The sequence below is a fragment of the Mesoplodon bidens genome (genome assembly GCF_964165515.1).
Source record: "Mesoplodon bidens genome assembly, chromosome: 4".
Classification (NCBI taxonomy): domain Eukaryota; kingdom Metazoa; phylum Chordata; class Mammalia; order Artiodactyla; family Ziphiidae; genus Mesoplodon; species Mesoplodon bidens.
In genome coordinates, this window is record NC_138160.1 from 168513622 (window position 1) to 168585710 (window position 72089).

Genomic DNA, 72089 nt, shown 5'->3' on the forward strand with positions numbered 1-72089 from the left:
ATAATTATTTTAATGGAAAAAGGATGCAACAGCTTTCTAAGCACTTTTTCATTCCCTCAGCTTATTTTAGAGCAGATTATCATCTGCTCTACCTTATTTTTTTAATTTTTATTATTTTTTACCATGAAAAATAGAGACAGTCCCCCCAGATCTGTTTCTTGCTGTCATTTCAGAAAAACATTTACCTGTTGATTCAGGGAAGAATTGTTGTTTTTTCTTTAGAGCAGCCTTGGGAACACCTGTTAAATGTCCAAATATAAAGCTACTTAAAGAAATTGGAATGGCAGATACTCTCCGTTGGAAAAGGAATCTTGTATGGTGAAGGAGGGAGGCTTTCTCTATTGCTTTTTTTTTTTTCCTTTTTGAGAGGACACTTAAAAAAAAAAAGGATCCTTGAATATTACAGCAAAATTGCTCCAAGGAATAAAGGATTATCACTCAACTTGTCTTTACACTCCTGCCCTTTGACTTCTGCCCTATTGGGTAATGCCTTTGGGGATGGCCCACCATTGGTTGCTTGCTGTAATCTCAGCAATCTGGCCGGTATTGAGATTAGATTCAATGAGCACACCTTTGACTGTGAACAATATCCTGACTGCCAACACTTCCAGAGCACACTGGTTCAAACCAGAAGGTTTGCAAAAGCTAGTTGGGAACGCTACATACATAGACATACTGAAGGCGAGGCCAATGCACCTCCACCCGTGAACACTGATATTCATTCTTCTTCCTTCTAATAAAGGGCTCCACTGCATATTATGGGATGTGAATTATTAATGGGATGGACGATGGATGTTATGCAGATGAACTTATGAAATACATGTGTGTGTATATTTGTGTGTGTGTGTGTGTGTGTGTATTTATGAGCAGTCACTTCTGTGAGTTTGGCTGGAGTGCTGACTTGTCAATTCCCATAATGATGATAGGTATCGCAAGGTCAATGGAACGACACAAGAAGCTATAAGTCAGACTGGTCTCTGTTTTCTTTCTATTATTCTTTGGGTCCCTGGGAGGTCCTGTCCAGTACTGCTGTCCTGTTAATAATCGCCTGTCTTTCCTTTAGATGTCATCTTCTCTTCCTTAGGATGACATGCAGTGGTGAAGGGACACTCTTCATCCCTGTTGTAGGCTTACCCTCCCCAAAACAGAGATTGCCCATCTCCGGGTCGTGCTGCTCAAACAGAGGCACATACACCTCCAGGCACACATCTTGTCGTGTGTGTCCAGGAGCACTGAAGTTATGGGAACAACATGATTTTTGGGGTGTTCATAATTTTTTTGGGGGGGGACATAATTTAGTAATTTAGCTGGTACAAAATTTGAAGAATTTTATATTTATATTGACCCAAATGTAGTAATATTATAGAATCAGAGTCAGATTTTATAGGAATTTTGGAATAAGGAAAAGTGACATCAGGGACATTTCCTTCTTGCACTGGGTTATTCTGTGCTGGTTTCCTGATCCTCTGGGGGCCCACTTTGTCTCCTCAACTGTGGAAAAGGCAAGGGTGCATAGCTCCAGGGTTGGGGCGTCCAGCCCGAGGAGGTGCTGAGTGGCTGAATCCAGCTGAGGCAGAAAAGCGGCGTGCTTCTGCAGTGAGGGATGCCCAGATGTGGCCACAGCTGGCTGGGAGCCACCTTCGGGAGTCACTCCTGGGTTAATCCAGCCCGTTGAGAACAGCTGCCCCGGGTGGACACATGCACACACTCCTGGTCATTTCCCTGCTCAGTGAGTCCACACCTGGGAACTGATTGCTATTTTAGTTTTGTGGCATGTTCACTGCTGCTTCAAAATAAGACAGATCGACGTGGCTGGGGACGAAGACTCCATCTGGCAGATTCTGCCTTGGGGAGAAATTAAGTGGTGCAGTGCTAAATGGCTTTCTGAGGGGAGATAGGGCTTATTAAGAGGTAAATAAACAGCAAGAGAGGTTTATAACCAACTGGATCCTGTGGGGAAGCAGGTGAAAGGGGGGGAATGGAGGAGGAGAAGGTGCTTAAGCTTCCATTTCTCAAATACTATGTGGGTTTTGTAAAAAGGGTTTCAAGGAACTAGAGTAGAGTGGATTTATCAGGAAGCTTAGTTGTCTGTGGGATTTCCCATTCAGTGTAAGATGATGAGCTGACCTGGGCTGTCCTTCAGGAAGCTGGAATGTCAGGCCCAGGATGGTCAGCATCACTACCCCAGGGTGCAAGGGGAAGCCAGTGAGAATGAGTGCAATCTAGGGATTAAGAGTGGGTTTGAATCTCAGCTTCAGCGCTTACTACCTGTGTGACTTGGGGAAGTTACTTAATCTTTCAGAGACTCTGTTTCTTCAGTTGAAGGTAATACGTGTATTTGCCTCAGAGGGTGATTGAAAGGATTAGTGACATGACCCATGTAAGGGACTGAGATCTTGGTTTTGCACTTAGTAAGTACTTGATGAATACAAGCTTCTTTTATGATGTTGATGACAGTGAATGTTAATGCTATGGTGAGGGCTAACCACCACCGCCAGCCCCAGCATTTTCTTCTTCATGCTATTGGGATGGCTGCTTTATGTCTGTGATTACATTTCATGAATTGGGCTCAGGCACATAATGTGCAAACACAAGGAACTTAAGAAATCCAAACATTTTCCCCAAGTCCAGAAAAGAAGGACCCAAATTCAGCCTACTGAAGACTAAGGGCTCTGGATGCTGGCTACTGGGCAAACTCCCAGAAAAATACATTGTTAAAATCAGGGCTGCCCATCAAGTTCTTTGTGGATGTTGACAAACTAGTTCTAAAGTTTATATAAAGAGGCTAAAGACCCACACTAGCCAACTCGATATTTGAAGGAGAGGATTGACACTACCTATCCTCGAGACTTACTATAAAGTTACGGTAATCAAGACAGTGCGATGCGGTATTGGCAAAAGAAGAAACAAATAGATCAATGGAACAGAATAGAAAGCCCAGAAATAGATTCACATAATTATAGTCAACTGACTTTTGACAGAGGAACAAAGGCAATACAACCGAGGAAAGATAATCTTTTCAACAAATGGATGTCCACATGCCAAAAATAAAAATAAAGAGAAGAATCCAGACACAGACCTTACACTCTTGACAAAAATTAACTCAGAATGCATCACAGACCTAAATGTAACATGCAGAACTGTATAACTCCTAGAAGACAACATAGCAGGAAACCTAGATGACCTTAGGTATGGCGATGAGTTTTTAGGTAAACACCATAGGCACTATTCATGAAAGAAGTAACTGAGAAGCTGGACTTCATTAAAATTAAAAATTTGTGTTCTGTGAAAGAATGGTAAGAGAATGAGAAGACGAGCCACCATCTGGGAGAAAATACGTGTTTTGCAAAAGACACATCTGATAAAGGGTCATTATTCAAAATATAAGAAGAAAAAAACAAACTCAAAACTCAACAAGTGAACAAACAACCCAATTAAAAATGGACAAAAGATCTGAATAGACATCTCACCAAAGAAGATATACAGATGTCAAATAAACATGACAAGAGCTCCACATCCCATGTCATCAGAGAAATGCAAATTAAAATGAGATACCACAAAATACCTGTTTGAATGCCCCGACTCTTGAACGCTCACACCACCAGTTGCCGGTGGGGAGGTAGAGCGAGAGGCACTCTCACATGCTGTTGGTCGGAGTGCACAATGGTCCAGCCCCTTTGAAAGACAAGGTGGTGGTTTCTTATACAACTAAACGTATTCTTACTCTACGATCTAGCAATCACATATCCTATTTACCTGAATGAGTTGAAAACTTATGCCATGCAAAATCCCACACATGTTATGTTTATGGCAGCTTTCTTCATAATTTCCAAAACTTGGAAGCATCCAGATGTCCTTCAGTAGGTGAATGAATGAACTATGGTACATGCAGACAATGAAATATTATTCATAGCTAGAAAGAAGTGAGCTATCAAGCCATGATAAGACATGGAGGGAACTTACATGCATATGGCTAAGTGAAAGAAGCCAATGTGAAAAGGCTACACACTGTATGATGTCAACTGTAAGACATTCTGGAAGAGGCAAAACTATGGAGACAGTAAAAATAACAGTGATTGCCAGGGGTCGGGAGGTGGGTAGGGGTGAACAGATGGCGCACAGAGGATATTTAGGGAAGTGAAACTACTCTGTATGATACCGTCATGGTGGATACAGGTCGTTATACATTTGACCAAACCCATAGGATGTATAATACCTAGAGTGAGCCGTCTTGTAAACTATGGACTTTGGGTGACTATGATGTCTCAGTGTTGGCTCATTAATTTCGACAAACGGACCACTTTGGTGAGGGATGTTGATAATGGAGGAAGTTGTGCGTGTGCGAGGGCAGAGGGTATATGGGAAATCTCTGTACCTTCCCCTCAGTTTTACTGTGAACCTAAAACAAGGCTGGAGGAAATTTGATAAATCTCCAGTTTGGGTGAGGAAACTGACCTGGCCAAGGTGTATAGCAACAAAACTTGGGTTGGAACCTCTATTCTTTCCATGGCTCCAAGAAGAGTCAAGCGTCCTGAAGCTGGTTCAGGAATACTTGAAATGCCCAACTGTCTTTGTCTTGACAGCGGTGTGCTCACGTAGAGACGATATCGTGGGGGTGGTTAAAAGCTCTGGAGTCATGTGAGCCTGACTAAAACCCAGAACTACTACTTACTTCTTACATACAAGGTAGTGTGACCCTGAACCCACTACTTGACTATATGACCCTCAATTTATTCATCTACCAAATGGACAAATAAAATCTATTCTACAGGTTAAAGTGAGAGTTCAATAAGATAATACATGAAATGACCTTAGAGCAAATGGCATTTACTGCTGCTATTATGATCATTAGTTATTATTAGCTTGGAGCAAACAGGGTCACTGCTGTGGTGACAGGAGAACAGAATCTGTGTGGTTGTCTATTTTCATGAGCTGTCGTGAATGAGGGGTGGGCTTTGTGGTTGGAGGAGGAGCTTAGTAAGGGGGAAGGAACTGAAAAGGGAGGAAGGGTCCTGTGGCTTCTGTCCTGACCTGGTCCCACAAAATGGAAATGGAACAGCAGTTAAAGGTTTGGCGTTAAGTTAAAGTTACGCTAAAGACAGCGTGGGCCTGGGGCAGAGGGCAGTGAGTGCAGCTGTGTCCCCGCACCCGCCTGTTTGCTACAGACCACGATGACAGGGGCTTTAGACTCAGGGAAGCTCCAGAAAGAAACAGCTGAGGCCAGAGGAGTGGGTAGGAGACCTGGACCCCTGGCTTGGATGGAAATATTGGGGGACATGAACATATTAACTATACCTGAGGATGCCCAGATATACCTGGGGAGGCCTGAGTATTAGGGCGGGAAGAATGAAGACCCAAATCAGCAGCTTGGGGCATCTGTATTTATGTGAATTCATTAACACCCAGAGGCCTAATTGTTTCATGTGTCTTCTACTTTCAACTATGTAATAAGCTTGCTGAGAGCTGGGATGACCCTGAGTCTTATATTTCCGTACCTACACGGAGTCCGGTATGGTGTCTAGCACACAGGGGAGTGTTCAGTAAATATTCAGTAATTGATTCCGTGTAGATTTGTCTTGAACATGAGGCAGTAGAGGAGAAGCTTTTCCTAATCTTAAGTCATCTTGACATCTTTTTGTTATGGACGCACTAATGGAGACTTCCCAAAATGGCATCATAATAATATGATGTATGATATGATGAGATATGATGAGATGATATAATATAATATAATGTATTTAATGTAATGTGATAGAATAAACTTATTTGTATTAAGTGCCTGTAATAAGCCCAGCATTTAACCAACGTTACCATTTAGCTGCCTAATAATGACACAACTTTTATTATTACTGTTATCTCAGTTTCATAGATGAGGAAACTTAAGCCCAGAAAGGTTATCTAACCTGTGTAAGGTCACATAGGTGTGTCTGCCAGGACATAGGAGTGATAGCTGTGGGGACTTCATGGCTCAGCGTGGTCTCTTGGTCCTGTTCAAAAGTGCAGTACTAAGCAGGTGACGCCTCAGAAGCTGGTGACATAAACATAACTGAGGCTGGGTGGGGAACAGGAGCCTCAGCTTTTGGAATTGTGAGCTCCACAATGGCAAATCAGAGGCTATAAATGCTCACCTGCTCAGATACAAATCAGGCCTGTTGACACAAGTGCAGAGCTTCAGGGACACCTGAATTCTTGTTTTATGATTCTTCCACCCATTGAGTTTGGGGGAGAACCTAATGCATTCTATCCTGAAATGACAAGCTGAATTGGCCAACATAGTTTATGGCCTTCTCTGAGCACAGGGCGAGGCCATGGGAGTCGGGTGGGCACTTGCAAAACTGACCCTTTAGAGAGGAGGCTACTTGGCTGGTGCCAAATGCAGAGCAAAGACCCGCAGAGTGGGTGCAGGGGTCTGCTGGTCTGTCAACTACAGCCAGTGGCACTTTTCATAGTCATGCTTCAAATGACACTGTGATCCTCTGTTTTGTGCACTTTCAGATTCTTTCCCCAGGCCTATTTTGCTATGTTGTTATAGCTTGGCGTCAAGTTCTATGGTAAAGCGTTGGTCTTCTTCCATGCGGTTCAAAACCCCAGCCAATGATCTGTCTTTCTTACTTCCCTTGAGTCAAGCTCATGGTGACTCTTGGCTATCAAGGTTATAGAACTCTCCTTAGTAACATTTTAGCCAACATTTTCTGAGGGCTACTGGATGCCAGAAACTATACTAAGCATTTTACGTGCATTACTTCATTTAACAGCTGCAGCAAACCGATGGTACAGCTGTTCATACACGTGCCTCTAATACAGCCCATCAAAGATCTGGCTTCATGACTTACACAAGTAAATGTACTGAAATGAGATTCTGCTTCTTAGCTGAAAAACCACAGAACCTGTAAACATCATGTAGATAATTACTGCAAAATATGGAGATAAAAATACAAGCACTTTATTTGAAAAAGCAAACACAAAAGATAGGTGTAAATTCAAAGTGTTTAAATGCTTCCATTTTGAATAATTCAGTTAAGAACCTATACAAGTTTGTTCCCAGAAGCTAATGCGTCAATCACTAGTCTCCACTAAGGAAAAGGAATTCTAAAAATTAACATGGTTTTCAATAACTCAGATTTCACTATTTATCTAGAAACCTAGAGAGACCAATAATATCCAATAGCTTCAAAAGATAAGCTAAAGACTTTTTGATGTAATCAATTTACCAATGTTTAATATACACACAAGGAACATACACTCACTCTATAATTTCTTATAAAATAGCAAGTAAGGAGTAGATGTAGGAGATGTAGAAGGGGAAAGAGAATTCAAAAAGTCCTTCTCTTCAGTAACTTTCACTTGAGAATCATTAAAAAGCAGCCACTTCCCCTCATACTCCTTTAAGCTTTGCACTGCATATGAAATTTTGTTTTCAAAATCACTCATGTTAATGCCTGTTTGGTCATTGGATTCCTTGTCTCTGTCAGATTCATGGGTCCCATTAGTATTGTTAGTCTCAGAACTTCTATTTTCAGCAAATGCTGTACTGGCAACTTTATCAGGATGAGATGCTTTGTTGTATAACTCATAATCTGCTTGAGTCTTTTGTCCTCTGAGAAGTCCAAGAGCGTCTACATTTTTTTTGTTCGAAACTTTACTTGGCTGGGTATTTCCACTGACTCTAGTCGACACTTCTTCATCGTCATAGTTTTTGACCACACCCCTTGCTTCCTCCTCATTCAATGGTTCTGGCTTACCTACTTCACACATTTGGTCGATCACAAAATTTTCCTCATCCAGTTCTAAACTGTTAAGGTCAGTGACTTTCACAGAAGCAGTATAATGCCCGCTACTAATTGTAATGCCACTATGCATCACAACTGCAAATAATCCATAGCTGTCATTGGTTGGCTTTGTGCTCCATTCTTGTAGTGACAGTTTAAGAGGTATCAGTAAAGGAGTGTTGATCTTGGAAAGTCCACCACCATAACAATCAAACTCGAAGCCACTAGCAGCAAAGCACTTCAAATGAATAGTTAGAACTTCAGGCATTGCGTCAAACAAAAGACTTCGTTCAGCTTCAGTATAATGATGGCAATTTTCACAGAAATATTTATTTTCTCCTCCAATCCTCTCCACTGAAGCAAACTGGGAAATTGCCCATCTCAGGGTCTTCATGTCTGGTTTTGGCTCTGAAGAACTTTCAGGACTCTCCTCTACTTTGGAAAGCTCATCTTCTTGCACTGGTACGATGACGTCTTGAAACTCTTCTCTTCTTTCTGTTGAACTTTCACATTCTAAGCAACGAGTCCTTATTACCAGCTGACCTTGAAATAATTTCTCCACCAGCTCAAAACCAATTGGCTCTGCACCTCTGTTGATGGGCTTAACTTCCTTAACAGGCATAACATTCTTCCCTGGAGATGCAAGTCCACAACCATCAGCTGTATTATCATTCTCATACTTCCCCATGTCCTCTTCAAGACCACATTCGTTTTCTTTAGGTTGTCCTTTGGATTCTTGGTTTGTTGTTCTGTGACCCAGACTAAAGGATTTAGAAATAATGCTGGGTTGCTTAGCTGTAGACTTGAACCAGTTTCTTTTAACTCTTGATTTCTTTTGTGAGGGTCTTGCACTCTCATTTTCAGAAATGTACTTGGGGATTATTTTAGCAGGAATATCTGATGAATCAACTGTAGCTTTTCTTTTTGATCTGGTTTGTCTCTGGTTTTCTTTCAAAGACTGGTGGTCCTTAGAGACTTTAACGTTTTTCTTCGTGTTACCAAGTTCAGTGTCACTTTTTCTTTTCCCATGTACTTTTGGCAATTTTTCTTTATAGTCTTCAGAATGCCTCAGACTGTCCATCTCCATGCTGTTATGACCACTCATTTCCTCTTTCTGATGTTTTTCTTCTACCTTAGTAGATAACTCTGCCACATTTTTTACTCCTTTTTTTAGGAGTTGGCATGTTTCTTGAATGTGTCCCAAAATGCACTGTAATACTTCCTGTGCATCATGCTGTAGATATCCTCCATACATAGGGTTGAGTTTCCTGAGTGTGTTAAGTAGTCGCCTTGGCTGAGTAGCAAGTTTATGAGTATATTTCTCTGGATGTAAGAGAAAACTAGCCTGAAGCTGTTCGACTGAAATGATCAAGGAATGTAAGCTGCATATTAGTTCAAAACTTACTGAAGAATCTCCTTTGCAATTTCCCTTAGCTTTTTGACTGGCTTCATCTTTTAGGGCTTCTTTCTTCCTTGAAATACTATTAAATAAGTGCTTCACTCCAGATTTAAAACCAGGACAAAAATATAATACCTGAAGTATACTATTAAGATAACAAGTATTGCCGAGATTATTCAGTCCCACAAACGGTAACAAGTTTTTTCTCTTCTCACAGTTGACACGTGAGGACTGTGCTGCAGGAATAACTTGATCAATTTCAGATCCTCTGTATTCAGAAGTTTTTTTCTTCATTTCCTTGAGAATCTGTGAAATCCAAGGCTCTCCTGGTTTCCTTTTTCTGAAAAAACTTCAAGGGACGTCTGGTTTTTTTTGAGGGACTACCTCTTGAAAGCCTATTACTTTCACGAGGTATGACACGGGGCATTTTCTCTTCAAATCCCAAGGAGTTGAGGAGAATTCATTTATACAGGGACCCTGTAATCACCAAGCATATCTAGAATATAACATTTGACCAGGTGCCGTATCTTCTGCTATACCATTTCTTGCTCCTGGCTGTCCTTATCACTGGGGGTTGTGACATCACCAGTGTTTCTCCCGTAACTATGGTCATGGCCCAGAGCGAGGTCCGCGGCGGTGACGCCAACAAGTCTAACCGGGCTGAGGGCGGGGGCGACAGGTGAGCCCCTGCCCCGAGCCTGCGGGGGCCCGCGACCCACGGAAAAGCTGGCCGGATGGCCCTCCCCGCAGGGGAGTGACCATTCGCTCTCAAGAGCGGGAACCCGGGCTGCGGCTCGGTCCTGCCTGGGCGCCGGCACCGACTACATCCCCGAAGCGGCGCCCGACCGCGCCCGCCCCCGTCTCCGCCCCCGCCCCCGCCCCCGCCCCAGGACGGCAAGGAGCGCCAGAAGCGGCTCCGCTCGCCCGGCGCCCGAACCGCTGGGGTCTTCCCCACTCCACCGCCGACGGGAACTTGGCGCATTTTCCTCAGTCTCAGGACTCGTGTGTTTTAGCCTCCGCCCGCGCCAGCAGCGCTGCGATTGGAGGTGGCGTCCTACGAAAGTGCCGGTTCTAGTCTCCAGGCTGCAGAGACGCGAAAGGCTAGAGCCACCTCACGACCGCCACTAGCCCTCCTGGCACGCACGGGCTCCGGAACCAGCCGGAACGGTAGTTGCCCCAAGCTGGTAACGGGTTCTGCAGTTTCAAACAGCGCAGGCAACGTCACGGGCAGCTCGCCCTAAGTATCATTCTTCAAGAAAATGTGTAACAGCCCACTAGGGGCAGTCCCATTATCAAATCCACCAGGAAAGAGGATTCTTCTCTGGTCCTCAGGGCGGACAAGTTGAATGGACAGGCAGAGACTTTTTGTTTCATTCAGGATGCATCATCACTGAACTGGGATGGTGACAGATAATTCCCCATCCCACCTCAACTCCGTAGGTAAAGTGCTCTCCTGTCTAAATATGTTAAATCAGCACACACACATTCACTGCGGAGGATCCAGGTTACAATGGCTCTTTTTAGTTGAGCAAATGGCTTAAAAGCACTAACCATCAGTGGAATTCAAGCTAGTTAAAAGGCAGAGTCAATTAAGACTCTTTCACGTGGGCAATAAAACAGATAGGCACAATTATTACATTAATCAGTGGTGCTCTAGGCCAGTACTTTCCAACTTCAATTGCACATGAATCACCTGGGGATCTCTTAAACTGCAGAGTCTGGTTTAGTTTGGGGCAGGGCCTGAAATTTTGCATTTCTGACAAGCTTTCGGGTGATGCTGAGGAGGCTGGTCCATGTCAACTTGGTGTCTCAAATTCCTTGTCACTGGGAAATGATCTGACACACACTTCAGTAGGATTTGGGCTTCAGTGGTTTGGACAAAAGATAACTAGGAGAATTGCTCTGAAATACTAATTGGAAGAATTCATTTCTGGTTCTTTGGCTTTGGTAAATGTTCCATCTACCAAAATAAATGGCACATACTTATTTTCAGGGGTCAAATCTCTAGTGCCCATCTTGGAACCCCTTTAAAGAAGAGATTTTACTAAGCCGGGGGCAGTGGAAGAAGGACGGATTGGGAGTTTGGGATTAGCAGGTGCAAACTATTATATACAGAATTGATAAACAACAAGGTCCTACTGTATAGCACAGGGAATTAGATTCAATATTCTTTGATAAACCATAATGGAAAAGACTATGAAAAAAAGAATGTATACATGTGTAGAACTGACTCAGTTTGCTGTACAGCATAAATTAAAATAATATTGCAAATTAACTATACTTCAATTAATAATTTTTTTCAAAAGAAGTGATTTCATGTGTCAAAAATGTCCCCAAAGAGAAAACTGTACAATTTAATTCTCTAATGAAGTCCTCTTGCCTGTTCTGCAGACCTCGGCATAATCCTAATTTTGTATTCCTTCCTTTTCTGTCCTCTTCCCAGCAATGGGATGTAGGAATAAATATTTCAAGAACAGGTCAATAATGTTGTGAAAGTAAAGATGGCCCATCATGATAAAAGTTCCAATTGAAAAAAAAAAAAACCCCGAAACCTGACTTGGTCCAAGTTGCATTCTGGGAAATGGATTTTGAAACTAACTCTTTGGCAACCTTGAGAATGATGTGCTGTGTCACAGGGGAAAGATCCTTTTGAGAAGCTCTCTCATGTTTATAATTTCCTCTGAACCTAGACAGGAAAGGCAAGGATGAGCTGTCTAAGCCATGAGGATGGTCAGCCTCTCGGTCATTCCTCACCTGTTGTGATCACTTGTGTTCCACACAATGTAGATTAATGTGTTCAAGTTTCCATATGAAGGTGAAAAATTATTGTGCCCCAAATGGTTCTGAGGTTAAATAAGTTTGGAAAGCTCAGGGTTAAAGAAAGTTTAACTGGCCTCCTTCCTCTAGGTCTTCTCCGAGACCTTAAAATGAGAGTTGCAAGAAAAATACATGTTGCACTGTCATATAAGATCAGAAGGCAATAGGTTGGAACCTACTGGACGTTGGAACCTCCAAGAGGGGTCCACAGGACTCCGGCCTCCTAATCAGATTTGACCACAGACCTTGTTTTTTAAGAACTATCTCTTGAGATAAGGGTTTGGCAGACTCCACCTTGAGGAGTGCTGATCTAGAGGAGCTGGGACAAAGTTTGTCTTACTGACTCTGGATGAACAGAACACAGCAGTGAAAATGGTTGTGGGTATATGGTGTGGGGTTGGGAGTTTCTAGAAATCTCTGAGGTTAGTAAAAACCCCCTTTGGGCAAAATCAAAGTCTCATAGCCAATAGGAATAACAAGCTAAAAAAAGTCATTAATACTAATTATTTAAGGTATTAAATTGACAAGCAAACCACATTTGCAGGTGTTCAAAATCTTCTCTGAGACAAGTGGTGAATTTTGCCTTTTCTGTACCTTAGGGTTTTCATCTGTCTAATGGAGTAGTGATGTCCCCCTCACAGGATGGTCATGAGGACAAAGGACAATATGGGCAAAACATGTAAGACTCCTGTAGATGGTGGCTTTATTCCCATTATTATGATGAGTGTTTTTTGGAAGTAACACCTTCCCTTTATCATACAGGTTTTCGATGAACTAGTGGTAGGTTCCTATTAAGATCATCGGGGAGGACATTTAAAAAATATGCATGCCCAGACCACTACTCAGTCCCCATGAATCATAATTTGGTGATGATAATGGGGAAGGATGCATGTATATATGAAAAAGTTTCTCCCTGTGATGGTTATGATACATCCAAAACACCTTCAGTGCGTTTAAGGCAAATTTCTGAATTGTGATCCCACCTCTCCTGTAGTAGTCCTGGGATATGGTCCTTGGAATAAAAGGTTTCTGTGGTTAAATAATTAGAAATCTTATATACTAGTACCTCCCTCCCCCTCCCTTCCCCTTTATTAAAGTATCTGAGAAGTTCTGCAGTACACACTGTTGGAAAACTTGTAACCTATTGCCTTCTGATCTTATATGACAGTGCAACATGTATTTTTCTTGCAACTCTCATCAACATCTTTGTTCAACACATTTGAGAAATATTATATATAGAGTTAGTCAGAAGAGAATTCTGTCCATATTCAGAAATCTTTTTGCACTGAAGACATAAGGGAGAGGCAAGATCGCAAAGAGCAGCTAAAATTCCTCCTCCCCAGGGAGCTGGCTAGGCCTGCTTTTATTCTTCCTGCTGCTTGTTACTTACATGTGGAAAGAATATTGAAAACGATAAATGTGTGTTTTCAAGTAAGCAATTCTGGGTAAAGTCTGGGTGAGAGTCAAAGGACCAGGGAGATGAGCTACTGCAAACCTTAAGTGCTGAGACTGGACAAACTTGGCTTTGAATCCTGGTTCCAATACTTCCCAGCTTAGTGACCTTGGGCAAGTTACTTGACGTTTCTGTGCCTCACTTACCTTATATGTATAAGAGCTTTAAAAAAGGGCATTATTATTAGCACTATTTATCCCTGTTCTTATAGAACTGGAAAAGCACACTTAAGCAAAGTGAGGGGGAGAATCAAGAAGTGAAATAGAATAGAGAATTCTGGAAACTTTCAAAATCAAATAAATCTTGTTCCCTTTACAAGTGAATTTATTTATTTTGGTAAATCATTACACCAAGTACCCTATTAGAATTTAGGGTTAGAGTTTGAGAGATGTGATTAACTTGAATTAGCTGGTTTATAGCAGTGGAGCGTGAATGACCCTTTCATCCAGCTCTTCATTCTAGTCAAATCCCAAACTATCAGACTAATTAATATACAAGAAACAGCTTGGGAGCCACTGCCAATGGCAACAAAAGAGAAGGGACTGGGTGAACCTCAACAGTGCCGAAATAACTGCCTGAGAAAGAGTAAAAGACTTAGAGTTATGGTGAGGATGTTGGGGTGGGCCAGCTGAAGGGTAGATTTACAAACGCACACACGTTTTGCTGCTTCTAGAACTTAAAACAACAACAACAACAACAACAAAAACGGGGGCTTCCCTGGTGGCGTAGTGGTTAAGAATCCGCCTGCCAATGCAGGGGACACAGGTTCGAGCCCTGGTCCGGGAAGATCCCACATGCCACGGAGCAGCTAAGCCCGTGCGCCAAAACTACTGAGCCTGCACTCTAGAGCCTGCGTGCCACAACTACTGAGCCCACACACCACAAGTACTGAGCCTGCAAGCCACAACTGAGTCCGTGCGCCACAACTATTGAAGCTCAAGTGCCTAGAGCCCGTGCTCCACAACAAGAGAAGCCCCCACTCACCACAGCTAGAGAAAGCCTGTGCACAGCAATGAAGACCCAACACAGCCAAAAATAAATAAATGAATAAATAAATAAATTAAAACAACAACAGAAACCAAAACCCGATAGAATAGAATAGAAAGTTTCAGAGTCCTTTGCATGTAGTATGACTGAGGTGGCAGTCTTACACACTCACACACATACCCACGTGTGCATGTGGATAGGTGTGTGTGTGCAATATGTATTTCTTATCGTGACTTATGGTTAAAAAAGCTTGAAAACCTTTGCTCTAGAGGGCAGCCCACAGGGCCCTGAGCCAAGAAATAGATTATTTTGTGTCTAGAATGGCTTTGTGAGCTTACCCAGATCCCGCCCTACATGTTTGTAAACACTGGGATGATTGGGTGAGTGTGACAAGGACAAGCAAAGGAGAGAAAACTCAGACGCCAAGCCCCAGGGCAGTGATTGACTCAACAGAGCCTGGACACCAATGGGAGGACCGAGCCACTATCACAACCACAAAGCAAGATGACGGCGCGGTGGTCGTGGTGGTTTCCATTCCCACTGTAGGAACTGTAGCCGAGGTAGCAGCCATAGACCGTTTACTGTGTATCTGCAATGCAGCAAACCCTCTACTTTGTTCTCTAGGTTCCTTATCTCATGTGAATCACACAGCAAAACTCTGGGAGAGCCATTCTTATGATTCCCATTGTAAGGATGAGAGAACAGAGTTCAGTCATAGAAAAGCGATTTTATGAGAACTGTTCATCTGGGGCTTTGAGAGAGGCAAAGTGAGGTATGATGAGTGGCCTTCTCTTGAGAAGTTTCTGTCTAGATAACGAAACGTTAGCTCATGAGCATCTCTGAGGAATGAACCACTTGCCTTCCTTCTTCTAAATCCCCTGATTCATTCGTTTTCTCCCTAGCCACAGGCTGTCAGGATGAAGAGGAGTGATAGAATTTTATTCTTTTCCATGCATAGAGCAAGGTACCAGATGGGAAATCAACACTTTCAAGGGGAATTTTAATGGAAAACTGGAACATCACACCCAGTTTTGATCAGTCAACGCATATTGCCTATGAACGCCATTGATATTTACTGCCAACTATTTACTGGTCTCTTACTTACTGTGCGCCTAGCTTCCTGCTAAGTAATTCATGTACATATTATTTTATAATCGAGCAGGACCTTATGGGGCCTTTTTGGGGCTGACCTCTCCCCCATATTCCTTGCTTTAGTTCCTTTCTGAAGTACCTAGATAATAGTATCTGATGCACATTTCCTGAGTTGTTTGACAGACATGAAAACCCCCATCAAATGGAAGATATTAACTATTTGATGACCATGAGCACATAGCCCCAAGACCTAATGGCGCCTGTGGATTGATAAACCCTGTGACACCACCCTGTTCCCTTACCATCAACCAATCAGAGAATTGTGCACGAGGAGATCACATACCCTGTGACCGCCCCCCCCCCTTAGCTGGCCTTTAAAAATGTTTTCCTGAAACCCATCAGGGAGTTCAGTCTTTTTGAGCACTAGCTGTCCCAGACTATTTGTATGGAGCCTTACAATAAATGCTGCGTTTTCCTTCACTACAACCCAGTGTCAGTAGACTGCCTTTACTGCACGTGGGCAAAAGCAGAACCAAGTTTGGCTCAGTAACAATTCAGTCTTCAGAAACACCCTATGGAGAGGGGACTATTTTTGTGCCCATTTTCCAGATGAGGGAATGAAGGTGTGAGAGGGTAATAACTTGCCTTAGGTGAGACAGCTAATAAATGGTGGGGTTGGGCTTTGGGTTCAGCTCTGCCAGACTCTAGAGCCTGGGCTCTTCACCACCAAACAATCATGATTCCTCCATGATATCCAAGGTATCACACACGTAAAGTGGGGATTAAATTAAAATGTTGATGATCACTCCCTGTCCTTAAAGAGGTTTCAGTACTGTTGAGAAGGTAAGACCTACACAAATGGAAAAATAGTTAATGATGCCTTGCTGCTTTTTTGCTGCGGTCAAAGGAGTACTAGAAAACATTGATGGAAGGAGAAATTGCTGAAGCTGAGCTGGGCAGGATGAGCCAGGATTGGATAAGCACAGAAAAATGGGTTGGTCTTGAGTCATTGAGCAGATACTAGACTCCTCGGTTTAGAGCAGAAAGCACAGTTTCTTCAGTTGGATGGAGGGGGTCCCCATTTAAGGATTCTGAGGCCTTCAGCAAGTTCTTTACCTTTCCCAAGCCTCAGTTTCCCCATCCATGAGAAAGGGGATGATATCCATCTCAGAGAGTTGGTGGGAAGATTAAGTGTACCTAAGTGCCTGGGAAAAGGAGGCATCTACTACCTTCTCCTCTACACAACAGATTAAATAAAGTTTCCCAGTAGGACTGGCTGGCATCTTCCCTTCGCCATTCCAGTTGAAGATCTTAGAAAGAGCCCTACCTGCTGTGTGAAGCCCTTGACAACACGCCTCTGTTTGAGGTTTGTCTCTCCATCCAAGTTGGAAGTTTCCAGATGACAGATCCCACTGGGGTCCGAGGAAAAGAGGAGGAGTGTGTCGGCTGGGATGGTCTCATTGCATTGCATTTGGATGAAGTCCCCCACTTGCACGTCCTTCCAGCACTTCTGCGTGTAGCTCTGCTCTTTTCTGGGGTTGGAGAAAGACAGGGGCAGAGTGAATGTTAAAGCTCTCCAGAGCATGAATGAGTGAACGGAAAAGGTCCCCCTGCACCTAACATCCTCCAGGCAGCCTGTCACAGGACTGCTCTGTATTCTACCTCGCCCCAAATGACCACTATCATCGTCTCTAGAAAAGCGAAGCATGATCTGTAGAATCCCACTAGTAAAGAGCCCTCCTTCTGACCATGTAGACTTTTGATTGACTGTCGGCTATTGACTGGTTGCTGTGCTCAGCCCTTGCTTTCTAGCAGGAGAAAAAATTTAAAGGGTAAGGTGATTATATAGTCATATTAACATAGTATTCTTAATTCACATCACTTCCTAGAATACCCAGTTATCGCTGTAGAAAGCAGGGTCACAAAAGAATGGAGTCTAGGAAAGACTGCTTCTGGTTGTGGGTGGAGAGCGGCAGTGGGAAAGGTGAGAATATAGACCATTGTCTAGGAAGATCTGGAGTGGTGCTGAAATAGGAAGCAGGGAATTAGGAAGATGGCACCAGGAACTTTGATAGGATGGGCCCCACAGTGACCACAGGATCAGAGGGCTAAAGAAATCTGAGAAAATGATGTACTTTCTCTTCCTATCCAATTTATCAAGCTTGGGTAATAACAGGGGCAGCAACAATTGTGAATTTAACATTTCTACCGTGCCAAGCACTAGGGTGAATTAATACTTCATTTACTTGCATAATAACTCATTGGAGGAGACGTTATAGCCATCTCATAATGAGGAACTTGAGGGTTCAAGAGAAATTTCCCAGGGCCTTACAAAAACAGAGCTGGACCCCAAGTCTGGGTCCAACTTGACACAAAACCCAGTTTTCACTGCTTGAATATCCTACCTCCTGGAAATCATTCCCCTCTTTCCTCTCCAGTGGAATGGCAGCATCAGCTTTATAGCCCTGGCAGGAGGACTCGCTACTCCCCAAGGGAATACATTCCATTTCTAAGAGCCCTCAGTTTACGAAATTCTTCCTTCTGATTAGCCAAATGTTGAACTAATTCTGCTCTCCCAGGCAATCTGATTTACTCCATCTTCTACCATAAAAAAATATATATATATATATATATATATATTTTTTTTTTTTAATGAATTTATTTTATTTTTGGCTGTGTTGGGTCTTTGTTGCCGCACATGGGCTTTTCTCTACTTGTGGCAAGCAGGGGCTACTCTTCGTTGCGGTGCGCGGGCTTCTCATTGTGGTGGCTTCTCTTGTTGCGGAGCACAGGCTCTAGGTGCCCGGGCTTCAGTAGCTGTGGCTCATGGGCTCTAGAGCGCAGGCTCAGTAGCTGTGGCGCACGGGCTGAGTTGCTTCCAGGCATGTAGGATCTTCGCGGAGCAGGGCTCGAACCAGTGTCTCCTGCACTGGCAGACGGATTCTTAATCACTGCGCCACACAGGGAAGCCCTAAAAAAATACTTTAAAGTGTTCATCAGGTGTCTTTTGAAGCCTTTTGGACTTGCCAAGTCAAATTTAACTTTCCAAGTGCCCTCAATTATTCTGTGTGACACAGCTTCAAGGTCTGTCTTAGAGGAGAGGGCTCTTCTGACTAAGGCTGTGTTTGGAAATGTTCCTCTTAAAATGTGGGATCTGGGACCAAACCAATATTCCACACGTGGTCTTTTAAACTAAGTCCAGCTGGCTTGCAGCTGGATGCCTCTGAGCCCATCCAGGCCTGGAGAAGCAGGCTCTCTTTTGCTCTTTTTCTCCACCGATGCTCCAGCCTCTCTGGACATGTTACTGCTTCTGTTTTTGTTGGAATCTGAGTTGCCCTGGGCATGACAAGACCACTCTTCCACAGAGAAAGAGACGTGACAAATTTCACTTTTCTCCTCTGAGTTCGTAAAAGTCCTTGAGGAGGATAAGCGTTTGACGCATTCCTCCTTTCTTTGGGGGCCCTCTAGAGAACCCCAAGCAAGCCCTCCTCAGACCCCATTTTCCTTGTCAAAAAGATCCTTGCAAAGGACTCGCCCAGTTTCCTGAAATACATGCACATCCATCTGGAAGACTTTTGGAAGGCCAACCAAGGGAAGATGGGATCAGAGTCTATAAAATAATCAGGGATTACAATTAGGGAGCAGTCTTGTAGCTGTAAAGACCCACAGAGTTCTGTGGAAGTGCCCATGCTCTAGGGAGCCCAGTGCAGCAGCCACTGGTTAACCGTGGGCAGTATCACCCAAACGGGGACCACTTGTGAGCATTTTGTGGGCAGTGCATCTGTAACATTTTAATAATAATTATTTTAATGGAAAAAGGATGCAACAGCTTTCTAAGCACTTTTTCATTCCCTCAGCTTATTTTAGAGCAGATTATCATCTGCTCTACCTTATTTTTTTAATTTTTATTATTTTTTACCATGAAAAATAGAGACAGTCCCCCCAGATCTGTTTCTTGCTGTCATTTCAGAAAAACATTTACCTGTTGATTCAGGGAAGAATTGTTGTTTTTTCTTTAGAGCAGCCTTGGGAACACCTGTTAAATGTCCAAATATAAAGCTACTTAAAGAAATTGGAATGGCAGATACTCTCCGTTGGAAAAGGAATCTTGTATGGTGAAGGAGGGAGGCTTTCTCTATTGCTTTTTTTTTTTTCCTTTTTGAGAGGACACTTAAAAAAAAAAAGGATCCTTGAATATTACAGCAAAATTGCTCCAAGGAATAAAGGATTATCACTCAACTTGTCTTTACACTCCTGCCCTTTGACTTCTGCCCTATTGGGTAATGCCTTTGGGGATGGCCCACCATTGGTTGCTTGCTGTAATCTCAGCAATCTGGCCGGTATTGAGATTAGATTCAATGAGCACACCTTTGACTGTGAACAATATCCTGACTGCCAACACTTCCAGAGCACACTGGTTCAAACCAGAAGGTTTGCAAAAGCTAGTTGGGAACGCTACATACACAGACATACTGAAGGCGAGGCCAATGCACCTCCACCCGTGAACACTGATATTCATTCTTCTTCCTTCTAATAAAGGGCTCCACTGCATATTATGGGATGTGAATTATTAATGGGATGGACGATGGATGTTATGCAGATGAACTTATGAAATACATGTGTGTGTATATTTGTGTGTGTGTGTGTGTGTGTGTATTTATGAGCAGTCACTTCTGTGAGTTTGGCTGGAGTGCTGACTTGTCAATTCCCATAATGATGATAGGTATCGCAAGGTCAATGGAACGACACAAGAAGCTATAAGTCAGACTGGTCTCTGTTTTCTTTCTATTATTCTTTGGGTCCCTGGGAGGTCCTGTCCAGTACTGCTGTCCTGTTAATAATCGCCTGTCTTTCCTTTAGATGTCATCTTCTCTTCCTTAGGATGACATGCAGTGGTGAAGGGACACTCTTCATCCCTGTTGTAGGCTTACCCTCCCCAAAACAGAGATTGCCCATCTCCGGGTCGTGCTGCTCAAACAGAGGCACATACACCTCCAGGCACACATCTTGTCGTGTGTGTCCAGGAGCACTGAAGTTATGGGAACAACATGATTTTTGGGGTGTTCATAATTTTTTTGGGGGGGGACATAATTTAGTAATTTAGCTGGTACAAAATTTGAAGAATTTTATATTTATATTGACCCAAATGTAGTAATATTATAGAATCAGAGTCAGATTTTATAGGAATTTTGGAATAAGGAAAAGTGACATCAGGGACATTTCCTTCTTGCACTGGGTTATTCTGTGCTGGTTTCCTGATCCTCTGGGGGCCCACTTTGTCTCCTCAACTGTGGAAAAGGCAAGGGTGCATAGCTCCAGGGTTGGGGCGTCCAGCCCGAGGAGGTGCTGAGTGGCTGAATCCAGCTGAGGCAGAAAAGCGGCGTGCTTCTGCAGTGAGGGATGCCCAGATGTGGCCACAGCTGGCTGGGAGCCACCTTCGGGAGTCACTCCTGGGTTAATCCAGCCCGTTGAGAACAGCTGCCCCGGGTGGACACATGCACACACTCCTGGTCATTTCCCTGCTCAGTGAGTCCACACCTGGGAACTGATTGCTATTTTAGTTTTGTGGCATGTTCACTGCTGCTTCAAAATAAGACAGATCGACGTGGCTGGGGACGAAGACTCCATCTGGCAGATTCTGCCTTGGGGAGAAATTAAGTGGTGCAGTGCTAAATGGCTTTCTGAGGGGAGATAGGGCTTATTAAGAGGTAAATAAACAGCAAGAGAGGTTTATAACCAACTGGATCCTGTGGGGAAGCAGGTGAAAGGGGGGGAATGGAGGAGGAGAAGGTGCTTAAGCTTCCATTTCTCAAATACTATGTGGGTTTTGTAAAAAGGGTTTCAAGGAACTAGAGTAGAGTGGATTTATCAGGAAGCTTAGTTGTCTGTGGGATTTCCCATTCAGTGTAAGATGATGAGCTGACCTGGGCTGTCCTTCAGGAAGCTGGAATGTCAGGCCCAGGATGGTCAGCATCACTACCCCAGGGTGAAAGGGGAAGCCAGTGAGAATGAGTGCGATCTAGGGATTAAGAGTGGGTTTGAATCTCAGCTTCAGCGCTTACTACCTGTGTGACTTGGGGAAGTTACTTAATCTTTCAGAGACTCTATTTCTTCAGTTGAAGGTAATACGTGTATTTGCCTCAGAGGGTGATTGGAAGGATTAGTGACATGACCCATGTAAGGGACTGAGATCTTGGTTTTGCACTTAGTAAGTACTTGATGAATACAAGCTTCTTTTATGATGTTGATGACAGTGAATGTTAATGCTATGGTGAGGGCTAACCACCACCGCCAGCCCCAGCATTTTCTTCTTCATGCTATTGGGATGGCTGCTTTATGTCTGTGATTACATTTCATGAATTGGGCTCAGGCACATAATGTGCAAACACAAGGAACTTAAGAAATCCAAACATTTTCCCCAAGTCCAGAAAAGAAGGACCCAAATTCAGCCTACTGAAGACTAAGGGCTCTAGATGCTGGCTACTGGGCAAACTCCCAGAAAAATACATTGTTAAAATCAGGGCTGCCCATCAAGTTCTTTGTGGATGTTGACAAACTAGTTCTAAAGTTTATATAAAGAGGCTAAAGACCCACACTAGCCAACTCGATAATTGAAGGAGAGGATTGACACTACCTATCCTCGAGACTTACTATAAAGTTACGGTAATCAAGACAGTGCGGTATTGGCAAAAGAAGAAACAAATAGATCAATGGAACAGAATAGATAGCCCAGAAATAGATTCACATAATTATAGTCAACTGACTTTTGACAGAGGAACAAAGGCAATACAACCGAGGAAAGATAATCTTTTCAACAAATGGATGTCCACATGCCAAAAAAAAAAAAAAGAGAAGAATCCAGACACAGACCTTACACTCTTGACAAAAATTAACTCAGAATGCATCACAGACCTAAATGTAACATGCAGAACTGTATAACTCCTAGAAGACAACATAGCAGGAAACCTAGATGACCTAGGGTATGGCGATGACTTTTTAGGTAAACACCATAGGCACTATTCATGAAAGAAGTAACTGAGAAGCTGGACTTCATTAAAATTAAAAATTTGTGTTCTGTGAAAGAATGGTAAGAGAATGAGAAGACGAGCCACCATCTGGGAGAAAATATGTGTTTTGCAAAAGACACATCTGACAAAGGGTCATTATTCAAAATATAAAAAGAAAAAAACAAACTCAAAACTCAACAAGAGAACAAACAACCCAATTAAAAATGGACAAAAGATCTGAATAGACATCTCACCAAAGAAGATATACAGATGTCAAATAAGCATGACAAGAGCTCCACATCCCATGTCATCAGAGAAATGCAAATTAAAATGAGATACCACAAAATACCTGTTTGAATGCCCCGACTCTTGAACGCTCACACCACCAGTTGCCGGTGGGGAGGTAGAGCGAGAGGCACTCTCACATGCTGTTGGTCGGAGTGCACAATGGTCCAGCCCCTTTGAATGACAAGGTGGTGGTTTCTTATACAACTAAACGTATTCTTACTCTACGATCTAGCAATCACATATCCTATTTACCTGAATGAGTTGAAAACTTATGCCATGCAAAAACCCACACATGTTATGTTTATGGCAGCTTTCTTCATAACTTCCAAAACTTGGAAGCATCCAGATGTCCTTCAGTAGGTGAATGAATGAACTATGGTACATGCAGACAATGAAATATTATTCATAGCTAGAAAGAAGTGAGCTATCAAGCCATGATAAGACATGGAGGGAACTTACATGCATATGGCTAAGTGAAAGAAGCCAATGTGAAAAGGCTACACACTGTATGATGTCAACTGTAAGACATTCTGGAAGAGGCAAAACTATGGAGACAGTAAAAATAACAGTGATTGCCAGGGGTCGGGAGGTGGGTAGGGGTGAACAGATGGCGCACAGAGGATATTTAGGGAAGTGAAACTACTCTGTATGATACCGTCATGGTGGATACAGGTCGTTATACATTTGACCAAACCCATAGGATGTATAATACCTAGAGTGAGCCGTCTTGTAAACTATGGACTTTGGGTGACTATGATGTCTCAGTGTTGGCTCATTAATTTCGACAAACGGACCACTTTGGTGAGGGATGTTGATAATGGAGGAAGTTGTGCGTGTGCGAGGGCAGAGGGTATATGGGAAATCTCTGTACCTTCCCCTCAGTTTTACTGTGAACCTAAAACAAGGCTGGAGGAAATTTGATAAATCTCCAGTTTGGGTGAGGAAACTGACCTGGCCAAGGTGTATAGCAACAAAACTTGGGTTGGAACCTCTATTCTTTCCATGGCTCCAAGAAGAGTCAAGCGTCCTGAAGCTGGTTCAGGAATACTTGAAATGCCCAACTGTCTTTGTCTTGACAGCGGTGTGCTCACGTAGAGACGATATCGTGGGGGTGGTTAAAAGCTCTGGAGTCATGTGAGCCTGACTAAAACCCAGAACTACTACTTACTTCTTACATACAAGGTAGTGTGACCCTGAACCCACTACTTGACTATATGACCCTCAATTTATTCATCTACCAAATGGACAAATAAAATCTATTCTACAGGTTAAAGTGAGAGTTCAATAAGATAATACATGAAATGACCTTAGAGCAAATGGCATTTACTGCTGCTATTATGATCATTAGTTATTATTAGCTTGGAGCAAACAGGGTCACTGCTGTGGTGACAGGAGAACAGAATCTGTGTGGTTGTCTATTTTCATGAGCTGTCGTGAATGAGGGGTGGGCTTTGTGGTTGGAGGAGGAGCTTAGTAAGGGGGAAGGAACTGAAAAGGGAGGAAGGGTCCTGTGGCTTCTGTCCTGACCTGGTCCCACAAAATGGAAATGGAACAGCAGTTAAAGGTTTGGCGTTAAGTTAAAGTTACGCTAAAGACAGCGTGGGCCTGGGGCAGAGGGCAGTGAGTGCAGCTGTGTCCCCGCACCCGCCTGTTTGCTACAGACCACGATGACAGGGGCTTTAGACTCAGGGAAGCTCCAGAAAGAAACAGCTGAGGCCAGAGGAGTGGGTAGGAGACCTGGACCCCTGGCTTGGATGGAAATATTGGGGGACATGAACATATTAACTATACCTGAGGATGCCCAGATATACCTGGGGAGGCCTGAGTATTAGGGCGGGAAGAATGAAGACCCAAATCAGCAGCTTGGGGCATCTGTATTTATGTGAATTCATTAACACCCAGAGGCCTAATTGTTTCATGTGTCTTCTACTTTCAACTATGTAATAAGCTTGCTGAGAGCTGGGATGACCCTGAGTCTTATATTTCCGTACCTACACAGAGTCCGGTATGGTGTCTAGCACACAGGGGAGTGTTCAGTAAATATTCAGTAATTGATTCCGTGTAGATTTGTCTTGAACATGAGGCAGTAGAGGAGAAGCTTTTCCTAATCTTAAGTCATCTTGACATCTTTTTGTTATGGACGCACTAATGGAGACTTCCCAAAATGGCATCATAATAATATGATGTATGATATGATGAGATATGATGAGATGATATAATATAATATAATGTATTTAATGTAATGTGATAGAATAAACTTATTTGTATTAAGTGCCTGTAATAAGCCCAGCATTTAACCAACGTTACCATTTAGCTGCCTAATAATGACACAACTTTTATTATTACTGTTATCTCAGTTTCATAGATGAGGAAACTTAAGCCCAGAAAGGTTATCTAACCTGTGTAAGGTCACATAGGTGTGTCTGCCAGGACATAGGAGTGATAGCTGTGGGGACTTCATGGCTCAGCGTGGTCTCTTGGTCCTGTTCAAAAGTGCAGTACTAAGCAGATGACGCCTCAGAAGCTGGTGACATAAACATAACTGAGGCTGGGTGGGGAACAGGAGCCTCAGCTTTTGGAATTGTGAGCTCCACAATGGCAAATCAGAGGCTATAAATGCTCACCCGCTCAGATACAAATCAGGCCTGTTGACACAAGTGCAGAGCTTCAGGGACACCTGAATTCTTGTTTTATGATTCTTCCACCCATTGAGTTTGGGGGAGAACCTAATGCATTCTATCCTGAAATGACAAGCTGAATTGGCCAACATAGTTTATGGCCTTCTCTGAGCACAGGGCGAGGCCATGGGAGTCGGGTGGGCACTTGCAAAACTGACCCTTTAGAGAGGAGGCTACTTGGCTGGTGCCAAATGCAGAGCAAAGACCCGCAGAGTGGGTGCAGGGGTCTGCTGGTCTGTCAACTACAGCCAGTGGCACTTTTCATAGTCATGCTTCAAATGACACTGTGATCCTCTGTTTTGTGCACTTTCAGATTCTTTCCCCAGGCCTATTTTGCTATGTTGTTATAGCTTGGCGTCAAGTTCTATGGTAAAGCGTTGGTCTTCTTCCATGCGGTTCAAAACCCCAGCCAATGATCTGTCTTTCTTACTTCCCTTGAGTCAAGCTCATGGTGACTCTTGGCTATCAAGGTTATAGAACTCTCCTTAGTAACATTTTAGCCAACATTTTCTGAGGGCTACTGGATGCCAGAAACTATACTAAGCATTTTACGTGCATTACTTCATTTAACAGCTGCAGCAAACCGATGGTACAGCTGTTCATACACGTGCCTCTAATACAGCCCATCAAAGATCTGGCTTCATGACTTACACAAGTAAATGTACTGAAATGAGATTCTGCTTCTTAGCTGAAAAACCACAGAACCTGTAAACATCATGTAGATAATTACTGCAAAATATGGAGATAAAAATACAAGCACTTTATTTGAAAAAGCAAACACAAAAGATAGGTGTAAATTCAAAGTGTTTAAATGCTTCCATTTTGAATAATTCAGTTAAGAACCTATACAAGTTTGTTCCCAGAAGCTAATGCGTCAATCACTAGTCTCCACTAAGGAAAAGGAATTCTAAAAATTAACATGGTTTTCAATAACTCAGATTTCACTATTTATCTAGAAACCTAGAGAGACCAATAATATCCAATAGCTTCAAAAGATAAGCTAAAGACTTTTTGATGTAATCAATTTACCAATGTTTAATATACACACAAGGAACATACACTCACTCTATAATTTCTTATAAAATAGCAAGTAAGGAGTAGATGTAGGAGATGTAGAAGGGGAAAGAGAATTCAAAAAGTCCTTCTCTTCAGTAACTTTCACTTGAGAATCATTAAAAAGCAGCCACTTCCCCTCATACTCCTTTAAGCTTTGCACTGCATATGAAATTTTGTTTTCAAAATCACTCATGTTAATGCCTGTTTGGTCATTGGATTCCTTGTCTCTGTCAGATTCATGGGTCCCATTAGTATTGTTAGTCTCAGAATTTCTATTTTCAGCAAATGCTGTACTGGCAACTTTATCAGGATGAGATGCTTTGTTGTATAACTCATAATCTGCTTGAGTCTTTTGTCCTCTGAGAAGTCCAAGAGCGTCTACATTTTTTTTGTTCGAAACTTTACTTGGCTGGGTATTTCCACTGACTCTAGTCGACACTTCTTCATCGTCATAGTTTTTGACCACACCCCTTGCTTCCTCCTCATTCAATGGTTCTGGCTTACCTACTTCACACATTTGGTCGATCACAAAATTTTCCTCATCCAGTTCTAAACTGTTAAGGTCAGTGACTTTCACAGAAGCAGTATAATGCCCGCTACTAATTGTAATGCCACTATGCATCACAACTGCAAATAATCCATAGCTGTCATTGGTTGGCTTTGTGCTCCATTCTTGTAGTGACAGTTTAAGAGGTATCAGTAAAGGAGTGTTGATCTTGGAAAGTCCACCACCATAACAATCAAACTCGAAGCCACTAGCAGCAAAGCACTTCAAATGAATAGTTAGAACTTCAGGCATTGCGTCAAACAAAAGACTTCGTTCAGCTTCAGTATAATGATGGCAATTTTCACAGAAATATTTATTTTCTCCTCCAATCCTCTCCACTGAAGCAAACTGGGAAATTGCCCATCTCAGGGTCTTCATGTCTGGTTTTGGCTCTGAAGAACTTTCAGGACTCTCCTCTACTTTGGAAAGCTCATCTTCTTGCACTGGTACGATGACGTCTTGAAACTCTTCTCTTCTTTCTGTTGAACTTTCACATTCTAAGCAACGAGTCCTTATTACCAGCTGACCTTGAAATAATTTCTCCACCAGCTCAAAACCAATTGGCTCTGCACCTCTGTTGATGGGCTTAACTTCCTTAACAGGCATAACATTCTTCCCTGGAGATGCAAGTCCACAACCATCAGCTGTATTATCATTCTCATACTTCCCCATGTCCTCTTCAAGACCACATTCGTTTTCTTTAGGTTGTCCTTTGGATTCTTGGTTTGTTGTTCTGTGACCCAGACTAAAGGATTTAGAAATAATGCTGGGTTGCTTAGCTGTAGACTTGAACCAGTTTCTTTTAACTCTTGATTTCTTTTGTGAGGGTCTTGCACTCTCATTTTCAGAAATGTACTTGGGGATTATTTTAGCAGGAATATCTGATGAATCAACTGTAGCTTTTCTTTTTGATCTGGTTTGTCTCTGGTTTTCTTTCAAAGACTGGTGGTCCTTAGAGACTTTAACGTTTTTCTTCGTGTTACCAAGTTCAGTGTCACTTTTTCTTTTCCCATGTACTTTTGGCAATTTTTCTTTATAGTCTTCAGAATGCCTCAGACTGTCCATCTCCATGCTGTTATGACCACTCATTTCCTCTTTCTGATGTTTTTCTTCTACCTTAGTAGATAACTCTGCCACATTTTTTACTCCTTTTTTTAGGAGTTGGCATGTTTCTTGAATGTGTCCCAAAATGCACTGTAATACTTCCTGTGCATCATGCTGTAGATATCCTCCATACATAGGGTTGAGTTTCCTGAGTGTGTTAAGTAGTCGCCTTGGCTGAGTAGCAAGTTTATGAGTATATTTCTCTGGATGTAAGAGAAAACTAGCCTGAAGCTGTTCGACTGAAATGATCAAGGAATGTAAGCTGCATATTAGTTCAAAACTTACTGAAGAATCTCCTTTGCAATTTCCCTTAGCTTTTTGACTGGCTTCATCTTTTAGGGCTTCTTTCTTCCTTGAAATACTATTAAATAAGTGCTTCACTCCAGATTTAAAACCAGGACAAAAATATAATACCTGAAGTATACTATTAAGATAACAAGTATTGCCGAGATTATTCAGTCCCACAAACGGTAACAAGTTTTTTCTCTTCTCACAGTTGACACGTGAGGACTGTGCTGCAGGAATAACTTGATCAATTTCAGATCCTCTGTATTCAGAAGTTTTTTTCTTCATTTCCTTGAGAATCTGTGAAATCCAAGGCTCTCCTGGTTTCCTTTTTCTGAAAAAAACTTCAAGGGACGTCTGGTTTTTTTTGAGGGACTACCTCTGGAAAGCCTATTACTTTCACGAGGTATGACACGGGGCATTTTCTCTTCAAATCCCAAGGAGTTGAGGAGAATTCATTTATACAGGGACCCTGTAATCACCAAGCATATCTAGAATATAACATTTGACCAGGTGCCGTATCTTCTGCTATACCATTTCTTGCTCCTGGCTGTCCTTATCACTGGGGGTTGTGACATCACCAGTGTTTCTCCCGTAACTATGGCCATGGCCCAGAGCGAGGTCCGCGGCGGTGACGCCGACAAGTCTAACCGGGCTGAGGGCGGGGGCAACAGGTGAGCCCCTGCCCCGAGCCTGCGGGGGCCCGCGACCCACGGAAAAGCTGGCCGGATGGCCCTCCCCGCAGGGGAGTGACCATTCGCTCTCAAGAGCGGGAACCCGGGCTGCGGCTCGGTCCTGCCTGGGCGCCGGCACCGACTACATCCCCGAAGCGGCGCCCGACCGCGCCCGCCCCCGCCCCCACCCCCGCCCCCGCCCCAGGACGGCAAGGAGCGCCAGAAGCGGCTCCGCTCGCCCGGCGCCCGAACCGCTGGGGTCTTCCCCACTCCACCGCCGACGGGAACTTGGCGCATTTTCCTCAGTCTCAGGACTCGTGTGTTTTAGCCTCCGCCCGCGCCAGCAGCGCTGCGATTGGAGGTGGCGTCCTACGAAAGTGCCGGTTCTAGTCTCCAGGCTGCAGAGACGCGAAAGGCTAGAGCCACCTCACGACCGCCACTAGCCCTCCTGGCACGCACGGGCTCCGGAACCAGCCGGAACGGTAGTTGCCCCAAGCTGGTAACGGGTTCTGCAGTTTCAAACAGCGCAGGCAACGTCACGGGCAGCTCGCCCTAAGTATCATTCTTCAAGAAAATGTGTAACAGCCCACTAGGGGCAGTCCCATTATCAAATCCACCAGGAAAGAGGATTCTTCTCTGGTCCTCAGGGCGGACAAGTTGAATGGACAGGCAGAGACTTTTTGTTTCATTCAGGATGCATCATCACTGAACTGGGATGGTGACAGATAATTCCCCATCCCACCTCAACTCCGTAGGTAAAGTGCTCTCCTGTCTAAATATGTTAAATCAGCACACACATTCACTGCGGAGGATCCAGGTTACAATGGCTCTTTTTAGTTGAGCAAATGGCTTAAAAGCACTAACCATCAGTGGAATTCAAGCTAGTTAAAAGGCAGAGTCAATTAAGACTCTTTCACGTGGGCAATAAAACAGATAGGCACAATTATTACATTAATCAGTGGTGCTCTAGGCCAGTACTTTCCAACTTCAATTGCACATGAATCACCTGGGGATCTCTTAAACTGCAGAGTCTGGTTTAGTTTGGGGCAGGGCCTGAAATTTTGCATTTCTGACAAGCTTTCGGGTGATGCTGAGGAGGCTGGTCCATGTCAACTTGGTGTCTCAAATTCCTTGTCACTGGGAAATGATCTGACACACACTTCAGTAGGATTTGGGCTTCAGTGGTTTGGACAAAAGATAACTAGGAGAATTGCTCTGAAATACTAATTGGAAGAATTCATTTCTGGTTCTTTGGCTTTGGTAAATGTTCCATCTACCAAAATAAATGGCACATACTTATTTTCAGGGGTCAAATCTCTAGTGCCCATCTTGGAACCCCTTTAAAGAAGAGATTTTACTAAGCCGGGGGCAGTGGAAGAAGGACGGATTGGGAGTTTGGGATTAGCAGGTGCAAACTATTATATACAGAATTGATAAACAACAAGGTCCTACTGTATAGCACAGGGAATTAGATTCAATATTCTTTGATAAACCATAATGGAAAAGACTATGAAAAAAAGAATGTATACATGTGTAGAACTGACTCAGTTTGCTGTACAGCATAAATTAAAATAATATTGCAAATTAACTATACTTCAATTAATAATTTTTTTCAAAAGAAGTGATTTCATGTGTCAAAAATGTCCCCAAAGAGAAAACTGTACAATTTAATTCTCTAATGAAGTCCTCTTGCCTGTTCTGCAGACCTCGGCATAATCCTAATTTTGTATTCCTTCCTTTTCTGTCCTCTTCCCAGCAATGGGATGTAGGAATAAATATTTCAAGAACAGGTCAATAATGTTGTGAAAGTAAAGATGGCCCATCATGATAAAAGTTCCAATTGAAAAAAAAAAAAACCCCGAAACCTGACTTGGTCCAAGTTGCATTCTGGGAAATGGATTTTGAAACTAACTCTTTGGCAACCTTGAGAATGATGTGCTGTGTCACAGGGGAAAGATCCTTTTGAGAAGCTCTCTCATGTTTATAATTTCCTCTGAACCTAGACAGGAAAGGCAAGGATGAGCTGTCTAAGCCATGAGGATGGTCAGCCTCTCGGTCATTCCTCACCTGTTGTGATCACTTGTGTTCCACACAATGTAGATTAATGTGTTCAAGTTTCCATATGAAGGTGAAAAATTATTGTGCCCCAAATGGTTCTGAGGTTAAATAAGTTTGGAAAGCTCAGGGTTAAAGAAAGTTTAACTGGCCTCCTTCCTCTAGGTCTTCTCCGAGACCTTAAAATGAGAGTTGCAAGAAAAATACATGTTGCACTGTCATATAAGATCAGAAGGCAATAGGTTGGAACCTACTGGACGTTGGAACCTCCAAGAGGGGTCCACAGGACTCCGGCCTCCTAATCAGATTTGACCACAGACCTTGTTTTTTAAGAACTATCTCTTGAGATAAGGGTTTGGCAGACTCCACCTTGAGGAGTGCTGATCTAGAGGAGCTGGGACAAAGTTTGTCTTACTGACTCTGGATGAACAGAACACAGCAGTGAAAATGGTTGTGGGTATATGGTGTGGGGTTGGGAGTTTCTAGAAATCTCTGAGGTTAGTAAAAACCCCCTTTGGGCAAAATCAAAGTCTCATAGCCAATAGGAATAACAAGCTAAAAAAAGTCATTAATACTAATTATTTAAGGTATTAAATTGACAAGCAAACCACATTTGCAGGTGTTCAAAATCTTCTCTGAGACAAGTGGTGAATTTTGCCTTTTCTGTACCTTAGGGTTTTCATCTGTCTAATGGAGTAGTGATGTCCCCCTCACAGGATGGTCATGAGGACAAAGGACAATATGGGCAAAACATGTAAGACTCCTGTAGATGGTGGCTTTATTCCCATTATTATGATGAGTGTTTTTTGGAAGTAACACCTTCCCTTTATCATACAGGTTTTCGATGAACTAGTGGTAGGTTCCTATTAAGATCATCGGGGAGGACATTTAAAAAATATGCATGCCCAGACCACTACTCAGTCCCCATGAATCATAATTTGGTGATGATAATGGGGAAGGATGCATGTATATATGAAAAAGTTTCTCCCTGTGATGGTTATGATACATCCAAAACACCTTCAGTGCGTTTAAGGCAAATTTCTGAATTGTGATCCCACCTCTCCTGTAGTAGTCCTGGGATATGGTCCTTGGAATAAAAGGTTTCTGTGGTTAAATAATTAGAAATCTTATATACTAGTACCTCCCTCCCCCTCCCTTCCCCTTTATTAAAGTATCTGAGAAGTTCTGCAGTACACACTGTTGGAAAACTTGTAACCTATTGCCTTCTGATCTTATATGACAGTGCAACATGTATTTTTCTTGCAACTCTCATCAACATCTTTGTTCAACACATTTGAGAAATATTATATATAGAGTTAGTCAGAAGAGACTTCTGTCCATATTCAGAAATCTTTTTGCACTGAAGACATAAGGGAGAGGCAAGATCGCAAAGAGCAGCTAAAATTCCTCCTCCCCAGGGAGCTGGCTAGGCCTGCTTTTATTCTTCCTGCTGCTTGTTACTTACATGTGGAAAGAATATTGAAAACGATAAATGTGTGTTTTCAAGTAAGCAATTCTGGGTAAAGTCTGGGTGAGAGTCAAAGGACCAGGGAGATGAGCTACTGCAAACCTTAAGTGCTGAGACTGGACAAACTTGGCTTTGAATCCTGGTTCCAATACTTCCCAGCTTAGTGACCTTGGGCAAGTTACTTGACGTTTCTGTGCCTCACTTACCTTATATGTATAAGAGCTTTAAAAAAGGGCATTATTATTAGCACTATTTATCCCTGTTCTTATAGAACTGGAAAAGCACACTTAAGCAAAGTGAGGGGGAGAATCAAGAAGTGAAATAGAATAGAGAATTCTGGAAACTTTCAAAATCAAATAAATCTTGTTCCCTTTACAAGTGAATTTATTTATTTTGGTAAATCATTACACCAAGTACCCTATTAGAATTTAGGGTTAGAGTTTGAGAGATGTGATTAACTTGAATTAGCTGGTTTATAGCAGTGGAGCGTGAATGACCCTTTCATCCAGCTCTTCATTCTAGTCAAATCCCAAACTATCAGACTAATTAATATACAAGAAACAGCTTGGGAGCCACTGCCAATGGCAACAAAAGAGAAGGGACTGGGTGAACCTCAACAGTGCCGAAATAACTGCCTGAGAAAGAGTAAAAGACTTAGAGTTATGGTGAGGATGTTGGGGTGGGCCAGCTGAAGGGTAGATTTACAAACGCACACACGTTTTGCTGCTTCTAGAACTTAAAACAACAACAACAACAACAACAAAAACGGGGGCTTCCCTGGTGGCGTAGTGGTTAAGAATCCGCCTGCCAATGCAGGGGACACAGGTTCGAGCCCTGGTCCGGGAAGATCCCACATGCCACGGAGCAGCTAAGCCCGTGCGCCAAAACTACTGAGCCTGCACTCTAGAGCCTGCGTGCCACAACTACTGAGCCCACACACCACAAGTACTGAGCCTGCAAGCCACAACTGAGTCCGTGCGCCACAACTATTGAAGCTCAAGTGCCTAGAGCCCGTGCTCCACAACAAGAGAAGCCCCCACTCACCACAGCTAGAGAAAGCCTGTGCACAGCAATGAAGACCCAACACAGCCAAAAATAAATAAATGAATAAATAAATAAATTAAAACAACAACAGAAACCAAAACCCGATAGAATAGAATAGAAAGTTTCAGAGTCCTTTGCATGTAGTATGACTGAGGTGGCAGTCTTACACACTCACACACATACCCACGTGTGCATGTGGATAGGTGTGTGTGTGCAATATGTATTTCTTATCGTGACTTATGGTTAAAAAAGCTTGAAAACCTTTGCTCTAGAGGGCAGCCCACAGGGCCCTGAGCCAAGAAATAGATTATTTTGTGTCTAGAATGGCTTTGTGAGCTTACCCAGATCCCGCCCTACATGTTTGTAAACACTGGGATGATTGGGTGAGTGTGACAAGGACAAGCAAAGGAGAGAAAACTCAGACGCCAAGCCCCAGGGCAGTGATTGACTCAACAGAGCCTGGACACCAATGGGAGGACCGAGCCACTATCACAACCACAAAGCAAGATGACGGCGCGGTGGTCGTGGTGGTTTCCATTCCCACTGTAGGAACTGTAGCCGAGGTAGCAGCCATAGACCGTTTACTGTGTATCTGCAATGCAGCAAACCCTCTACTTTGTTCTCTAGGTTCCTTATCTCATGTGAATCACACAGCAAAACTCTGGGAGAGCCATTCTTATGATTCCCATTGTAAGGATGAGAGAACAGAGTTCAGTCATAGAAAAGCGATTTTATGAGAACTGTTCATCTGGGGCTTTGAGAGAGGCAAAGTGAGGTATGATGAGTGGCCTTCTCTTGAGAAGTTTCTGTCTAGATAACGAAACGTTAGCTCATGAGCATCTCTGAGGAATGAACCACTTGCCTTCCTTCTTCTAAATCCCCTGATTCATTCGTTTTCTCCCTAGCCACAGGCTGTCAGGATGAAGAGGAGTGATAGAATTTTATTCTTTTCCATGCATAGAGCAAGGTACCAGATGGGAAATCAACACTTTCAAGGGGAATTTTAATGGAAAACTGGAACATCACACCCAGTTTTGATCAGTCAACGCATATTGCCTATGAACGCCATTGATATTTACTGCCAACTATTTACTGGTCTCTTACTTACTGTGCGCCTAGCTTCCTGCTAAGTAATTCATGTACATATTATTTTATAATCGAGCAGGACCTTATGGGGCCTTTTTGGGGCTGACCTCTCCCCCATATTCCTTGCTTTAGTTCCTTTCTGAAGTACCTAGATAATAGTATCTGATGCACATTTCCTGAGTTGTTTGACAGACATGAAAACCCCCATCAAATGGAAGATATTAACTATTTGATGACCATGAGCACATAGCCCCAAGACCTAATGGCGCCTGTGGATTGATAAACCCTGTGACACCACCCTGTTCCCTTACCATCAACCAATCAGAGAATTGTGCACGAGGAGATCACATACCCTGTGACCGCCTCCCCCCCCCTTAGCTGGCCTTTAAAAATGTTTTCCTGAAACCCATCAGGGAGTTCAGTCTTTTTGAGCACTAGCTGTCCCAGACTATTTGTATGGAGCCTTACAATAAATGCTGCGTTTTCCTTCACTACAACCCAGTGTCAGTAGACTGCCTTTACTGCACGTGGGCAAAAGCAGAACCAAGTTTGGCTCAGTAACAATTCAGTCTTCAGAAACACCCTATGGAGAGGGGACTATTTTTGTGCCCATTTTCCAGATGAGGGAATGAAGGTGTGAGAGGGTAATAACTTGCCTTAGGTGAGACGGCTAATAAATGGTGGGGTTGGGCTTTGGGTTCAGCTCTGCCAGACTCTAGAGCCTGGGCTCTTCACCACCAAACAATCATGATTCCTCCATGATATCCAAGGTATCACACACGTAAAGTGGGGATTAAATTAAAATGTTGATGATCACTCCCTGTCCTTAAAGAGGTTTCAGTACTGTTGAGAAGGTAAGACCTACACAAATGGAAAAATAGTTAATGATGCCTTGCTGCTTTTTTGCTGCGGTCAAAGGAGTACTAGAAAACATTGATGGAAGGAGAAATTGCTGAAGCTGAGCTGGGCAGGATGAGCCAGGATTGGATAAGCACAGAAAAATGGGTTGGTCTTGAGTCATTGAGCAGATACTAGACTCCTCGGTTTAGAGCAGAAAGCACAGTTTCTTCAGTTGGATGGAGGGGGTCCCCATTTAAGGATTCTGAGGCCTTCAGCAAGTTCTTTACCTTTCCCAAGCCTCAGTTTCCCCATCCATGAGAAGGGGATGATATCCATCTCAGAGAGTTGGTGGGAAGATTAAGTGTACCTAAGTGCCTGGGAAAAGGAGGCATCTACTACCTTCTCCTCTACACAACAGATTAAATAAAGTTTCCCAGTAGGACTGGCCGGCATCTTCCCTTCGCCATTCCAGTTGAAGATCTTAGAAAGAGCCCTACCTGCTGTGTGAAGCCCTTGACAACACGCCTCTGTTTGAGGTTTGTCTCTCCATCCAAGTTGGAAGTTTCCAGATGACAGATCCCACTGGGGTCCGAGGAAAAGAGGAGGAGTGTGTCGGCTGGGATGGTCTCATGCATTGCATTTGGATGAAGTCCCCCACTTGCACGTCCTTCCAGCACTTCTGCGTGTAGCTCTGCTCTTTTCTGGGGTTGGAGAAAGACAGGGGCAGAGTGAATGTTAAAGCTCTCCAGAACATGAATGAGTGAACGGAAAAGGTCCCCCTGCACCTAACATCCTCCAGGCAGCCTGTCACAGGACTGCTCTGTATTCTACCTCGCCCCAAATGACCACTATCATCGTCTCTAGAAAAGCGAAGCATGATCTGTAGAATCCCACTAGTAAAGAGCCCTCCTTCTGACCATGTAGACTTTTGATTGACTGTCGGCTATTGACTGGTTGCTGTGCTCAGCCCTTGCTTTCTAGCAGGAGAAAAAATTTAAAGGGTAAGGTGATTATATAGTCATATTAACATAGTATTCTTAATTCACATCACTTCCTAGAATACCCAGTTATCGCTGTAGAAAGCAGGGTCACAAAAGAATGGAGTCTAGGAAAGACTGCTTCTGGTTGTGGGTGGAGAGCGGCAGTGGGAAAGGTGAGAATATAGACCATTGTCTAGGAAGATCTGGAGTGGTGCTGAAATAGGAAGCAGGGAATTAGGAAGATGGCACCAGGAACTTTGATAGGATGGGCCCCACAGTGACCACAGGATCAGAGGGCTAAAGAAATCTGAGAAAATGATGTACTTTCTCTTCCTATCCAATTTATCAAGCTTGGGTAATAACAGGGGCAGCAACAATTGTGAATTTAACATTTCTACCGTGCCAAGCACTAGGGTGAATTAATACTTCATTTACTTGCATAATAACTCATTGGAGGAGACGTTATAGCCATCTCATAATGAGGAACTTGAGGGTTCAAGAGAAATTTCCCAGGGCCTTACAAAAACAGAGCTGGACCCCAAGTCTGGGTCCAACTTGACACAAAACCCAGTTTTCACTGCTTGAATATCCTACCTCCTGGAAATCATTCCCCTCTTTCCTCTCCAGTGGAATGGCAGCATCAGCTTTATAGCCCTGGCAGGAGGACTCGCTACTCCCCAAGGGAATACATTCCATTTCTAAGAGCCCTCAGTTTACAAAATTCTTCCTTCTGATTAGCCAAATGTTGAACTAATTCTGCTCTCCCAGGCAATCTGATTTACTCCATCTTCTACCATAAAAAAAAAAATATATATATGTATATATATATTTTAATGAATTTATTTTATTTTTGGCTGTGTTGGGTCTTTGTTGCCGCACGTGGGTTTTTCTCTACTTGTGGCAAGCAGGGGCTACTCTTCGTTGCGGTGCGCGGGCTTCTCATTGTGGTGGCTTCTCTTGTTGCGGAGCACAGGCTCTAGGTGCCCGGGCTTCAGTAGCTGTGGCTCATGGGCTCTAGAGCGCAGGCTCAGTAGCTGTGGCGCACGGGCTGAGTTGCTTCCAGGCATGTAGGATCTTCGCGGAGCAGGGCTCGAACCAGTGTCTCCTGCACTGGCAGACGGATTCTTAATCACTGCGCCACACAGGGAAGCCCTAAAAAAATACTTTAAAGTGTTCATCAAGTGTCTTTTGGAGCCTTTTGGACTTGCCAAGTCAAATTTAACTTTCCAAGTGCCCTCAATTATTCTGTGTGACACAGCTTCAAGGTCTGTCTTAGAGGAGAGGGCTCTTCTGACTAAGGCTGTGTTTGGAAATGTTCCTCTTAAAATGTGGGATCTGGGACCAAACCAATATTCCACACGTGGTCTTTTAAACTAAGTCCAGCTGGCTTGCAGCTGGATGCCTCTGAGCCCATCCAGGCCTGGAGAAGCAGGCTCTCTTTTGCTCTTTTTCTCCACCGATGCTCCAGCCTCTCTGGACATGTTACTGCTTCTGTTTTTGTTGGAATCTGAGCTGCCCTGGGCATGACAAGACCACTCTTCCACAGAGAAAGAGACGTGACAAATTTCACTTTTCTCCTCTGAGTTCGTAAAAGTCCTTGAGGAGGATAAGCGTTTGACGCCTTCCTCCTTCCTTTGGGGGCCCTCTAGAGAACCCCAAGCAAGCCCTCCTCAGACCCCATTTTCCTTGTCAAAAAGATCCTTGCAAAGGACTCGCCCAGTTTCCTGAAATACATGCACATCCATGTGGAAGACTTTTGGAAGGCCAACCAAGGGAAGATGGGATCAGAGTCTATAAAATAATCAGGGATTACAATTAGGGAGCAGTCTTGTAACTGTAAAGACCCACAGAGTTCTGTGGAAGTGCCCATGCTCTAGGGAGCCCAGTGCAGCAGCCACTGGTTAACCGTGGGCAGTATCACCCAAACGGGGACCACTTGTGAGCATTTTGTGGGCAGTGCATCTGTAGCATTTTAATAATAATTATTTTAATGGAAAAAGGATGCAACAGCTTTCTAAGCACTTTTTCATTCCCTCAGCTTATTTTAGAGCAGATTATCATCTGCTCTACCTTATTTTTTTAATTTTTATTATTTTTTACCATGAAAAATAGAGACAGTCCCCCCAGATCTGTTTCTTGCTGTCATTTCAGAAAAACATTTACCTGTTGATTCAGGGAAGAATTGTTGTTTTTTCTTTAGAGCAGCCTTGGGAACACCTGTTAAATGTCCAAATATAAAGCTACTTAAAGAAATTGGAATGGCAGATACTCTCCGTTGGAAAAGGAATCTTGTATGGTGAAGGAGGGAGGCTTTCTCTATTGCTTTTTTTTTTTTTCTTTTTGAGAGGACACTTAAAAAAAAAAGGATCCTTGAATATTACAGCAAAATTGCTCCAAGGAATAAAGGATTATCACTCAACTTGTCTTTACACTCCTGCCCTTTGACTTCTGCCCTATTGGGTAATGCCTTTGGGGATGGCCCACCATTGGTTGCTTGCTGTAATCTCAGCAATCTGGCCGGTATTGAGATTAGATTCAATGAGCACACCTTTGACTGTGAACAATATCCTGACTGCCAACACTTCCAGAGCACACTGGTTCAAACCAGAAGGTTTGCAAAAGCTAGTTGGGAACGCTACATACATAGACATACTGAAGGCGAGGCCAATGCACCTCCACCCGTGAACACTGATATTCATTCTTCTTCCTTCTAATAAAGGGCTCCACTGCATATTATGGGATGTGAATTATTAATGGGATGGACGATGGATGTTATGCAGATGAACTTATGAAATACATGTGTGTGTATATTTGTGTGTGTGTGTGTGTGTGTGTGTGTGTGTATTTATGAGCAGTCACTTCTGTGAGTTTGGCTGGAGTGCTGACTTGTCAATTCCCATAATGATGATAGGTATCGCAAGGTCAATGGAACGACACAAGAAGCTATAAGTCAGACTGGTCTCTGTTTTCTTTCTATTATTCTTTGGGTCCCTGGGAGGTCCTGTCCAGTACTGCTGTCCTGTTAATAATCGCCTGTCTTTCCTTTAGATGTCATCTTCTCTTCCTTAGGATGACATGCAGTGGTGAAGGGACACTCTTCATCCCTGTTGTAGGCTTACCCTCCCCAAAACAGAGATTGCCCATCTCCGGGTCGTGCTGCTCAAACAGAGGCACATACACCTCCAGGCACACATCTTGTCGTGTGTGTCCAGGAGCACTGAAGTTATGGGAACAACATGATTTTTGGGGTGTTCATAATTTTTTTGGGGGGGACATAATTTAGTAATTTAGCTGGTACAAAATTTGAAGAATTTTATATTTATATTGACCCAAATGTAGTAATATTATAGAATCAGAGTCAGATTTTATAGGAATTTTGGAATAAGGAAAAGTGACATCAGGGACATTTCCTTCTTGCACTGGGTTATTCTGTGCTGGTTTCCTGATCCTCTGGGGGCCCACTTTGTCTCCTCAACTGTGGAAAAGGCAAGGGTGCATAGCTCCAGGGTTGGGGCGTCCAGCCCGAGGAGGTGCTGAGTGGCTGAATCCAGCTGAGGCAGAAAAGCGGCGTGCTTCTGCAGTGAGGGATGCCCAGATGTGGCCACAGCTGGCTGGGAGCCACCTTCGGGAGTCACTCCTGGGTTAATCCAGCCCGTTGAGAACAGCTGCCCCGGGTGGACACATGCACACACTCCTGGTCATTTCCCTGCTCAGTGAGTCCACACCTGGGAACTGATTGCTATTTTAGTTTTGTGGCATGTTCACTGCTGCTTCAAAATAAGACAGATCGACGTGGCTGCGGACGAAGACTCCATCTAGCAGATTCTGCCTTGGGGAGAAATTAAGTGGTGCAGTGCTAAATGGCTTTCTGAGAGGAGATAGGGCTTATTAAGAGGTAAATAAACAGCAAGAGAGGTTTATAACCAACTGGATCCTGTGGGGAAGCAGGTGAAAGGGGGGGGAATGGAGGAGGAGAAGGTGCTTAAGCTTCCATTTCTCAAATACTATGTGGGTTTTGTAAAAAGGGTTTCAAGGAACTAGAGTAGAGTGGATTTATCAGGAAGCTTAGTTGTCTGTGGGATTTCCCATTCAGTGTAAGATGATGAGCTGACCTGGGCTGTCCTTCAGGAAGCTGGAATGTCAGGCCCAGGATGGTCAGCATCACTACCCCAGGGTGAAAGGGGAAGCCAGTGAGAATGAGTGCAATCTAGGGATTAAGAGTGGGTTTGAATCTCAGCTTCAGCGCTTACTACCTGTGTGACTTGGGGAAGTTACTTAATCTTTCAGAGACTCTATTTCTTCAGTTGAAGGTAATACGTGTATTTGCCTCAGAGGGTGATTGGAAGGATTAGTGACATGACCCATGTAAGGGACTGAGATCTTGGTTTTGCACTTAGTAAGTACTTGATGAATACAAGCTTCTTTTATGATGTTGATGACAGTGAATGTTAATGCTATGGTGAGGGCTAACCACCACCGCCAGCCCCAGCATTTTCTTCTTCATGCTATTGGGATGGCTGCTTTATGTCTGTGATTACATTTCATGAATTGGGCTCAGGCACATAATGTGCAAACACAAGGAACTTAAGAAATCCAAACATTTTCCCCAAGTCCAGAAAAGAAGGACCCAAATTCAGCCTACTGAAGACTAAGGGCTCTAGATGCTGGCTACTGGGCAAACTCCCAGAAAAATACATTGTTAAAATCAGGGCTGCCCATCAAGTTCTTTGTGGATGTTGACAAACTAGTTCTAAAGTTTATATAAAGAGGCTAAAGACCCACACTAGCCAACTCGATAATTGAAGGAGAGGATTGACACTACCTATCCTCGAGACTTACTATAAAGTTACGGTAATCAAGACAGTGCGGTATTGGCAAAAGAAGAAACAAATAGATCAATGGAACAGAATAGATAGCCCAGAAATAGATTCACATAATTATAGTCAACTGACTTTTGACAGAGGAACAAAGGCAATACAACCGAGGAAAGATAATCTTTTCAACAAATGGATGTCCACATGCCAAAAAAAAAAAAAAGAGAAGAATCCAGACACAGACCTTACACTCTTGACAAAAATTAACTCAGAATGCATCACAGACCTAAATGTAACATGCAGAACTGTATAACTCCTAGAAGACAACATAGCAGGAAACCTAGATGACCTAGGGTATGGCGATGACTTTTTAGGTAAACACCATAGGCACTATTCATGAAAGAAGTAACTGAGAAGCTGGACTTCATTAAAATTAAAAATTTGTGTTCTGTGAAAGAATGGTAAGAGAATGAGAAGACGAGCCACCATCTGGGAGAAAATATGTGTTTTGCAAAAGACACATCTGACAAAGGGTCATTATTCAAAATATAAAAAGAAAAAAACAAACTCAAAACTCAACAAGAGAACAAACAACCCAATTAAAAATGGACAAAAGATCTGAATAGACATCTCACCAAAGAAGATATACAGATGTCAAATAAGCATGACAAGAGCTCCACATCCCATGTCATCAGAGAAATGCAAATTAAAATGAGATACCACAAAATACCTGTTTGAATGCCCCGACTCTTGAACGCTCACACCACCAGTTGCCGGTGGGGAGGTAGAGCGAGAGGCACTCTCACATGCTGTTGGTCGGAGTGCACAATGGTCCAGCCCCTTTGAATGACAAGGTGGTGGTTTCTTATACAACTAAACGTATTCTTACTCTACGATCTAGCAATCACATATCCTATTTACCTGAATGAGTTGAAAACTTATGCCATGCAAAAACCCACACATGTTATGTTTATGGCAGCTTTCTTCATAACTTCCAAAACTTGGAAGCATCCAGATGTCCTTCAGTAGGTGAATGAATGAACTATGGTACATGCAGACAATGAAATATTATTCATAGCTAGAAAGAAGTGAGCTATCAAGCCATGATAAGACATGGAGGGAACTTACATGCATATGGCTAAGTGAAAGAAGCCAATGTGAAAAGGCTACACACTGTATGATGTCAACTGTAAGACATTCTGGAAGAGGCAAAACTATGGAGACAGTAAAAATAACAGTGATTGCCAGGGGTCGGGAGGTGGGTAGGGGTGAACAGATGGCGCACAGAGGATATTTAGGGAAGTGAAACTACTCTGTATGATACCGTCATGGTGGATACAGGTCGTTATACATTTGACCAAACCCATAGGATGTATAATACCTAGAGTGAGCCGTCTTGTAAACTATGGACTTTGGGTGACTATGATGTCTCAGTGTTGGCTCATTAATTTCGACAAACGGACCACTTTGGTGAGGGATGTTGATAATGGAGGAAGTTGTGCGTGTGCGAGGGCAGAGGGTATATGGGAAATCTCTGTACCTTCCCCTCAGTTTTACTGTGAACCTAAAACAAGGCTGGAGGAAATTTGATAAATCTCCAGTTTGGGTGAGGAAACTGACCTGGCCAAGGTGTATAGCAACAAAACTTGGGTTGGAACCTCTATTCTTTCCATGGCTCCAAGAAGAGTCAAGCGTCCTGAAGCTGGTTCAGGAATACTTGAAATGCCCAACTGTCTTTGTCTTGACAGCGGTGTGCTCACGTAGAGACGATATCGTGGGGGTGGTTAAAAGCTCTGGAGTCATGTGAGCCTGACTAAAACCCAGAACTACTACTTACTTCTTACATACAAGGTAGTGTGACCCTGAACCCACTACTTGACTATATGACCCTCAATTTATTCATCTACCAAATGGACAAATAAAATCTATTCTACAGGTTAAAGTGAGAGTTCAATAAGATAATACATGAAATGACCTTAGAGCAAATGGCATTTACTGCTGCTATTATGATCATTAGTTATTATTAGCTTGGAGCAAACAGGGTCACTGCTGTGGTGACAGGAGAACAGAATCTGTGTGGTTGTCTATTTTCATGAGCTGTCGTGAATGAGGGGTGGGCTTTGTGGTTGGAGGAGGAGCTTAGTAAGGGGGAAGGAACTGAAAAGGGAGGAAGGGTCCTGTGGCTTCTGTCCTGACCTGGTCCCACAAAATGGAAATGGAACAGCAGTTAAAGGTTTGGCGTTAAGTTAAAGTTACGCTAAAGACAGCGTGGGCCTGGGGCAGAGGGCAGTGAGTGCAGCTGTGTCCCCGCACCCGCCTGTTTGCTACAGACCACGATGACAGGGGCTTTAGACTCAGGGAAGCTCCAGAAAGAAACAGCTGAGGCCAGAGGAGTGGGTAGGAGACCTGGACCCCTGGCTTGGATGGAAATATTGGGGGACATGAACATATTAACTATACCTGAGGATGCCCAGATATACCTGGGGAGGCCTGAGTATTAGGGCGGGAAGAATGAAGACCCAAATCAGCAGCTTGGGGCATCTGTATTTATGTGAATTCATTAACACCCAGAGGCCTAATTGTTTCATGTGTCTTCTACTTTCAACTATGTAATAAGCTTGCTGAGAGCTGGGATGACCCTGAGTCTTATATTTCCGTACCTACACAGAGTCCGGTATGGTGTCTAGCACACAGGGGAGTGTTCAGTAAATATTCAGTAATTGATTCCGTGTAGATTTGTCTTGAACATGAGGCAGTAGAGGAGAAGCTTTTCCTAATCTTAAGTCATCTTGACATCTTTTTGTTATGGACGCACTAATGGAGACTTCCCAAAATGGCATCATAATAATATGATGTATGATATGATGAGATATGATGAGATGATATAATATAATATAATGTATTTAATGTAATGTGATAGAATAAACTTATTTGTATTAAGTGCCTGTAATAAGCCCAGCATTTAACCAACGTTACCATTTAGCTGCCTAATAATGACACAACTTTTATTATTACTGTTATCTCAGTTTCATAGATGAGGAAACTTAAGCCCAGAAAGGTTATCTAACCTGTGTAAGGTCACATAGGTGTGTCTGCCAGGACATAGGAGTGATAGCTGTGGGGACTTCATGGCTCAGCGTGGTCTCTTGGTCCTGTTCAAAAGTGCAGTACTAAGCAGATGACGCCTCAGAAGCTGGTGACATAAACATAACTGAGGCTGGGTGGGGAACAGGAGCCTCAGCTTTTGGAATTGTGAGCTCCACAATGGCAAATCAGAGGCTATAAATGCTCACCCGCTCAGATACAAATCAGGCCTGTTGACACAAGTGCAGAGCTTCAGGGACACCTGAATTCTTGTTTTATGATTCTTCCACCCATTGAGTTTGGGGGAGAACCTAATGCATTCTATCCTGAAATGACAAGCTGAATTGGCCAACATAGTTTATGGCCTTCTCTGAGCACAGGGCGAGGCCATGGGAGTCGGGTGGGCACTTGCAAAACTGACCCTTTAGAGAGGAGGCTACTTGGCTGGTGCCAAATGCAGAGCAAAGACCCGCAGAGTGGGTGCAGGGGTCTGCTGGTCTGTCAACTACAGCCAGTGGCACTTTTCATAGTCATGCTTCAAATGACACTGTGATCCTCTGTTTTGTGCACTTTCAGATTCTTTCCCCAGGCCTATTTTGCTATGTTGTTATAGCTTGGCGTCAAGTTCTATGGTAAAGCGTTGGTCTTCTTCCATGCGGTTCAAAACCCCAGCCAATGATCTGTCTTTCTTACTTCCCTTGAGTCAAGCTCATGGTGACTCTTGGCTATCAAGGTTATAGAACTCTCCTTAGTAACATTTTAGCCAACATTTTCTGAGGGCTACTGGATGCCAGAAACTATACTAAGCATTTTACGTGCATTACTTCATTTAACAGCTGCAGCAAACCGATGGTACAGCTGTTCATACACGTGCCTCTAATACAGCCCATCAAAGATCTGGCTTCATGACTTACACAAGTAAATGTACTGAAATGAGATTCTGCTTCTTAGCTGAAAAACCACAGAACCTGTAAACATCATGTAGATAATTACTGCAAAATATGGAGATAAAAATACAAGCACTTTATTTGAAAAAGCAAACACAAAAGATAGGTGTAAATTCAAAGTGTTTAAATGCTTCCATTTTGAATAATTCAGTTAAGAACCTATACAAGTTTGTTTCCAGAAGCTAATGCGTCAATCACTAGTCTCCACTAAGGAAAAGGAATTCTAAAAATTAACATGGTTTTCAATAACTCAGATTTCACTATTTATCTAGAAACCTAGAGAGACCAATAATATCCAATAGCTTCAAAAGATAAGCTAAAGACTTTTTGATGTAATCAATTTACCAATGTTTAATATACACACAAGGAACATACACTCACTCTATAATTTCTTATAAAATAGCAAGTAAGGAGTAGATGTAGGAGATGTAGAAGGGGAAAGAGAATTCAAAAAGTCCTTCTCTTCAGTAACTTTCACTTGAGAATCATTAAAAAGCAGCCACTTCCCCTCATACTCCTTTAAGCTTTGCACTGCATATGAAATTTTGTTTTCAAAATCACTCATGTTAATGCCTGTTTGGTCATTGGATTCCTTGTCTCTGTCAGATTCATGGGTCCCATTAGTATTGTTAGTCTCAGAACTTCTATTTTCAGCAAATGCTGTACTGGCAACTTTATCAGGATGAGATGCTTTGTTGTATAACTCATAATCTGCTTGAGTCTTTTGTCCTCTGAGAAGTCCAAGAGCGTCTACATTTTTTTTGTTCGAAACTTTACTTGGCTGGGTATTTCCACTGACTCTAGTCGACACTTCTTCATCGTCATAGTTTTTGACCACACCCCTTGCTTCCTCCTCATTCAATGGTTCTGGCTTACCTACTTCACACATTTGGTCGATCACAAAATTTTCCTCATCCAGTTCTAAACTGTTAAGGTCAGTGACTTTCACAGAAGCAGTATAATGCCCGCTACTAATTGTAATGCCACTATGCATCACAACTGCAAATAATCCATAGCTGTCATTGGTTGGCTTTGTGCTCCATTCTTGTAGTGACAGTTTAAGAGGTATCAGTAAAGGAGTGTTGATCTTGGAAAGTCCACCACCATAACAATCAAACTCGAAGCCACTAGCAGCAAAGCACTTCAAATGAATAGTTAGAACTTCAGGCATTGCGTCAAACAAAAGACTTCGTTCAGCTTCAGTATAATGATGGCAATTTTCACAGAAATATTTATTTTCTCCTCCAATCCTCTCCACTGAAGCAAACTGGGAAATTGCCCATCTCAGGGTCTTCATGTCTGGTTTTGGCTCTGAAGAACTTTCAGGACTCTCCTCTACTTTGGAAAGCTCATCTTCTTGCACTGGTACGATGACGTCTTGAAACTCTTCTCTTCTTTCTGTTGAACTTTCACATTCTAAGCAACGAGTCCTTATTACCAGCTGACCTTGAAATAATTTCTCCACCAGCTCAAAACCAATTGGCTCTGCACCTCTGTTGATGGGCTTAACTTCCTTAACAGGCATAACATTCTTCCCTGGAGATGCAAGTCCACAACCATCAGCTGTATTATCATTCTCATACTTCCCCATGTCCTCTTCAAGACCACATTCGTTTTCTTTAGGTTGTCCTTTGGATTCTTGGTTTGTTGTTCTGTGACCCAGACTAAAGGATTTAGAAATAATGCTGGGTTGCTTAGCTGTAGACTTGAACCAGTTTCTTTTAACTCTTGATTTCTTTTGTGAGGGTCTTGCACTCTCATTTTCAGAAATGTACTTGGGGATTATTTTAGCAGGAATATCTGATGAATCAACTGTAGCTTTTCTTTTTGATCTGGTTTGTCTCTGGTTTTCTTTCAAAGACTGGTGGTCCTTAGAGACTTTAACGTTTTTCTTCGTGTTACCAAGTTCAGTGTCACTTTTTCTTTTCCCATGTACTTTTGGCAATTTTTCTTTATAGTCTTCAGAATGCCTCAGACTGTCCATCTCCATGCTGTTATGACCACTCATTTCCTCTTTCTGATGTTTTTCTTCTACCTTAGTAGATAACTCTGCCACATTTTTTACTCCTTTTTTTAGGAGTTGGCATGTTTCTTGAATGTGTCCCAAAATGCACTGTAATACTTCCTGTGCATCATGCTGTAGATATCCTCCATACATAGGGTTGAGTTTCCTGAGTGTGTTAAGTAGTCGCCTTGGCTGAGTAGCAAGTTTATGAGTATATTTCTCTGGATGTAAGAGAAAACTAGCCTGAAGCTGTTCGACTGAAATGATCAAGGAATGTAAGCTGCATATTAGTTCAAAACTTACTGAAGAATCTCCTTTGCAATTTCCCTTAGCTTTTTGACTGGCTTCATCTTTTAGGGCTTCTTTCTTCCTTGAAATACTATTAAATAAGTGCTTCACTCCAGATTTAAAACCAGGACAAAAATATAATACCTGAAGTATACTATTAAGATAACAAGTATTGCCGAGATTATTCAGTCCCACAAACGGTAACAAGTTTTTTCTCTTCTCACAGTTGACACGTGAGGACTGTGCTGCAGGAATAACTTGATCAATTTCAGATCCTCTGTATTCAGAAGTTTTTTTCTTCATTTCCTTGAGAATCTGTGAAATCCAAGGCTCTCTTGGTTTCCTTTTTCTGAAAAAACTTCAAGGGACGTCTGGTTTTTTTTGAGGGACTACCTCTTGAAAGCCTATTACTTTCACGAGGTATGACACGGGGCATTTTCTCTTCAAATCCCAAGGAGTTGAGGAGAATTCATTTATACAGGGACCCTGTAATCACCAAGCATATCTAGAATATAACATTTGACCAGGTGCCGTATCTTCTGCTATACCATTTCTTGCTCCTGGCTGTCCTTATCACTGGGGGTTGTGACATCACCAGTGTTTCTCCCGTAACTATGGTCATGGCCCAGAGCGAGGTCCGCGGCGGTGACGCCAACAAGTCTAACCGGGCTGAGGGCGGGGGCGACAGGTGAGCCCCTGCCCCGAGCCTGCGGGGGCCCGCGACCCACGGAAAAGCTGGCCGGATGGCCCTCCCCGCAGGGGAGTGACCATTCGCTCTCAAGAGCGGGAACCCGGGCTGCGGCTCGGTCCTGCCTGGGCGCCGGCACCGACTACATCCCCGAAGCGGCGCCCGACCGCGCCCGCCCCCGTCCCCGCCCCCGCCCCCGCCCCAGGACGGCAAGGAGCGCCAGAAGCGGCTCCGCTCGCCCGGCGCCCGAACCGCTGGGGTCTTCCCCACTCCACCGCCGACGGGAACTTGGCGCATTTTCCTCAGTCTCAGGACTCGTGTGTTTTAGCCTCCGCCCGCGCCAGCGCTGCGATTGGAGGTGGCGTCCTACGAAAGTGCCGGTTCTGGTCTCCAGGCTGCAGAGACGCGAAAGGCTAGAGCCACCTCACGACCGCCACTAGCCCTCCTGGCACGCACGGGCTCCGGAACCAGCCGGAACGGTAGTTGCCCCAAGCTGGTAACGGGTTCTGCAGTTTCAAACAGCGCAGGCAACGTCACGGGCAGCTCGCCCTAAGTATCATTCTTCAAGAAAATGTGTAACAGCCCACTAGGGGCAGTCCCATTATCAAATCCACCAGGAAAGAGGATTCTTCTCTGGTCCTCAGGGCGGACAAGTTGAATGGACAGGCAGAGACTTTTTGTTTCATTCAGGATGCATCACCACTGAACTGGGATGGTGACAGATAATTCCCCATCCCACCTCAACTCCGTAGGTAAAGTGCTCTCCTGTCTAAATATGTTAAATCAGCACACACATTCACTGCGGAGGATCCAGGTTACAATGGCTCTTTTTAGTTGAGCAAATGGCTTAAAAGCACTAACCATCAGTGGAATTCAAGCTAGTTAAAAGGCAGAGTCAATTAAGACTCTTTCACGTGGGCAATAAAACAGATAGGCACAATTATTACATTAATCAGTGGTGCTCTAGGCCAGTACTTTCCAACTTCAATTGCACATGAATCACCTGGGGATCTCTTAAATTGCAGAGTCTGGTTTGGTTTGGGGCAGGGCCTGAAATTTTGCATTTCTGACAAGCTTTCGGGTGATGCTGAGGAGGCTGGTCCATGTCAACTTGGTGTCTCAAATTCCTTGTCACTGGGAAATGATCTGACACACACTTCAGTAGGATTTGGGCTTCAGTGGTTTGGACAAAAGATAACTAGGAGAATTGCTCTGAAATACTAATTGGAAGAATTCATTTCTGGTTCTTTGGCTTTGGTAAATGTTCCATCTACCAAAATAAATGGCACATACTTATTTTCAGGGGTCAAATCTCTAGTGCCCATCTTGGAACCCCTTTAAAGAAGAGATTTTACTAAGCCGGGGGCAGTGGAAGAAGGATGGATTGGGAGTTTGGTATTAGCAGGTGCAAACTATTATATACAGAATTGATAAACAACAAGGTCCTACTGTATAGCACAGGGAATTAGATTCAATATTCTTTGATAAACCATAATGGAAAAGACTATGAAAAAAGAATGTATATATGTGTAGAACTGACTCATTTTGCTGTACAGCATAAATTAAAATAATATTGCAAATTAACTATACTTCAATTAATAATTTTTTTCAAAAGAAGTGATTTCAGGCTTCCCTGGTGGCGCAGTGGTTGAGAGTCCGCCTGTCGATGCAGGGAACACGGGTTCGTGCCCCGATCTGGGAAGATCCCATATGCCGCGGAGCGGCTGGGCCCGTGAGCCATGGCCGCTGAGCCTGCGCGTCCGGAGCCTGTGCTCCGCAACGGGAGAGGCCACAACAGTGAGAGGCCCGCGTACCGCAAAAAAAAAAAAAAAAAAGAAGTGATTTCAGGTGTCAAAAATGTCCCCAAAGAGAAAACTGTACAATTTAATTCTCTAATGAAGTCCTCTTGCCTGTTCTGCAGACCTCGGCATAATCCTAATTTTGTATTCCTTCCTTTTCTGTCCTCTTCCCAGCAATGGGATGTAGGAATAAATATTTCAAGAACAGGTCAATAATGTTGTGAAAGTAAAGATGGCCCATCATGATAAAAGTTCCAATTGAAAAAAAAAAAAACCCCGAAACCTGACTTGGTCCAAGTTGCATTCTGGGAAATGGATTTTGAAACTAACTCTTTGGCAACCTTGAGAATGATGTGCTGTGTCACAGGGGAAAGATCCTTTTGAGAAGCTCTCTCATGTTTATAATTTCCTCTGAACCTAGACAGGAAAGGCAAGGATGAGCTGTCTAAGCCATGAGGATGGTCAGCCTCTCGGTCATTCCTCACCTGTTGTGATCACTTGTGTTCCACACAATGTAGATTAATGTGTTCAAGTTTCCATATGAAGGTGAAAAATTATTGTGCCCCAAATGGTTCTGAGGTTAAATAAGTTTGGAAAGCTCAGGGTTAAAGAAAGTTTAACTGGCCTCCTTCCTCTAGGTCTTCTCCGAGACCTTAAAATGAGAGTTGCAAGAAAAATACATGTTGCACTGTCATATAAGATCAGAAGGCAATAGGTTGGAACCTATTGGACGTTGGAACCTCCAAGAGGGGTCCACAGGACTCCGGCCTCCTAATCAGATTTGACCACAGACCTTGTTTTTTAAGAACTGTCTCTTGAGATAAGGGTTTGGCAGACTCCACCTTGAGAAGTGCTGATCTAGAGGAGCTGGGACAAAGTTTGTCTTACTGACTCTGGATGAACAGAACACAGCAGTGAAAATGGTTGTGGGTATATGGTGTGGGGTTGGGAGTTTCTAGAAATCTCTGAGGTTAGTAAAAACCCCCTTTGGGCAAAATCAAAGTCTCATAGCCAATAGGAATAACAAGCTAAAAAAAGTCATTAATACTAATTATTTAAGGTATTAAATTGACAAGCAAACCACATTTGCAGGTGTTCAAAATCTTCTCTGAGACAAGTGGTGAATTTTGCCTTTTCTGTACCTTAGGGTTTTCATCTGTCTAATGGAGTAGTGATGTCCCCCTCACAGGATGGTCATGAGGACAAAGGACAATATGGGCAAAACATGTAAGACTCCTGTAGATGGTGGCTTTATTCCCATTATTATGATGAGTGTTTTTTGGAAGTAACACCTTCCCTTTATCATACAGGTTTTCGATGAACTAGTGGTAGGTTCCTATTAAGATCATCCGGGAGGACATTTAAAAAATATGCATGCCCAGACCACTACTCAGTCTCCATGAATCATAATTTGGTGATGATAATGGGGAAGGATGCATGTATATATGAAAAAGTTTCTCCCTGTGATGGTTATGATACATCCAAAACACCTTCAGTGCGTTTAAGGCAAATTTCTAAATTGTGATCCCACCTCTCCTGTAGTAGTCCTGGGATATGGTCCTTGGAATAAAAGGTTTCTGTGGTTAAATAATTAGAAATCTTATATACTAGTACCTCCCTCCCCCTCCCTTCCCCTTTATTAAAGTATCTGAGAAGTTCTGCAGTACACACTGTTGGAAAACTTGTAACCTATTGCCTTCTGATCTTATATGACAGTGCAACATGTATTTTTCTTGCAACTCTCATCAACATCTTTGTTCAACACATTTGAGAAATATTATATATAGAGTTAGTCAGAAGAGAATTCTGTCCATATTCAGAAATCTTTTTGCACTGAAGACATAAGGGAGAGGCAAGATCGCAAAGAGCAGCTAAAATTCCTCCTCCCCAGGGAGCTGGCTAGGCCTGCTTTTATTCTTCCTGCTGCTTGTTACTTACATGTGGAAAGAATATTGAAAACGATAAATGTGTGTTTTCAAGTAAGCAATTCTGGGTAAAGTCTGGGTGAGAGTCAAAGGACCAGGGAGATGAGCTACTGCAAACCTTAAGTGCTGAGACTGGACAAACGTTTTGCTGCTCCTAGAACTTAAAACAACAACAACAACAACAAAAAACGGGGGCTTCCCTGGTGGCGCAGTTGTCAAGAATCCGCCTGCCAATGCAGGGGACACAGGTTCGAGCCCTGGTCCGGGAAGATCCCACGTGCCACGGAGCAGCTTAGCCCATGCGCCAAAACTACTGAGCCTGCACTCTAGAGCCTGCGTGCCACAACTACTGGACAGGGACATGTAAAAGTATGAGATTAGATCACTCCCTAACACCATACACAAAAATAAGCTGAAAATGGATTAAAGACCTAAATGTAAGGCCAGACACTATCAAACTCTTAGAGGAAAACATAGGCAGAACACTGTACGACATAAATCACAGCAAGATCCTTTTGGACCCACCTCCTAGAGAAATGGAAATAAAAACAAAGATAAACACATGGGACCTAATGAAACTTCAATGCTTTTGCACAGCAAAGGAAACCATGAACAAAACCAAAAGACAACCCTCAGAATGGGAGATAATATTTGCAAATGAAGCAACTGACAAAGGATTAATCTCCAAAATTTATAAGCAGCTCATGCAGCTCAATAACAAAAAAACAAACAACCCAATCCAAAAATGGGCAGAAGACCTAAATAAGACACTTCTCCACAGAAGATATACAGACTGCCAACAAACACATGAAAGGATGCTCAACATCTTTACTCATTAGAGAAATGCAAATCAAAACTACAATGAGATATCATCTCACACCAGTCAGAATGGCCATCATCAAAAAATCTAGAAACAAAAAATGCTGGAGAGGGTGTGGAAAAAAGGGAACACTCTTGCACTGCTGGTGGGAATGTGAATTGGTACAGCCACTATGGAGAACGGTATGGAGGTTCCTTAAAAAACTACAAATAGAACTACCATATGACCCAGCAATCCCACTACTGGGCATATACCCTGAGAAAACCATAATTCAAAAAGAGTCATGTACCAAAATGTTCATAGAAGCCCTATTTACAATAGCCCAGAGATGGAAACAACCTAAGTGTCCATCATCGGATGAATGGATAAAGAAGATGTGGCACATATATACAATGGAATATTACTCAGCCATAAAAAGAAACAAAATTGAGCTCTTTGTAACGAGGTGGATGGACCTAGAGTCTGTCATACAGAGTGAAGTCAGAAAGAGAAAGACAAATACTGTATGCTGACACATATATATGGAATTTAAGAAAAAAAAATGTCATGAAGAACATAGGGGTAAGACAGGAATAAAGACACAGACCTACTAGAGAATGGACTTGAGGATATGGGGAGGGGGAAGGGTAAGCTGTGACAAAGCGAAAGAGCGGCATGGACATATATACACTACCAAACGTAAGGTAGATAGCTAGTGGGAAGCAGCCGCATAGCACAGGGGGATCAGCTCGGTGCTTTGTGACCGCCTGGAGGGGTGGGATAGGGAGGGCGGTGAGGGAGACGCAAAAGGGAGGGGATATGGGAACATATGTATATGTATAACTGATTAAATTTGTTATAAAGCAGAAAAAAATAAAATAAAATAAAAAATAAATAAATACAGCTTAATGATAATAATGTGAACTACTGAGATAAAAAAAAAAAAAAATGAAGGGTGACAGAGTAGGAAAGGACATCCCGGACGAGGAAGCATCACGTGCAAAGTCCCCAGGTCAGGTGGAACCAAGTGTGGCTGGAGGGTATGAAAAAAAAAAAAAAAAAAAAAAGATGTTCTGCAGTTGCTCCGGTCCTTCTTAGAGTGAAAGGGGCTTGCTCCGATGTGTGCCCTACAGCTGTTTAAGGGCTGCTTCTTTCTAAGAAGTTCTCTTCCCCGGGGGAGAACATGGAGCTTATGACTTGGAGCTGGCTGATGATAGCTTATGAGCCAGACTCCACTCGGAATATTGTAGCCTGGGGAAGCTTCTAAGGAGATCATGTAATGCAAGGGACTCAGCTGTCTCCAGGGCCCCCTAAGAGAACTTCTGTACCTTCTCCTCAGCAAAAACGAGCTTCTGTTCTGTTTGCCTACAGGACCAAAATTGCACATCTAAAAATATTAATCTGAAGGTTTGGGTTTCTTTTTTCCGCTGGATCTAATTGTCTTGAGTATTGTTAGCCCACTGAATAACTAGAGTTGAGATTGAGTCATTCCTCACCTTTGAGTAAGGAAATCATAAAGAGAGAAAATAAAAAAAACTGTTGGAGTGTGCCACTTTTCCTAAAGAGACTGATTTTTTAAGAAAACATTGTTTTTCTCTTGTCACAAATCCACCCCATCACTTTTTGTTTTCTGTCTTTCTCCTTTGTTGTTTTTCTCATAGAAGATGCACAGTGAGGCTGGTTCCTTGGGGAGGGATACAGGTGGACCTCAGTGAGGCTGGTTCTCTTCTCCCTGCTTTGCCAGAAATCCTCTGCCCTGAGCATCCCAGAAAAATAGGCCTGTTCTTGGGGATAATCTCAGTGTCAATCAGACCACAGACTGACCTGTGCTGGGTGCTGGCCTGATACAGGCCAGGCTGTTGTCATTCTGTTCTCAAAATAGCTTCCAGGAAAATGGCAGAAAACTGACGAGATAACAATCCAGAAAAAAAGAGACATTTATCCCCAGGCTCACTGGCAGGGAGGGACATACAGGTTTTTTTTTTTTTAAACAAATAATATTATTTATTTCTTAATAATATAATTTCAGAGAAATCATTCTAAAATTATTATAGATAAAAGTTTAGTGATAATAATGGGTTTGATCATTCTTCACTATTTTGGTGAATCATAGTTTAACAAAGAGAGTATTTGAAAACCAGGTTCTAAGTTCAGTTTATTTCAATACTTGATTATCATAGTTGTCAGGACGGAAAAATTACCTTGGAAAAGCACACATCGGGCTCCCCTGGTGGCACAGTGGTTGAGAATCCACCTGCCAATGCAGGGGACATGGGTTCGAGCCCTGGTCTGGGAAGGTCCCACATGCCGCAGAGCAACTAGGCCCGTGAGCCACAACTACTGAGCCTGCGCGTCTGGAGCTTGTGCTCCGCAACAAGAGAGGCCACGACAGTGAGAGGCCCGCGCACCACGATGAAGAGTGGCCCCAGCTCGCTGCAACTAGAGAAAGCCCTCACACAGAAATGAAGACCCAACACAGCCAAAAATAAATAAATTAATTAATTTTTTAAAAAAAAGAAAAGCACATATCATGCAATATGTACTTGGGAAGACTTTATGGTTATTGATAATGGATATACAAATTCATATTTTTAACTGAAGTATAATTAATTTACAATGTTGTGTTAGTTTCAAGTATACAGCAAGGTGATTCAGTTTTATATATATTCTGTTGTGTCAGTTGAGATGCTCTCTACTGCAAGAAGCAGAAACCTCAACTTAAACAATTTTAACAATGAAGAGACTTTGTTTCTTAAGTCACTACAAATATGCTGAGGTGGGCAGGTGATCAGGCATGGTTCATTCAGCCAATCAGCCTTCTAGCTGCAGCAGTTAGCTCTCCTTTTCATTCAGTCCCCCTCTGTGTCATCTTTACCCTCAGGTAGATTTCCCTCATGGCAATGAGATGGCTGCAGCAGCTCCAGCCCTCACATCTACATATAATAACCCACAAAGGGAGAAAGAAAAGCACTTCCAGAAGCATTCTTGGAAGGTCCAGGAAGCTTACTCCCCAGATCCTCCTCATCTCTCAGTGACCCCAGTGGGTCACATGCCCATTCCTGAACCAATCCCTCTGAGCAGGAGGTGAGATTATGCTAATTAGGTTATACCTGAGCCATAGAGCCCAGCATGAGGTTCACTTCCCTGAAAGCATATGGGCTACACAGGGAAGGTGAAAAATCCAAATATAAAAAATGAGGTATTTCCAAGAGAAGGAGAAACACATGTTGGAGAGGCCACCACCATGTCCTCAACATCATCACCTTAAAATAGTTTTGAGCCTCAACTCCTTGTGAATTGCTTTCCACATATTAACAGGGGCAGACACACTTTGGGACATTCTGTAATATATATCCTTAAAGTTCTTCTAACCCTGAAGTGGATTAATTCTATGAAAAACCTCAGAATAGGAAGTTAGAAAATGCTAGATATTATTATTATCTTAAGTGATGATGCTGAAGGAACATTTCCTTTTGCCAAACGTTGAAGATATTGGGTTGGCCAAAAAGTTTGTTCGGGTTTGTCATCCCATCTTACTGGAAACCCCGACTGAACTTTTTGGCCAACAAAATACATGACGGAATGTCAGGCAAAGAATACAAGATCTGAGAGGACATTTTTTTTTTCTGAGAAGCAGCATAAAAGCTTATATCTCAAGCACTAGTTCTATCCATTTTGTCTCAGATTCACACATTTGAGAAACTGATGTCAAATGTCCTCATTTTTGTACAGTTGAGTACTAGGACCCTAAGAATTTTGCTCACCTTAATCCCATGTATCATCCAGCCTAGACTTGTTTATACTGTGAGAGAATCTTTTCGCAAACAGCAGAAGCCTTGTTTACAGAATTACAATCCTGTTAGAGCATTTTCTTTTAAGATAGCAACTGTGCTTGTGGTCTAAAGGTGACCCATTAATCAGATTTATGGAATGACTTCAAGGAGAGATTAGCTTCAGAACTGTATTAGCTTAGTTTCTCCCAGGGCTCAATTTAATGAATCTAGAAACCATACCCAGCAAGAGAATTGTATTTTTCCATCCAGCTTCATATATTTTTATTTGTATTCAGAAAACAGGCAACAAGGAAGCAGGAGTGGGAACCAAGGGAATCCATGAAGGTTTTTGTCCCCATATTGTAATGCAGTAAAAGCCTTCCACTGTTTCAGCAGCTGAGCACATAATTATTCATCTGTTCAGCAAGTCTTACGTCTGGACCAAGGATGTGTATATCAACATGGAAGGCCCCATGTACCCTCGAGGGGCTCTCAGTCCAGAGAGCATGGGGAACTTGTAAACAGCTACAGTGTCCCTTGCCTATGGACAAAGGGTCACAGTCATGCATGGGCTGCAGTGACACAGCTGCCTGCCAGAAACATCAGAGCCAGCCGAGGGAAGCCTTCTCTGAAGAGGTGACATTTCAGGAGGGCACTGAAGGACAAGCAGCATTCAAATAGGTAAAGAAAACAGGTCAGCTCACAGCCTATTCATGTGTCACCTAAAGGTTGTATGTGTGATTTATGCTGGTATCAAAAAGACCAGGATCAAGAGATATCAGGAGCTTAAGAGAGAAATGATTCCGATTAGAAACTTTATTTTATTTTATTGGCCTCGCCGCATGGCTTGGGGGATCTTAGTTCCCCGACCAGGGATCAAACTCAGGCCCTGGCAGCGAAAGCTCCGAGTCCTAGACACTGGACCGCCAGGGAATTCCCTAGAAGCGTTTAAATTCTGACTTTTTACCAAGACTTGAAGATTCTCTTTTCTGTAAGTCAGGTGGCTGCTATAACATAAAAAGAATTCCAGATGCTACAGGATCGCAGCCAGTCTTCTGACAGCATGGCACTGAAGGCCTGGTTTCCCAGCTGTGGAAAGCTCTGTTGGAGAAGGCAGATGCCTGGCCTGCAGCCTGTTTTTATTTGTATGTCAGTTTCCTTCCGTGCCGGTGCCCCCATAGGAAAGCCTGAGAATGAGGAAACCAGAGGTCCTCATCCTGGGTCTGTCACCAATTATCTACATGAACTAAATGAAGCCACTTAGGCAGTTGTGTCCCCATTTGTCTCATCTTTAAATAGTGGTCATAGTCTCTCTATGGTAAATTTTGTGAAAAGATGTGAGGTGACATGTCAGAGGGCTTGAATGTAGCAGAGCTATAGAAACAACTAAACAATGCAGTGCCAAAGGAGAGTGCATAAAGCAGTCTCAGCAAGGATGTTTAAAATGTGACATCATACTGAATGCTTGGTATTACACCTGGGCTTGTCTCAGAACTGCCACTTACTAAATGTGTGGACACTTGTAGTTACTTGATCACTACAGCCTCCATTTCAACTTGTATAAAGTAGGGCCAGTATCTCCCAGGGGCATGTGGGTTGAATGAAATAATCCTTATAAACCGTTAACTCAGTGTCTGCACCATAATTAGCACTACGTAATTTTTTAAATTTCCAGTCACTTCAACTCTAATTTTTTCAGTGTCAGGCCCAACCTCAGCCTTCATCTTTCTTGCTACATTTCCCACCCATACAAGGGAGGAATTGTTTATTTTATTGGCAAAAGTCACGGACATTCACTGCGCCACATTTACCAGTGGGCAGTGTAACAGTGTTTTCAAAGCAAAAACTTAGGCTCTGCTCTCTCATTTCTCTTCTATTCTATGTGGCAGGATTTAAAATCTGAATTTGGGAAACCCTTCTAGAGCCTGGACCTCTTTCCCCTAACTCCGTTTCCACAGCACTCCTGAGAACACCCAGACCAAGATTTAGATTTAGGTGAGGGATTTAGGTGGCTTCATCTGGCCCGGAGCCTAAGCCACTTCTCCCAACCCAGCTTCTAACATAGAATGTACATTCAAACATCATATTTGTGTGACTCTTAATATAGTAGCTTTTGATCCCCATTCTACTATCATTTTCCTCCATATATCATCGCTCTGGGAAACCCAAAGGATATGAGATGATTGACAGGGTAGAATTTAGGCTTTGCCAGGGCCGTCCTAACATCGAAATACAATGTATTCTTTACCCTAAAACTATATCCTCAGTTTGATGCAGCTGTTAAATGAACAGTTGTACCATTGGTTTGCTGCAGCTGTTAAATGAAGTAATGCATGTAAAATGCTTAGTATAGTTTCTGGCATTCAGTAGCCCTCAGAAAATATTGGCTAAAATGTTACTAAGGAGAGTTCTATAACCTTGATAGCCAAGAGTCACCATGAGCTTGACTCAAGGGAAGTAAGAAAGACAGATCATTGGCTGGGGTTTTGAACCGCATGGAAGAAGACCAACGCTTTACCATAGAACTTGACGCCAAGCTATAACAACATAGCAAAATAGGCCTGGGGAAAGAATCTGAAAGTGCACAAAACAGAGGATCACAGTGTCATTTGAAGCATGACTATGAAAAGTGCCACTGGCTGTAGTTGACAGACCAGCAGACCCCTGCACCCACTCTGCGGGTCTTTGCTCTGCATTTGGCACCAGCCAAGTAGCCTCCTCTCTAAAGGGTCAGTTTTGCAAGTGCCCACCCGACTCCCATGGCCTCGCCCTGTGCTCAGAGAAGGCCATAAACTATGTTGGCCAATTCAGCTAGTATAAATTAAACATCTATGAATCCATACTGATGTAATTAATTGATTGAAAAAAATAAATTGAACAGAATACACAAATCCCCTGTGAAGAACTGTTTCGAATAACCTATATGAGAATGCACTCTTAAGGAGTATAACCTCCAACTTTTTACGTTAGCTATGTATAGTGACTTCCTTCCAAAGGGTATAGTATGGAGATGGCAGAATAAAGAGTCACTTTACAGTGCAGAAACCTGGCAAACAGTGTCTCAACCAGGTGACCAAGGTTAGCACCCACAGGTGTAAATCATCTTATAGTATCTCTTCTTAATATGATATGGTGAAAATGGCACTTTACCTCTGTAATCTTCTCTAAATTCCATAACCCTACTCCAATCATGAGAAATATATCAGATAAATCACAGCTGTAGAACATTCTACAAACTACCTGATCAAAATTATCGAAAACTGTCAAGGTCATCAAAAGGTAAGAAAACTCTTAGCCAAGAGGAGATGAAGAGACATGATGATTTAATCTAATAATGGTATCCTGGATGGAATCCTAGAACAGGAAAAGGATATTATGTAGAAACTTAGGAAATATGAATAAAGTATCCAGTTCTTTTTCATCTTTCTACTTGCTGACTACTATATGTATTAGCTTTTTCTCAAGTTGGCTTCCCTCCGGGTTACAAGAGAGCTAACAGCAGAATTGGTATAACATACATTCTTGTTTACAAACATCAAGAGAAAGAAAGAGAAGCATCTTCCTCAAGCATGGAATATAAGATTATCCTTTCTGTGGAGTTGAGCAAACCATTAGGAATATGCAGATAAATGCTGTCTCAGGCTTTTGACAAAGAATGAAAATAAAAGCAAGGATTTAGAAAACTTGAAATATGAATTAACAGGCTATATGTAGTATACAAATATAAATGTTTTGTGTTACAGAGAGTCCAGGAATTTTTAAATAATGTTGACTATTGTTGGGGAGGGGGAAATTTCCCTCTCTACCCCCCTTGAGTTCTTATGGCTGGACTAATAATAACATTGAAACAGGACAGATAAACAGGAGAAAAAGAAGCAAATTTAATTCATGCCAGTGGATGTCTTATAGAAATGGGATCTAAGAAGTGGCCAAAGCAGGCAGCTTTTATACTTTTTAGAAAAAGAAACAATAAATTGGAGAGAAATTGACAGGACAGAGAAACTTAAGTTGGGTGGTTAATTAGTAAAGAATTTAAGCCAAATTTGGGCTTGGGTAGTAAATTAGTGAAGAAGTAACAAAGTTAGTTTATACAGGCTTCTTGGCCCTGAATTCCCTGTCTCTGGTGATGAGGATGTCTTTCTACCTCTTGTTACAGGAAGAGTACTTTACACACTGGAGATTTATTTCCTGCTTTCAGGGAGGTATAGAGGAGGGTCAAAGTGTCCTCTTGCATTGGCCATTTCTTGAATAACTTTAATTCAAAATAATCAATATTCTGCTGAGGTATTTTTGGGTGGACTGCCCTGGGTCCTAACACTATTTACATTCTAGGTCACTAGAATAAGTTCAATGAATTTTCCAAAGTAGAAGCCATACAGTTTACATTTACCATTATCAATACCATGTGCTAAATATGAATGTTTAAATAGAAAGCACTAAGACATTTGAAATAAAAAAAAATAATCTAAACACTCAACATAAGGTAGACATGAAGCTCAAATTATATACCATTTAGTAAACAATGTCAAAGAAATCATTAACGTAAAAATTGTATGTCATGCTACAAAAATCAGGTGAATGTATGTTCTTAATGCTGTTTATTGTTAAATAAGAAAAATAAGAATTTAATTTTAGAAATTAATAAAACTATAGTAAAATAAACAGAAGATGTTAGTAAATCTAGAAGGAGAAACTTGTAAAGTAGAAAACAGAAAAGCAATAAAAATAATAAATTCCAAAAAAAGATAAATTCCAAATATACACAGTTCAACATTAGAAATATAACTAGCAATCCAGAGGAAATCAGAAATTCATGAGGCTAGTATATATAAGTTATATGTATTAAATATTTCAAAAGCTCTGAAATGAACTATTTTCTAGGAAAATTTAAATATAAAAAATAATTCAAGAGTAGACTCATGATTATGAAAGGATTTGTGAAAAAATTTCACAAAAATTATGTTTTCTACAAAGTCATTAATGGCCTTCACTTTGCTGAATCCATTGGTGAGAGCTTCTAGAATAGCACTATCCAATAGAAATATAAGGTGAGTTACACATGTAATTTAAAACTTTATATAGATGTGTTAAAAAAGTAGAGAAATGAAATTAATTTTAATTATATATTTTATTGATATCCATGTATCTAAAATATTATTTTAATCCACATAAAATTATTAATAAGATATTTGACACTCCTTTTTCATGTTAAACCATTAAAATCAGTGTTTAATACAACACATCTCATTTTGGACCGGCCATATTTTAAGTGTTTAATAGCTTAATGGCTGTTGCACTGGGCTCTGTAGTTCTCATGTTTAAGTAGCATTGCTTTTGCTTAGAGGGAATGTGACCAGATCTTGTGGAAGTGAAGAGTTCTCATTTTTCATTAAGCAGCCTTGGCAAGCATGGTTGTATCTGTCTGTAGTTTTATTTATGTTAAGAGAATGAAACAGACGTACACTATTTTTTTTTAAGAAAATTGGATGGTTGAACATAAATGAGGATGATTTTAAGAAACCTGTAACAAATTAGTTGAAGTATGTTTCTAAGTCTCTTTTTTTTATTTTTTATTTTTATTTTTTTATTAGTTTCTGCTTCATAACAAAGTGAATCAGTCATACATATACATCTGTTCCCACATCCCTTCCCTCTTGCATCTCCCTCCCTCCCACCCTCCCTATCCCACCCCTCCAGGCAGTCACAAAGCACCGAGCTGATCTCCCTGTGCTCTGCGGCTGCTTCCCACTAGCTATCTACCTTACGTTTGGTAGTGTACATATGTCCATGCCTCTCTCTCACTTTGTCACAGCTTACCCTTCCCCCTCCCCATATCCTCAAGTCCATTCTCAAGTAGGTCTGTGTCTTTATTCCTGTTTTACCCCTAGGTTCTTCATGACATTTTTTTTTCTTAAATTCCATATATATGTGTTAGCATACGATATTTGTCTCTTTTCATTAGGGAGAGATAGATAGACAGAGAGGGAGAGAACTGTTTTCCAGTGTCCACTTCGGCTCTTGGAAACCATGCGACTTTAAGAAAGAAGCATACTTTTTTAATGTCCAGTTCAAAAATTAGAAGACGCTTGCAATGTAAAGTTTGGGCAAGACCAGATTTCAAAATTCTATCGCTCTTGCACCAGTTGGGTACCTTATACATAAGTTAATGGTGTAATTACAATGAGTAACAAAATAATATTGAATTCCACTTAGAGATCAAAGGCTCAGCTCTTTCTTTGCTAAAAAAACGGTTAGAAAGTTTAAAAGAAGTTTGAAAGACGTAGTAGTATTGATCTGAACATTTATCCTTGACTAATCAGAAAATAAAGAGAAAGAGAAAGGGAGCATAATACATTTATTTATTAATGCCTGTCACTTTGTACCACCTATAATTATGTTATACTCCTCAAAACTAACTTTTTTTCCTGTTAATCTACTTATAATAATAATTATTTTGTTAATTAATCTGTCTTTTTACCTCTGTTGCTTGGCCTGTATCTTTGTTTCTTGCTTTTTAAATTTGGACCTTTCAGCTTCGACCAGTATTTTTGTTCTTTAATTGTTTCTTTTTCTATAATAACATTATTTTTGTTCTTTTCCCACCTTTTGTTTCTTTCTTTTTAAAATTTCTTTTCTCCTCTCTCCCCCTCTCTACCACCCTAACCTTCCCTCCCTCCCTTCCTTCCTTCCTTCCTTCTTCCTTTTTTTTCTATAATTCATTCTAGGAATACAGATTGTCTAAAACTGAAGGCAGAGTCTGACAACTGAAGTGTATAAGTGCTTTAGTATTCAATGAATGGGCCACAAATGTCCTTGGGTGACTCAGGGGTGGTCATTGGTGGGAGAGGCTAGGATAGCTGAAAATACTCTTGGTCACTTGCCTCAGTGTGCTACGTAAAATTACCATTTTTTAAATATGCCATGAAATATTGGAGAAGCATTGCCTAAGACTACACCAGTTAAATTTAAATAAGTTGTGTCAAAAATCAGAATAAACAACTTCTTGTCATGAGTTTTGAAGGTTAGACTATAATATTTTTCAGTGAAAAAGGATATAAAAGATGAGTGGTAACAGTAGTTCAGGACAAATGCAGCAACAAAGAATAACTTCCAATTTTCAAGTTTCTTAGATAATTTCCTTAATTTTTTGAAATTTATAACTTACCTTTAAGATTCTGCCAGAGGTAGAATGGCAGTCACATTCTACTTAATCAAAGTGCAACTGAAAATGGAAATACAATTAATACTGCCACCCAAATGTTAGCCTATCACTGAGGCATGGAAGCCTACCAGTGGGAATTGTAATCACACAAGACTAATTATCAGGACTTTGTATTTCTACATAGAGAATGAGGACAATTTTGGGAAAATGCTTTGTTTCTGTTTTTGACTTAGGTTCATGGAAATTGCCATTTTTCCTTCCAGCTGCATTCTTGGTTCATATTTAAATTTGACCGTTAGTGGCAATATTGAATGTCTCTGGTCTTAGTACCTTATTTCAAATTTATGTCACATATTTTCAGAGTTTTAAACGATACAGGTGTTTTCCCAGCATGGCCCTTTGACTCTCTGGAACATTACATTTATATAAGATTAATAATGGTTTGAAGGAAGTAACTATTTCAGAAGAAGGTGGCACGGAAATTGAATTTAGACATATGTAGACAGTACTGTTTAGAATATATGACGATTTTAAACAGCAATTCTCAAACAGTATTCAATGGTTCTTTCAGAAGGGCAAAGGGTACTGCGGGCCGTATGCTAACTACCTGTATTTACTGATCAGAGTAAAAGGAACACCCTCTGAACTGTCAAAACAAATACTGAGAATGATGCTGGTTTTGGCAAAACATCGGTGGGGGGGCTTACATCTTTTTGTTAAATATTGAAAGTAAGTTATTCAGATCAGAATAGAAAGTGTAAGTCTCATTATCCAGAACTCTAGATGATCTAGACAATCCTCATGGACCATTACTCATATAGGAAGGACAGTAGATTTGTTTTTCATTTGTGTTTTTGGACTATCACTGAGCTGGGCTTGGACGTAAAGTGTTGGTCTAGGTTTGAAGATTGGTGATGATGCTAACTCATTAGGATCATGCTGGCTTTCGTTTAATTTAATTTTAATCAGGATCTGAGCATAACCACAGGTATGCAGTAGTTAAGGATATAAACATAGGGAGCTCTGCAAGTAGCCAACACCCTCCTGGTTCCTGGGAGAGATAAGCCTAAAGTTCAGGGGCCAACACAGCCCACGTGGAGGTAGAAACTCTCCAGGGCAGAGGAGCTCTGAGGCCTGGTCCACTGCAAGGGGAGATGCCAGCATGCAAGAGTCCACTGACTACTGTAGAAGAAAATGGTAATGCAGTGGTTCTGAAACTTAACATCAGAATCAACTGGAGGCCTTATTGAAGCATAGGTTACTGGGCCCATAATCTAGAGTTTCTGATTTAGTAGATCTGAGACAGGTCTGAGAACAGCATTTCTATCAAGCTCTCAGGTAGTGCTCCTATTGTTGGTGCAGGGACTACACACTAAAAACCATAGTTCACGATCGACCTATTTTCATTTTTCTTCCTTGCTTTGTCATCAAATCTACAACCTGAGTATAACCTACCAGAAGGTACCTGGGAATAAGCCATAAAAACTAATGTGTACATTCTGGAAAAAGTAATTAGATTTGAATTGGTCCTACCAGAATTAAGCAGAGGATAATTCAGACCCAAGCCCACTTCTCTCTCAGTTTCACAAGCAGAGTCAAGCAGTTTGACAAGCAGGATTTAGAAATGCTATTGGCCATGACAGTTTTTAGGAATATAAATAGCAGACTCTTCTAATCTTTGCTCATGAATATTGATATGCATCAGAAACTTTAGAGGGTCAACCAACTTGTCACTGAAATCATTGTTACAGTGAATCAGTGAATGTACTTACAGAAGCAGCAGTAATTGCAACATTGAAGATTGCCCAGTTTAAGATTTTTTGTTGTTGTTGTTTGTTTATCAAAACAGGGCCTGATCTCATGATCTGCATTTAATATGGTGGTGGTGAAGCCCTAATTCAGTTAAGGGGACTGAGTTAAGTTTGTTTAGCCCTAATGTTAAAAATAAGTAGCAAATAGTTATTGTGAAAGTACTTTTGACCAAGAGAAAATTCTGTGTAAGAAATTTTAGCAGTAGGAAAGCAGTTAAAGATGAACTTATTCTGAAAGGATTAAAATCTAGTTTAAAACATAAATCGAACTTAAACCTCTTTTCAAAATGTAGACAATGTCTTGACAGTATATTTCAATGAGCAAGGACTTAAGGGTATCTGATAAATCCCTGCAAGATCTAAAATACACAGATTCAGGTATTTCTTCCTAGAGTTCTCAGGGGTGGCTTCTTAAATTCATTTCTAATTAGAATTTTAATTAATCTGAACATATCATGCCCCTTCTTTGAGTTATTCTTGGTATGGATCAAATTAGAAATGCCAGCAATTCCTTGAGATTTCTAATTCCAGTTTCAAACAAGAGTAGTCTAATCTGTAGAGGTATTCAACACATTTTGCTAAGAAACAGCCAAACTCTTAGCTATTAATTATTTGAATTAATTCTTTCAAAAGTCATGTCTTTGAAGAAAAACTTGGTCAATTGATGATTAAAAAAATTCTTTAGTGTGCAATTTGATCTATTTTTGTAAAATTTAAAAATCTTCAAGGAATTTTGAACTCTTATGTAAGTTTCAGGACATGTTTCTCAAATCTTTTTTTCTGTTCAGGATCCAATGATATTCCAAAGAATGAACATAAGTTTTTTTACTAAAATTTGAAAGAAAAAAAGAAACAATCCCATTTACTTTACATGTGATACCAGGGGGTTCATTAAAAATGAACTGTATTTTGTATAAGATAATTCCTACAATGGGAAATATAAGTAACTATCAGTATTTTCATGTTTTATCCCTGTTAGAGCCATTCAGTTTATGGAATAATGTTGACTGACTTAATGACTCATTTATTTATGAAAAAATATTTATTGAGTGTCCATCACTGCCTAAATCTGGGAAGAAAGTACTAAAAGAGATAGACATGGCTCCTCCCCTCATAAAATACAGATCATAGGGGGAAATACAGCCAATAAGCAAATACAAAAAAATAAATTAACAGTTACAAATTATGATAAATGCTCTGATGGAAACAGTGCAGTGGATATCAAAGAGAAAAAAATGGAGGTCAGCAGTAATTTAGAAAAATGGCTAAAAAAGTCTGCTTTGTAGGATCAAATTCAATGTGGAGAGAAAGAAAAGAGTATGAATAAAGACAGGAAAAAAAAAGTGCTTTAGGCTGTGCTGCATCTTCTTAATCTGAGGTTGTTAAACTTTACCTCTGATGCTCTGAATTGATTCAAGTTTATCCATTGTGTTCCTCTGCTTTACAGTACTAACATCTGATGTAAAGCCAGGAGAATTAGGGGCCCAAGTCTCTACTACTGTAAACTTTTTCCACCTGAAACACCACAGGTTTCAACAGTTTATATGAGATACGTGCTGGTGGAACATGAATCTTACTGTTTACTACCGGATACCACACAAAAGTGAAATCGTAGGCATGAAGCTGTTAGTTTACCTTTCTGAGATTCTGCTGCTAGTTCTTTATTCCAAACAGAGCTCCCATGACTTATCTTGTTTCCTATACTTTTCTACTAAAAGATACATTTTTCAGGAGTGTAGAGGTTGTATTTATTGTTATAAATTATTTTGAAAATTTATAACATTACTACATGCACAGTGCAAAAAGAAAGCCATGCAAGTATATAAATGTTAAATCTCCCTTTATTATAATATTATATAATTAATATTTATTTACAGTTAATTATAGTTATTTTAATCAATTAGTTAAAATTAATAGTTACATAAGGGCCTCTCTGGTGGCACAGTGGTTGAGAGTCCACCTGCCAAGGCAGGGGACGCGGGTTTGTGCCCCGGACCAGGAGGATCCCACATGACGCGGAGTGGCTGGGCCTGTGAGCCATGGCTGCTGGGCCTGCGCGTCCAGAGCCTGTGCTCCGCAGCGGGAGAGGCCACGGCAGTGAGAGGCCCACGTACCGCAAAAAAATAAATAAAAAATAAAATAAATTAAAAAAATTAATAGTTACATAATTATAACTACTAATTAGTTTGTGTTATTCTTCTAGACCAATTATGTTGTGCATATACATACACACTGAAGATATACATTCAATTATATGTATGTATTCTGTTTTATTTAATTAGATTACATTAAGTCTTGCATTACAGTAAGCACTCCAAAAATTCCCAGTCTTAAAACAATGGTTTGGTTTTCTTATTCACATGACATGTCCAAGATGGGTTGGCAGAGATCTGCTCTTTGTAGCTGCAGAGACCCAAGTTCATGGAGAAGCTACCATGTGGGACCTTGCCAGTCACAGTGCCAGAAGGGGCGCCCAGGTGGAGAGCAGTAGGGTAAGGGAACCCAGGAGAACTGCTCTGCCATATGACCCACAGTCTCATAGAACTCTTAATGTCTCAAACCAGCAATTAAATGCTTTGTCCCAGAAGTGACCCATGTCACTTCCACTCACAACCCATTGTCTAGAACTAGTTGTCTGTTTCCACTGAACTGTGAAAGGCCAGGAACTGCAATCACACTCAGTCTAGAAGATGGAGATTAAGAAATATTTCAACAGTTCTAGTGATGACCACGGTTTTCCTTCATTTACTTCTTTTTTTCAAGACTATGCCATGAACATTCTCACTTTTTACATATATATATATATACACCTATTTTTATACTTAATTTTTCTTAACCTATTAAATCACAATTAGGTAAATACAACATTAAAGGTAGTCACTTCTATTATTCTTGTTGCATTTGTTAAGGAAGACGTATCTGAAAGAATTTGTGTAATTCTGAAAGCTTAGAGACTGACTCAGACTAGACAAAAAATTTATTTGGTTGTTATGTTGAAGGGAGCCTTCTAGAAATCAAGGAGGGAGAGTTTCTTCAAATTAAACTGACATTGAATACCAATTTAAGAATATAGTGATACTAACAAACTACAGATGCTCATTCAGATGTGTATTCAGCTGTCAGCTTAATCAGGTGTTGTCACGTAAGTATGGGTGGCCAAATTCAAAGTATGAGGTAATAAAGGGAAGGTCTGTCTGCTAGTTAGAAAACACAGATTTCACACCCTAAGAATTCATCAGGGTTTTATCTCATAGTGTAAAACTGTCACTGAAGTATTTACAGATGATGTACAGGCTCACCTTGGTCATACATGAGAGATTTTAATGGGTAGACAGTGGTCCCTTGTATTTGACAACTGTTCATTGGATACTACTATATGCTAGGCATTGTTCTAGCCACTGGGGATACGGTTGCAGATTAAAAAAATACCCATTACTTTTATTTTTTCTGCAAAGATATTAAACTTTGAAATACTTAGTTGTGTTATTCATCTTTTGCTGTAGCAAAAACAACCCCAATACCACAGTGACATATACCAATATGTATTTATTTCCTGTTTATGTTACGTGGCTCTATGAAGGCTTTGATTCTGTTTAGATTGCTTGAGCTCCATATATCTTCTCTAGAACCCAAGCTGAAAGAATAGGTGACCACTGAACATTCAGTTCTCATGGTATTTGTCTCAGAGCAAGAAATTCAACACAAAATGACATAACTACTGTTCAAGCTTTTGCCCAGGTGCAACAATAGTCACATCCATTCACATTTCTTTGAGTAAAGCCAGTCACGTAATTAAGGCTGAGATTGATGGGGCAGGTAACTATAATCTGCCTGCAAGGAAGCATGGGAGGGGTGCAGAGGAAGCAAAAAATTGTGAGCAATTTAATTTGTTTATTGTTTAATACAATTCACCCCGGTAGTAAATATTATTCTAGTAGTTACTTTTTGTTCTACTTGGTATCACTATTTCAGCAGTATTATACACATACACGATAATATAGGAATTCATTTCCACAAGTGCTTCTCATTACTTTTTAAAAAGCTTCTTTAAAAAAAGCTTAAAGACCTAAATGTAACACCTGAAACCATAAAATTCCTAAGGGGGAACATAGGCAGAACACTCTTTGACATAAGTTGTAGCAATATTTTTTTGATCTGTCTCCTAAGGCAAAAGAAATAAAAGGGAAAATAAACAAGGTGACCTAATTAAACTTAAGAAAAACCTTTTTCGTGGCAAAAGAAACCATCAACAAAATTAAAAGACAACCTACAAATGGGAGAAAATATTTGCAAATGATATGACCAATAAGGGGTTAATATCCAATATATATAAACAGATCATACAACTTAATTTATATATAAGAGAAAATACCCAAACAACCCAATTGAAAAATGGGCAGAAGACCTGAGTAGACATTTTTCCAAAGAAAATATACAGATGGCCAACAGATACATGAAAAGGTGCTCAACGTTGCCAATCAAGAGAGAAATGCAAATGAAAATTACAATGAGATATCACTGCACACCTGTCAGAATGGCAATCATCAAAAGACCACAGATAACGTTAGCAAGGATTTGGAGAAAAGGGAACCCGCATACACTCACTGTTGGTGGAAATGTAAATTGGTGCAGCCACGATGGAAGACAGTACGGAGGTTCCTCAAAAAACTAAAAAAAGAACTATATGATCCAGCAATCCTACTACTGGGTATATATCCAAAGAAGACAAAAACACTAATTCAAAAAGATATATGCACCCCAAGGTTTGCATTATTTACAGTAGCCAAGATATGGAAGCAACCTAAGGGTCCATCAATGGTGAAGAAGACGTGGTGTATATACATGCAATGGAATACTACTCAGCCATAGACAATAATGAAATTCTGCCATTTGCAACAACATGGATGGACCTAGAGAGTATTTTGCTTAGTGAAATAAGTCAGCAGTGAAAGACAAATACTCTGTTACCGTTTATATGTGGAATACAAAAAATAAAATGAATGTATATAACTATACAGAAACTGACCCACAGGTATAGAGAACAAACTAGTTGTTACCACTGGGGAGAAGCAAGTGGGGGCAAGATAGGGGTATGAGATTAAGAGATCCAAACTAGGGCTTCCCTGGTGGCGCAGTGGTTGAGAGTCCGCCTGCCGATGCAGGGGACACGGGTTCGTGCCCGGTCCGGGAAGATCCCACATGCCGCGGAGCGGCTAGGCCTGTGAGCCATGGCCGCTGAGCCTGTGTGTCTGGAGCCTGTGCTCCACAACCAGAGAGGCCACAACAATGAAAGGCCCACATACTGAAAAAAAAAAAAAAAAAAAAAAGAGATCCAAACTACTATGTATAAAATAGGTAAGCAGCAAGGATATGTTGTATAGCACTGGGGAACATAGCCATTAGTTTGTAAAAACTTTAAATGGAATATAATCTACAAAAATATTGAATCACTGTGTTGTACACCTGAAAGTAAAATGATATCGTAAATCAACCATACTTCAATTTAAAATTTGAGGACATTGAGAGGCCAATTTTAATAGGAACTTTGTCACCACTCAGTTATTCACTGATTGAAGAAATTTATTGAGTGTCTACAATGTCGCAAGCATTGTTCTAAGCACTAAGGTTTCAGAAATGAATGAAACAGATAAGCCCATAGGGAGAATATTCTTGTTGGGGAAGAGATACAATTTAAAAAATGAATAATTACATACATAACAGATGATGATGCATACTATAAGGAAAGTAAAGATGAATAAGAATTTTCAGAGAGCATGGCTGCAGCAGTGTTAGGTAGGGTGACCCAGGATATTCTGGTGAAGCGATAGTTGAACAAAGGCCTGAATGGAATGAGGGAGCAAGACATGTGGCTCAATCTAGGAGAGGGAATAGCAAGTGTAAAAATCTGGGGGCGTGCTCATGCTGATAGCGTTTAAGGAGGAACAGAAATGTGTCTGGATTACGGTAAGGGGAGACAAGTCAGGTTCTAGGTCTGAGAGTAGCGCAATGCAGTATCACCAGCCATGGTAAGAAACAGTTGTTTTATTTTTTTTTTATTTTATTTATTTATTTATTTTATAGTGTTTTATTTTTACTTGTTGACAGTTTGCTTTATTTATTTATTTTTGGCTGTGTTGGGTCTTCGTTTCTGTGCGAGGGCTTTCTCTAGTTGTGGCGAGTGGGGGCCACTCTTCATCGCGGTGCGCGGACCTCTCACCGTCACGGCCTCTCTTGTTGCGGAGCACAGGCTCCAGACGCGCAGGCTCAGTAGTTGTGGCTCACGGGCCCAGTTGCTCCGCGGCATGTGGGATTTTCCCAGACCGGGGCACGAACCCGTGTCCCCTGCATCGGCAGGCGGACTCTCA

General features: G+C 41.8%; 3 protein-coding genes across 3 annotated transcripts; all 3 read right to left on the minus strand.

The window, feature by feature from the left end:
• Window positions 1-7220: 7220 nt before the first annotated feature.
• On the minus strand, window positions 7221-9472 carry LOC308616639 (ubiquitin carboxyl-terminal hydrolase 1-like). The gene has a single exon (XM_081232951.1). It carries the CDS (start codon window positions 9460-9462, stop codon window positions 7249-7251), a length of 2214 nt encoding a protein of 737 aa, XP_081089077.1. The 5' UTR covers window positions 9463-9472; the 3' UTR covers window positions 7221-7248.
• Window positions 9473-26528: 17056 nt separating this feature from the next.
• Window positions 26529-28780, minus strand: LOC308616210 (ubiquitin carboxyl-terminal hydrolase 1-like). Its single transcript, XM_081232385.1, has one exon. It carries the CDS (start codon window positions 28768-28770, stop codon window positions 26557-26559), a length of 2214 nt encoding a protein of 737 aa, XP_081088511.1. The 5' UTR covers window positions 28771-28780; the 3' UTR covers window positions 26529-26556.
• Window positions 28781-45828: 17048 nt separating this feature from the next.
• LOC308616803 (ubiquitin carboxyl-terminal hydrolase 1-like) lies at window positions 45829-48201 on the minus strand. Its single transcript, XM_081233189.1, has one exon. It carries the CDS (start codon window positions 48068-48070, stop codon window positions 45857-45859), a length of 2214 nt encoding a protein of 737 aa, XP_081089315.1. The 5' UTR covers window positions 48071-48201; the 3' UTR covers window positions 45829-45856.
• Window positions 48202-72089: the final 23888 nt, after the last annotated feature.

What these genes read in the sequence shown, in the direction of transcription:
- LOC308616803 (XM_081233189.1), bottom strand. Translation starts at nt 48,070, where the DNA reads ATGAAGAAAAAAACTTCTGAATACAGAGGATCTGAAATTGATCAAGTT.
- LOC308616210 (XM_081232385.1), bottom strand. Translation starts at nt 28,770, where the DNA reads ATGAAGAAAAAAACTTCTGAATACAGAGGATCTGAAATTGATCAAGTT.
- LOC308616639 (XM_081232951.1), bottom strand. Translation starts at nt 9,462, where the DNA reads ATGAAGAAAAAAACTTCTGAATACAGAGGATCTGAAATTGATCAAGTT.